Source organism: Dermochelys coriacea, chromosome 2 (assembly GCF_009764565.3).
Source record: "Dermochelys coriacea isolate rDerCor1 chromosome 2, rDerCor1.pri.v4, whole genome shotgun sequence".
Classification (NCBI taxonomy): domain Eukaryota; kingdom Metazoa; phylum Chordata; order Testudines; family Dermochelyidae; genus Dermochelys; species Dermochelys coriacea.
In genome coordinates this window covers 3116026-3180093 of record NC_050069.1, presented here as the reverse complement: position 1 = coordinate 3180093, position 64068 = coordinate 3116026, and the positions used below count along the sequence as shown (strand labels likewise).

The 64068-nt window shown below is 58.4% G+C and overlaps 4 protein-coding genes and 1 long non-coding RNA gene across 7 annotated transcripts in view; 2 read left to right on the top strand and 3 right to left on the bottom strand.

The window, feature by feature from the left end:
• Positions 1-5413: 5413 nt before the first annotated feature.
• LOC119851508 (riboflavin transporter 2-like) lies at positions 5414-10250 on the bottom strand. Its single transcript, XM_038391450.2, has 3 exons — positions 9242-10250; positions 8564-8687; positions 5414-8342 (listed from the first exon to the last, which is right to left on the bottom strand). The coding sequence occupies exons 1-3, from the start codon at positions 10225-10227 to the stop codon at positions 8130-8132; spliced, it is 1323 nt and encodes a 440-aa protein (XP_038247378.1). The 5' UTR covers positions 10228-10250; the 3' UTR covers positions 5414-8129.
• A 16942-nt stretch (positions 10251-27192) lies between these two features.
• On the bottom strand, positions 27193-40942 carry SLC52A2 (solute carrier family 52 member 2). Of its 2 annotated transcripts, none has more exons than XM_038390487.2 (7): positions 40810-40942; positions 37561-37699; positions 35871-35985; positions 35656-35795; positions 31649-32516; positions 29503-29626; positions 27193-28963 (listed from the first exon to the last, which is right to left on the bottom strand). In XM_038390487.2, the coding sequence occupies exons 4-7, from the start codon at positions 35783-35785 to the stop codon at positions 28751-28753; spliced, it is 1335 nt and encodes a 444-aa protein (XP_038246415.1). In that variant the 5' UTR covers positions 35786-35795; positions 35871-35985; positions 37561-37699; positions 40810-40942; the 3' UTR covers positions 27193-28750. The 2 variants fall into 2 exon arrangements, with proteins under 2 accessions (XP_038246415.1, XP_038246416.1); XM_038390488.1 differs by lacking the exon at positions 40810-40942 and adding an exon at positions 38139-38200.
• Positions 40819-55255, top strand: FBXL6 (F-box and leucine rich repeat protein 6). 2 transcript variants are annotated; one of them, XM_038390485.2, is made up of 11 exons: positions 40840-40949; positions 43437-43579; positions 43705-44277; positions 47080-47238; positions 47473-47536; positions 47694-47825; positions 49294-49401; positions 49965-50078; positions 51668-51899; positions 53908-54148; positions 54713-55255. In XM_038390485.2, exons 3-11 carry the CDS (start codon positions 43757-43759, stop codon positions 54852-54854), a joined length of 1713 nt encoding a protein of 570 aa, XP_038246413.1. In that variant the 5' UTR covers positions 40840-40949; positions 43437-43579; positions 43705-43756; the 3' UTR covers positions 54855-55255. The 2 variants fall into 2 exon arrangements, with proteins under 2 accessions (XP_038246414.1, XP_038246413.1); XM_038390486.2 differs by lacking the exon at positions 43437-43579 and having other exon boundaries at positions 40819-40949.
• Positions 55256-60882: 5627 nt separating this feature from the next.
• The window catches only part of LOC122459088, a 14627-nt gene continuing 11441 nt past the window's right edge, over positions 60883-64068 (bottom strand). Inside the window, exon 3 of the long non-coding RNA XR_006279549.1 lies at positions 60883-61061. This is a non-coding gene — a long non-coding RNA (uncharacterized LOC122459088). The remainder of the gene's footprint in view (positions 61062-64068) is intronic.
• The window catches only part of TMEM249 (transmembrane protein 249), a 3411-nt gene continuing 1471 nt past the window's right edge, over positions 62129-64068 (top strand). The window contains exons 1-2 of the mRNA XM_038393321.2: positions 62129-62791; positions 63832-63929. Of these exons, the coding sequence (XP_038249249.1) occupies positions 62677-62791; positions 63832-63929 (213 nt within the window). The 5' untranslated portion in view covers positions 62129-62676. The remainder of the gene's footprint in view (positions 62792-63831; positions 63930-64068) is intronic.

Here is a 64068-nt window from a genome sequence, read left to right as displayed (position 1 = left end):
TAGGGGAGGAATTGGGGGTAGCATCCCTGAGCCTCCCCAGCACGGATTCTCGGGGTGCCCTGGCCACAGGGTGATGCTAGCAGGTGGGTTGCTTTCATCCAGCCCTGCCCCAGAGGGCCTGGCACAGCGTTGGCCGGGCAGAGCCTGGCTGGGAGCCCAGCCCTGTCCTGCATCAACCCCCATGCCAGCGACCTCCACACCATGGCAAAGGGGGAGAAAGGTGCTGGCTGGTATGATTTCACCCAAGGAAAGGAGCTATCCGTATGCCCCACTCAGTCACCTGAGCACTGGCCAATGCCCAGAGTTTTGGGGAGTCCTCTGGCGGCTCTGTGCCTGGTGGGGGTGTGTGTGTCTCTGTGACGAAGTGGGACTGTTCTTAATGTTTCCTCTGAATACTGTAGGGGTCCCTCAGTTTTCCCTAGGCAGTTCTTAAGTCTCTAGGTGGTGGGATAAGGGGGTGTAATTGTTGCAGAGCAAAGGGCCAGGGTACATAAATGGCCGACACTCTGTCTCCTGGTAACTGATGGCCTGGTCCCTTCCCCTGCAAGGTGAGAGCTAAAGGGTTGGAGAACAAAGGAATCCGGTGCCCTCCTGGCTGGGGAAAGGGACAAAGCCCAGAGGAGGGGGGGCTGGAGAGAGTTTCAGTTTGGGGCTGGCTGGGGACATGGAGTGAAGTGCAGACGGGGTTGTCTGGCTCACTGCCCCCCAAAATGGACCCAGCGGAGGGGTCCTGTTCTCTGCACCTACAAGCTCTGGTTTAGACCATGTTCCTGTCGTCTAATAAACCTTCTGTTTTACTGGCTGGCTGAGAGTCACGTCTGACTGCGGAGTTGGGGGGCAGGACCCTCTGGCTTCCCCAGGACCCCGCCTGGGCGGACTGGCTGTGGGAAGCGCACGGAGGGGCAGAGGATGCCGAATGCTCCGAGGTCAGACCCAGGAAGGGGGAAGCCGGGTGAGCTGTGTGTCCTGCAGACAGGCTGCTCCCAGAGAGGAGACTTCCCCAGAGTCCTGCCTGGCTTCTTAGGGAGCAGCTCCAGAGCATCGCCTGGGGACCCCGTGACACATCCTCAGCCATGAAGAATCATAGAATCAAGACTGAAGCAAAGAATTCATTTAGTTTCTCGGCGATGACTTTATCGTCTTTAAGTGCTCCTTTTGTATTTCGATCATCCAGGGGCCCCACTGGTTGTTTAGCAGTCTTCCTGCTTCTGATGTACTTAAAAAATATTTTGTTGTTACCTTTTGAGTTTTTGGCTAGCTGTTCTTCAAACTCCTTTTTGGATTTTCTTATTACATTTTAACATTTAATTTGGCAGTGTTTAGGCTCCTTTCTATTTACCTCACTAGGATTTAACTTCCACTTTTTAAAAGATGCCTTTTTATCTCTCACTGCTTCTTTTACATGGTAGTTAAGCCACGGTGGCTCTTTTTTAGTTCTTTTACTATGTTTTTTTATTTGGGGTATACATTTAAGCTGAGGCTCTATTATGGTGTCTTTGAAAAGCGTCCATGCTGTTTGCAGGAATTTCACTCTAGTCACTGTACCTTTTAATTTCTGTTTAACTAACCACCTCATTTTTGCGTAGTTCCCCTTTCTGAAATTTAATGCCACAGTGTTGGGCTGTTGAGATGTTCTTCCCGCCACAGGAATGTTAAATGTTGTTATATTATGGTCACTATTTCCAAGCGGTCCTGTTATAATTACCTCTTGGACCAGATCGTGCACTCCACTCAGGACTAGATCAAGAGTTGCCTCTCCCCTTGTGGGTTCCTGTACCAGCTGCTCCAAGAAGCAGTCATTTAAAGTATCGAGAAATTTTGTCTCTGCATTTTATCCTGAGGTGACATGTACCCAGTGAATATGGGGATAATTGAAATCCCCCACTATTATTGAGTTCTTTATTTCGATAGCCTCTCTAATCTCCCTTAGCATTTCATCGTCACTATCACTGTCCTGGTCAGGTGGTCGATAATAGATCCCTACTGTTATATTCTTAGTAGAGCATGGAATTACTATCCATAGAGATTCTATGGAACATGTGGATTCATTAAGATTTTTATTTCATTTGATTCTACATTTTCTTTCACATATAGTGACACTCCCCTCCACCCCCAACGACCTGTTATGTCCTGTTCTCACCAAAGGTTCTTACATAAATTAAGTTGTCATGGGATAAGAGGGAAGATCCTTTCATGGATTGAGAACTGGTTAAAAGAGAGGGAACAAAAGGTAGGAATAAATGGTAAATTTTCAGACTGGAGAGGGGTAACTAGTGGTGTTCCCCAAGGGTCAGTCCGAGGACCAATCCTATTCAACTTATTCATAAATGATCTGGAGAAAGGGGTAAACAGTGAGGAGGCAAAGTTTGCAGATGATACTAAACTGCTCAATATAGTTAAGACCAAAGCCAACTGTGAAGAACTTCACAAAACTAAGTGATTGGGCAACAAAATGGCAAATGAAATTTTATGTGGATAAATGTAAAGTAATGCACATTGGAAAAAATAACCCCAACTATACATACAATATGATGGGGACTAATTTAGCTACAACAAATCAGGAAAGAGATCTTAGAGTCATCGTGGATAGTTCTCCGAAGACGTGCACGCAGTGTGCAGTCGCAATCAAAAAAGCAAATGGGATGTTAGAAATCTTTAAAAAAAGGATAGAGAATAAGATGGAGAATATCTTATTGCCCTTATATAAATCCATGGTACACCCACATCTTAAATACTGTGTACAGATGTGGTCCCCGCATCTCAAAAAAGATATGCTGGCATTAGAAAAGGTTCAGAAAAGGGCAACTAAAATGATTAGGGGTTTGGAATGGGTCCCATCTGATGAGAGATTAAAGAGGCTAGGACTTTTCAGACTGGAAAAGAGGAGACTAAAGAGGGAAATGATAGAGGTCTATAAAATCATGAGTGGCGCAGAGAAAGTGAATAAGGAAAAGTTATTTACTTGTTCCCATGATATAAGAACTAGGGGCCACCAAATGAAATTAATGGGCAGCAGGTTTAAAACAAATAAAAGGAAGTTCTTCTTCACGCAGCGCACAGTCAACCTGTGGAACTCCTTGCCTGAGGAGGTTGTGAAGGCTAGGACTATAACAGGGTTTAAAAGAGAACGGGATAAATTCATGGAAGTTAAGCCCATTAATGGCTATTAGCCAGGATGGGTAAGGAATGGTGTCCCTAGCCTCTGTTTGTCAGAGGGTGGAGATGGATGGCAGGAGCGAGATCACTTGATCATTACCTGTTAGGTTCACTCCCTCTGGGGCACCTGGCATTGGCCACTGTCAGCAGACAGGATACTGGGCTGACTGGACCTTTGGTCTGACCCAGTATGGCTGTTCTTATGTTCTTATGAGATGATTGATGGGGCTGTTTTGATGTTTCTCTAGGCTCTCCCACCCCCTCCAAGTGGCTGAGCCCCTCTCCCCTCATGCACTGCCTGGAGGCCCTGCCAGATGGCCCCCTGCTGGCCCCCCCATGTGTCATCCCCCCTCCTCCCTGTCTCTGGCTGAAAGTGCTGACCGTGCCCTGAGGATGAGGGCAGGTCCCTGTTACCCACATACTCTAGGGCACCCCACTTTTACCGTTCTGTGGGCTCAAAGCATAACCTGGTTCATTTAGGCACCGCCCCCCCTTACCCCATTCCTAGGGCTCAGGACTTTCTCTTCTGTGGGTTTGTGGAGCCTTTTCCCAGTGAAAGAGCCTCACACAGTAGTAACCCTAACCTGCATTGATGAACAGCCACCAAAACAGAACACACATGCTGAGCGCACAACACTCCCCGCTCCCAAGGAGACCGGAGCTTTCCCTGGTGGCCAGTCAGGATCAGGTCATCCGGGGACTCCAGTTTCTGCCCGGTGTCATGGCTGGGTGCCGAGATCTGGCAGCTCTGCTCTTGGGCTGTGTCCTGGAGTTGGTCCCAAGGCACTTCCTTGTGGACCCCAGTTTATACAGTGAAACTTGAGTCCTGTGTAGCTGGGCCTTCACCCATCATTTTAAAGTACAACACAGTACTTCCCACCAGTCCTAGCCCCTTCAGACCCCGCCACCTTCGCTGACTTACACCTTGCAAGATTAGCCACGCAACAGACACAACCAATCAAGGAACCAGCCAGCCAGACCCTTACAGATAAACCCTGGAGAAGTGGGGACCGTGAAGGCAAAACAAGAGAAGTAGGGATTTCACAGCCACAGCTGGTGAGACGTGGGTCCTTGCCAGGCAGGAGGCTTCAAACAACATTTTCTTTAACCAGCTTAAGATCTGTTTTTTCCTCAGGTGGCGCAGGGTCCTGCTAGGCAGTGATGAGCTGGAGCCGGTTCGCTAGAACCGGTTGTTAAATTTAGAAGCCCTTTCAGAACCGGTTGTTCTGCGAGGCAGAACCGGTTCTAAAAGGGCTTCTAAATTTAACTGGCCAAAAGTGGCACCTTGGGTGCTGACTCCGGGGGTGCTCCAGCCCTGGAGCCCACACGGGGAAAATTTGGTGGGAGCAGAGCCCCCACCGGCAGCTCCCCGCCCCACCCCTGGCCCCAGCTCACCTCCGCTCTACTCTGCCTCCCCGAACGCGCCGCCCCCCCTGCTTCTCAGTTGTTGGCGTGGGAAGCCGGGGTGGGCTGAGAAGCAGGCGATGGCTTCCCACCTTGAGGGAGGCGGGGGGGGGGAAGGGCCGCCCGCGCCGCAGCAGGTAACCCGGGGGGGGTGCAGGGGAACCGCCCCCCCCAGCTCACCTCTGCCACCCTCAGCCTGAGCGCGAAGCCACCGCCTGCTTCTCAGCCCACCCTGGCTTCCCACGCCAACAACTGATTCGCGGGAAGCCGGGGGGGGTGGGGAGAAGCTGGGGGGTGGCGCGTTCAGGGACGGAGGCGGAGCGGAGGTGAGCTGGGGCTGGGGGTGGGGTGGGAAGCTGCTGGTAGGGGCTCTGCTCCCACCAAATTTTCCCCATGGGGGCTCCAAGTCTGGAGCACCCCCAGACTCAGTGCCTAAGGTGCCACTTTTGATGTGATCAGTGGGGGGAGAGGCCGCTCCCCCTGCTCCCCCCCAGCTACGCTCCCCCACCCCTAGGAGCCAGAGGGACCTGCCGGATGCTTTCTGGGAGCTGCCCCAGGTAAGCCCTGCCGGGACTCCCCACCTCGCCCCTCGGCAGGTACCTGTGGCTCTTAGGGGTGGAGTGAGCACCCACTACGGTGGCCCACGAGACCCTCTTGCCCGGTTCCGGGGGCAGTCAGGGGATGGGGTGGGGGGTGGATGGGGCAGGGGTCCTGGGGGGGGGCATCAAGAAACAGGGGGAGTTGGATGGGGCAGGAGTCCCGGAGGGCGGGGGTGGGCCACGTCCCCCTCGTGGGGTGAGGAGGGAACCCATTGTTAAGATTTTGGCAGCTCATCACTGCTGCTAGGGCATGGTGTGATGTACTTTAGAGGGAATGTGAGGCTGTGAATTTCTGCTTCTTAGCTCATGGCTGCTGCTGCTTACACAAGGAAAAGACCTCAGACCTGACAGCCCCCAGACATCTCCCCCCTGCGTGCGTGAGAATGGGAGGTGAGGCGGGTTCTTGGGCTCTGGGTGCCACCTGCTCCCTAGGAGCCGAGGCAGGGGAGAGACGTCCCACAGGACCCCGCTCACTTGCTGCCAGGCCACCCCTGGGCTGCTTGCTTCTGCCCTTAGATCCCTGTAGGGGAAGGGGGGCTGGGTCTCTTCAGGGAGAGTCGCCCCAAAATCCTTTGCACCAGCTGCCCTCACTTCCTGTGACACACCGTACCTCAGAACGGCACTGAATCCCCCATATTCATCATTCCTACATGGCTGCGATCATCCAAACAAAGCATCCATGTAAGGTATCAGATGAAAAGTCAAGAGCTGCTGAAACCAGTTGTTTTATTTAAATACGTGTATCATTAGTGTGTATCAAGGTATGCGAATGTGCTGTATGAGTGTTACTAAAACGTGCTGTAAGTTTCCTAGTTACATGCAAAGGATCCCTGCCCAGGTCGGGGTTGACCAGTGACCACCCATTAATCAAATGTATGACTCAACTACACAAGCACCCCACAATGGGAACTGATCGGTCACTGTGACTTGGGGCCCACCAGGGCTGGCATCTTCCAGGCACATGGGCCAAGGGTACAAAATAAGGAACAGTTGCAGCATGAGGGGCCTTTCTCCTCCCCCACCTACACTGGAAACAACTGGGATGCCGAGAAGCTGAAGATCATCGGAGGACACTGGTTCAGACGTCAGGAGGGAAGTCTGAGCATTAAGGACTGGAACTTGCAGTTGGGTGAGGACATTGCTTGTTTCAAATCCTGTCTGTTTATAGAGTTTAGACTGGGCACTTATTTTCTTCTCTTTGGTAACCATCTCTGCCCTTTTCTGCCTACCACTTATAACCACTTAAAATCAATCTTTCTGGCATTAATAAACGTGTTTTATATTTTAACTAAAACTGTGTATTTTCTTGAAGTGCTGGGGAAACTTCTACTTAGTATCCAAAAGCTGGTGCATGTCCTCTCCACGTTGAGGGAGGGGGTGGACTGGGTTATAAACTCACTCTGGTCAATCTTGTGATCAGGGCAGGATGGTACAGCTCTGGGGGCAATTGGCTGGAGTCTCTCTGCTGTTAGCTCATAAATGGCTGGGAGAAGCAGTCATGTAACTCAGCTGGACATGTCCCTGCCTGTGGATGGCTGGGTGAGTTCAGGACCTGGAGGGGTTTGCAGCTTGCCACAGCCTCACCATGTGAGAGGGAGCCCCGGTTAGTAAGCCAGAGAGCTTAGTGGTACCACAGTACCACGTTGCAGCACCCCAGGGAACCCATCACGCTCCCCCTTTGAATCACCCCAGCCACAATAATGGCCTCTGGGAGCTTTTTTTGGGAACCTGCTAGCTGGGTTGGACACAGAATGGGAGCCAAACCTCTACCCCGGGATTAATGCACCTCACCAGGGAGTTGTTAGGGTTCACCCCCTCCCCTCAACATGGTAGCCCAGCCTTTCCTAGAACCCACACTAAGAGCAGTCTGCTGCCCTGCTTGGTGCTAGCTGCCCACAGGGAGTGGGCTGCCTAGCAGGGAATGGCTCGAGCACACATAGACAGTAGGATTAGAACTGGGGCCTTTTGGTTTCACAGCACAGAATTTTGCTGTCTCAGCTAGAGGAGTCACTCTGGTCATGGGCTGCTGCAGCAGTAGTAGGCTCTTATCCTCTGTGGCCCAGCCGCTAGAGGGGACAAACACCCTGACCAATGGGTTTCATACACATCACACCTGGTGACCTTTAGTCTAAGCAGGGAGGCCAGGCCCCACTGTCCATTTCAGGACAGGCTGAGGGAGGGCGGCGGGCTGGGAAGCAGGGTCCAGCCCTTACCTGCTGTGGCAGCACAGCTGGTCCCAGCCCATCCTGGCTCTGATGTTTCAAACCCCCTGGGGGAAGCGGGAGTTGTTCCTTGGAGCAGCTTTTACCAGGCAGCTCATCAGCTGACCGAGTGCAGCCCGGTGACACGTTCTGGTACCCAGGTGATGGGGATCTCTGAAGGCACTGGGCTGCTCCTGTCATCCTGCACAGCAGTGGGTGGCAGGACTCCTGGGTTCTATTCCCATCTCAGCCACTGACTTGCTAGGTGACCTTGGGCAAGTCCCTTCCCCTCCCAGTCCCTCAGTTTCCCCATGTGTAAAATGGGCATAATCCTGATCTACCAGGGGGTTAATGGAGCAGTTCTTGCTCAGTGCTTAGAATTGTCCCCAGGGGGAGAGGATGCCAGGGTGGTGGGTACAGTGTAATAACCTGAGGGGAACAAACACATCTGTGGCTTTCTAGGCCATGCGAGTTATCCCAGCACTGCACACTGGCCACTCCCTGAATCGCAGTGACAGCCAGTACAGAGGTCAAAAACTCCAGCTCCTCAGCCCAGGCCCCACTGACTTGAGCTAATGGAGAATCACCAGTAGCTGACAGCAGTATAGGGCTGATGATGCTGGCTGGTGCAGTTCATCCAGCAGAGGGCGGTGGTGCTGTGCCAGTAGGAAGAGTGTTCCTGGGGAAGCCCCGTCTGGGCCTGCGAATGAGCGCTGAAGCTGAACCCATGTTGTCCCCCGGGCTGGAGGCCGCGGCGAGTCTGCGCAGCTCAGTTGGGGCAGTGGGTGTTGCAGGGGTCTCCGGAGTGGAAGAGGCTGTAGACGCTGACCAGCGGGAACATGGTGAGGGCCCCCAGCATGGAGCCCAGCTGCACCACGGCCCCGCACCACACCAGAGCACTGTGCCCCTCGTCCCGCAGGATCACACCAATCATCAGCTTCACGTAGGACAGCAAGCCCACAAAGAGAACCCAGCACAGCACCTGGGCAGGGGAGAGTGCGGCATGTCAGGCAGGCCCAGCCCTGGCCTCCCACCACGGCCCCTATGGGGGGCACCAAGCAGGCTACTTATCCTGGGCCTGGGGGTGGGGGACGGGAGGCAGTGGGACCGTGCAGCTGCCTGCCGATGCCAGGGATTCATGGCGGAGTCAGGATCCCTTGGCTGAAGGGCAGAGGACCAGAGCGGGGGCTTGCGCTGACTTACGATGAGCACCACCCCGGCGTGGCTGTGCAGCAGGGGCGGGCACGGGCTCAGCACCGCCATGGCCATGAGGTAGCAGCCAAACCCGGAGCCAGCCACGGACAGGAGGCCGAGCGTCAGCAAACACCTGGGGGGCAAAGCACCAGGGGGTGAAGGGAGAAGCGTCATTTAGCCCTAGTGATCCCAGCCCCAATTCCCAGGCCCTGACCCCCAGTGATGAAAGCCCCTACCTGCAGACCCCCAGGTCCTGCTCGCTGGCCCTCCGTGATACCTGCTTGCCCCAGCTCCCCCAGCCTGCCCCAGACCCCCAGGCCTTGCCCCCCCAGGATACTTGTCTGCTCCAGCTCCCCCAGCTCCCCCAGTCAGCCTACCCCAACCTCCAGTGACCCTAGCCCCTATCCCCAGACCATGATCCCCCCGTGATACCTGCCTGTCCCAGCTCCCCAGTGATGCCAGCCTGCCCCAACTCCCACCCGCCAGTGACGCCAGTCTTCCCCCAGCTCCCTTGTTGACCCTGGACCATCCTGGCACCCTCTGCAGCAGGGGCATTAAACTCAGCTCCTTCAGCTGCCCAGCCTGGTGCCAAGCCGCAGTGCCATTGGAGGGCAGCTCCATTGGCCGGATGTGGGGCGCCCCCCAGCTGGGGGAGCAGCACGTCTGCATGGCCGCCGGGACGCCCACCTGTTGGGCAGGAACATGCCGATGAAGCAGGCCAGTGGGTTGGCCATGGCGGCCAGCGTGGCCGAGAGGTGGTAGGCTGAGTTGCCATAAGGCAGGCAGGAGTAGGACTGCACCGCGGGCAGCACCGCGTTGGTCAGCGCATTGACCCAGGCCAGCACCAGGAAGATGTAGGCCACTTGGGGCCAGGAGTACGTGCCAGTGCCGAAGCAGCTGTTGAGCCAGCGGCTCTCGCTGGGGCTGACCATGGGCTGCTCCTCCACCACGGCCTGCAGGCCCGAGCCTGCCTCCACCCGGGCCTGGGCCCGGAACCGCTCCTTGGCCCGCTCCTGCCGGGCAGCCGGGAGATGGTTGAGCAGGAAGAAGGTGGCAAGGCACAGACCCATCATGCCGCCGAGGAAGAGGAAGAAGAGGCGAACGGAGAACCTGGCCGGCTGGTACTCCGTCCGCAGTCCCGGGCCCGATGCGTTCCCTGCCAGGCTGTCGTTCACGCACCGGGCCACCCCCACCCCCTGGGCCAGGGCTACCAGGCCGGGCACCAGGCCGCTCAGCCCCTCACCCACAAAGTAGGTGGTCAGATACCGGGCCCGGAACCGCAGCATGAAGGGCAGGAAGGTGACGGAGGAGGTACAGTCCACCAGGGAGAGGAAGAAGAGGAGGATGAGGAGGGCGGTGCTGTGGGCTGCGCCCCCCACCACGCTGGTCTCCTGCCAGAAGAAGGCCAGCAGGACACAGGCCAGTGCCCCGAGGCTGATGATGGTGTAGATGGTGCCGGCCTCGCTGAGCTGCCCAGGCTGGAAGTGGTGCATGAGGGTGACGAAGAGTGGTCCCACATTGGCAAACTGGATCAGCACCGTGAGGTAGGATGGCAGGTACCAGCCTTCCGGCACCTGGGGCACAATGAGGGGCAGCTCCACCCACATGCCATTGATGGCCACCCACGAGCCTGTGCCCAGGAAGCAGGCGAGGATGTGCACCACCAGCCCCATGGCTTCCACTGGCACGCCGGGCCTGAGAGCCAAACAGAGGGGGGGCATTAACTCAGAGTGGTGGGCATGCGGCCAGGGCCCCGGGGCAGGGGGCACAGCTGCAGACCCAGCACAGGGCCAGGACAGGGGCTCCCTGGAAAGCCAGCGCTGCAGCCTGGATGTGACCCCGAAGCCGGATAACCCTCTGCTGCACCCACAAAGCCAGGGTAACCCCCCCCCACCACCTCCTCACATCTGCGCACCATGCCCTGCCACTCAAGACAGGATAACCCCCAGCACCACCAGACAACCCCCTGCCACCTCCCAAAGCTGGGGTACCCCCCACCATCAACTCCTCCCATCTGTGCACCATGTCCTGCCCCTCCAAGACAGGATAACCCCCAGCACAACCTCCTCCTGCCTGCGTGCCATGCTCTACCTCCCCCCACAACCCCAAAGCAGCAAGGAGCAGCGAGCTTCCCAATGGGAACAGCCTTGGGAAGCCCAGTCCTGGGGATGCACGCACACCCCAACACACGAACATGCACAGCACACACACACTGAGACACGTGTGTGCACACCCGCAGAGGCGCACACACACACACACACACACACACTGAGACAATGCGCGTGCACACCCCCAGAGGTGCACACACAACACACACACACACACATGCACGCACACACTTGCTGGTACAGGCAGCGGCTTAGCCCTTTGCTGAGCAGGAGACCAGGCCCATGGCTGTCAGCAACGGGACCCTCGGCACAAGTCTGTCCTCGCCATGAGCCCTTTTCTCTTGCTGTGAAACATCCTGCAGCAGCCAGGGCTGCAGGGACCGGGCCGCTCCTCTGGCACTCACGACACCTGCCCAGAGAGGCTGTGACACCTCGTGGGCACAGCGCAGGATTTGGCGGCAGGACTCCTGGCGTCTAAGCCTGTCTCTGCTGGTGACTCCCTGTGTGACTTTGGGCATGGTCCTGTCTTGGTCTGTGCCTCAGTTTCCTCCTCTCCGGAGTCGCCAGTCCGTGAGGAACATGGAGCCTGGCACAGGGGCCAGCCATGGTCAGGTGCTGTCTGTGCTCCCATCCCGGACAGCCGGCGCTGGAGCCGGGGGCGGGAAGGGGAACCCAAGGCTCCAGTATGGGGCAGGAACACGGCTGAAGCTCAGTTCTGACCAGCCTGCATTGCAAGGGCGACCCCTGGTGGTAGCCTAACTGGAGCCAGAGCCGCTCCCCGTGGTGGGGCTGGGCAGGGAGCTGATCCTTTTGGGGACTGGGCACCTGGCTCTGGCCTGTGGCTCCTGGCTGCCCAGTGCATGGCCCTCACTCACCTGCCCCTGGAAGAGGCTCTGCCCACCTCGCCGGGCTCGGTCTCCATCTCCAACGCTCGTCCCCCTCGCCCTCCCTGGGAGCCAGCCAGCTGGCACAGCAGGGAGCAGACCCCAGCGGTCTGGCCCCCCAGGCCTGGCCCTTGCCCATGAGCCCCTCTGCCAGCTCAGGGCTCCGTGCCATGGGCTGGGAGCTGTGGGCGAAGGACCCGGCCTGGCCCAGCACACAGGGGCCAGATGCTGTTCAGGCCGTTCCGGCCAGACCATCTGGGTGAAGCACGGACCCTGCCCTGGTGCCCTGCTGCTGGGGTAAGGTGCCAGGCCCAGGAGGGAGCAGCAGGGGCCAGGGGTGCGAGGGCCAGGAAGGGTGGAGGTGATGCATCTTTGGAGAAGGATCTGGGAGGCGGAGTGGGGGGACAGCTGAGAGAGGCAAGAGGGAAGGATCCTGGGAGGCGGGGGGGGCAAGGGGCAGATGGGGAGGTAGGAGCTGCAGAAGGGCTGAGGGGAGGAGGCAGAGGGGTAGGGGTCATGGGCCCCTCCGCAGCCCCGGCTCCATCAGGGCACTAATCCCTCCCCCACCCCGCCATATCGCAGCAGGGGGCTGCTCTGGCTGCAGCTTCGGGGAAGGTTTGTACCTGAGACGCTCTGGTGCGAGACCCGGAGCGAGGCCCCGGTGCGGCCAGGCCTGGCTGGCTGTCCGTGAATTGCTCTGACGCCCAGCAAAGCCTTCCTGGGGATGCTGAGGGTTACGGGGCTGCAGATCACCTGAGGCAGGGAGAGAGGTGGCTGATCTGCACAGGAATCCTTTGTCTCTTTTGGGACGGCTGTGTCCCCCACATTGACACCCGAGGCTGTGGGGTGGAACGTGGGTGGGCCGCAGGATGCAGACCCGGCCTGGCCAGGCTGCCCCCTGCCCTTTGCATCCGCGGCGTCCCCAACAGATCAGAAAGATTTGTGCAGCGTCACCAACTGGAGAGTTTCTTGGCAGTCTCCCGGTGTTTTCCTTGCAGCGCCAGCTCCTGGAGTCAGGGGGTTCGGGGAGAACTGCAGCCTCCACTGAGCACACAGGGCTCTGGAGAAAAGCTGGAAATGGCTCCCGAGTGCCATCCTAGAGGCCCAGCCTGTGTCTGCACTACGGTGACTCCGGCACAGCCGTGCTCAGCGGGGCGTGGTGGGGTGTGATGCTGTGCCTTCACCAGCATAACTGGCATCATTCAGGGCTGGGGGGTGGAATTAGCCAGTGGTAGAAGTGCAGCTTGGCCGGTGCAGGACACCAGCACTGCTGGAACAATGGGCGGGCCCCAAGCGTTTCTCTCCGGTGCTTGGCTGCCTGGTTCTTGCTCCCGTGCCCAGGATCTGCCCTGAACTCCACATGGGGGCTTGGAAAGAAGTTTCCCCCCGATAGACCAGCAGGACCTTGAGGGCGGGGTTGCCTTCCCCTGCAGTGTGTGGGTCACTTGCCAGGATTAGCTGGGTGTCTCTCACTGAATCCATTCCCTGCCACTGGGGAGCCTCGGGCACCAGTGCCCCTGGGTCCCTGCTGTTCTCTGCCTGTGGCACACACCAGTCCAGTCTGCTGTGGGTCTACTCACCATAGCTGGGTTTAGGGTGTGGGTGTTGCCTGGCTGAGAGGCTGCTTCCCATAACGCCGAATGGGTGGAAATGGGCTTTGCAGGTGGCCAGGTCCCGGCTGAGCAGTTTGTGAAGCCCTGCAGGGAGCTCACAGCATCGCTTGCTATGCCAGGGCACCGAGTGCCTGGGAGGGGCCTCTCTAGCTACTGTTTACATCACTGTGATGAAGTGGGACTGTTCTTAATGTTTCCTCTGAATATTGTGGGGGTGCCTCAGTTTCCCCTAGGCAGTTCTTAAGTATCTAGGTGGTGGGATAAGGGTGTATGGTCGTTGCAGAGCCCTAGAGGGCAGGTGTGTGCAGGGGTCTGGACACAGAGAATGGCCGACACCCTGTTTCCTGGCCACTGATGGCCTGGGCCCTTCCCCCTGCAAGGTGAGAGCTAAAGGGTTGGAGAACAAAGGAATCAGGTGCCCTCCTGGCCCGGAAAGAGACAAAGCCCAGCGGAGGAGGGGCTGGAGAGAGTCAGTTTGGGGCTGGCTGGGGACATTGAGTGAAGTGCAGACGGGGTTGTCTGGCTCACTGCCTCCCAGAATGGACCCAGCTGAGGGGTCCTGTTCTCTGCACCTACAAGCTCTGTGTTAGACCATGTTCCTGTCATCTAATAAACCTTCTGTTTTACTGGCTGGCTGAGAGTCACGTCTGACTGCAGAGTTGGGGGGCAGGACCCTCTGGCTTCCACAGGATCCCACCTGGACGGACTCGCTGTGGGAAACACACAGAGGGGCAGAGGATGCTGAATGCTCCGAGATCAGACCCAGGAAGGTGGAAGCCGGGTGAGCTTCTTGCCCTGCAGACAGGCTGCTCCCAGAAAGGAGACTTCCCCAGAGTCCTGATGGGCTTTGTAGGGAGCAGTTCCAGAGCATCGCCCAGGGACTCTGTGACAACTGGTGGCAGGCGTGGGATGTACTGCACCCCGTGGATGGCACTTCCTGCAGTAAGTGACTGGGGAGCAATAAAATGAAGGGGGATTGATGAGGACCAGGCATGCTGAAGGCTCAGAGAGGAGCAGTTTCGGGGGTGGTGGAGGAGCCTGCGGCTTGGCCCTGGGGGAGAGAAGGACTTTTGCAGGAACAGGGTTCCCCTGGGGATTGCTGTGAGCGGTCCCAGGGGCAGAGGAGTCTGCAGCTCGACCCTGGCAAAGAGGTGGTGACCTCGAGAAGGGCTGGCACACTAGGGGTTCTCCCTGGAAACCGTGGGGGGCTGAGAGCACACAGGCCTGTGAGTCCACAACAACTTGGGAAGAGCAGAGTGAGGGCCTGTCACCATCTCCTTAAGAAGGACATTTTAACCCTGTGCAAAAAGAGAGGGTTACACATTGGAACCGATGAAGTGAGCTGTAGCTCACGAAAGCTTATGCTCAAATAAATTTGTTAGTCTCTAAGGTGCCACAAGTCCTCCTTTTCTTTTTGCGAATACAGACTAACACGGCTGCTACTCTGAAACACATTGGAAAGTTCACCAAAGCACAATTAATCATGCAGTTGGAGGAGGATGATCGCTCTAAGGAACAGATTCCTGACCCCAAATGGGGCTATAGCAGGATCTGGAAGCAGCTGGAGTGGTAGCCAGGCATCCCCAAGACTCCTGTCCCCGACCAGACGAGGGTCTTCACGATCGGGTTCCCCATCCGGGGATCGGAGATGGACGGGATTGGAGCTGAGTCCGAGAGAGCGAGAGGACTGTGAGAAACAGCGAGAGCCCGAGAAAGAGGTGCAGGAGCAGCAGCAGCATGAACTGGTGATGGTGGAGTGGAGAGGCAGAGGGGACCTCCTAGGGGTGAGCGGGGATAGACCCCGGGGTGCCAGTTCCACAGGGAACCTCGAGACTAAATTGCTGCCCCTGGTTAAGGGGGGGGCGGATGTGGATGCCACCTCACTGCCTTTGAGCAGGCGATTTGAACCAGGGGGACCCTGCAGAACAGCCCCGGTGTCTAGCTCCCTTGCTGGGTCCCAAGGCTGTAGACTCCATCTGCCAGATGGGTGGGGAGGTGGACAGGCTCCCACTCCTGGTCCCAACCTATATGTCTGTGTGGAGTTTCCTGGGGCCAGGCCCCTTGGATCCCCAATGGGAGTGGAAGGTGATAATCAATGGGGAGACATTCCTGAGGTGGTGAGATCCTGGGACAGAGAGAACGGTTGTCAGGCCCTGGGTGGTACAGCCTCAGATGCTGAGGGGCTGTGTGAGCTGGGTGAGGGTCCCAGGGATGAAGCCCCTCGCCCTGCCTATGGCCCAGATCCCTGTGCAGACCAGGAGGGGTGGGGCTGGCTGGCCGTTGGGGTTCTCCAGGATACCAGCTGCGAGACCCTGTTGGGGGGTGACTGTGTCTCTTTGGGACAGGATCCAGGCCCTGCTCCTGTAATGGCCGAGGGTTTGAATTTGAATCCAGGGAACCAATCAGCGGAGAGGGAAATGGTCAGTGAAAATGCAGCTGACCTGGCTGGCAGCAGGGAGGAGCTGCTAGGCTCAGGATACCTGCCTGCCTGTAACCAGAGCCCTGGCGCCGGGTGGGACAGAGAATGCTCCTCGCCCCTTTGCACACCGGAGAAGGGGGCTTATGCTGCCTCTGATAGTGAGGAAAGCAGCGAGCTCGCTGCCTACCCCCACTGGGACAGCAAGGGCAGCGCTGAGCACAGCAGGAGCTGAGACCCCAGCTGAGGGGGGAGACACAGGCAGGGCAGGGGATCTGTTGGGAGTGACGAGGTGCTTGGTACGGAAAGTCTGGATGAGCCTACGCAGCCTTGTGAGCTGATGGCTTTGTCTAGTCAGCAGGGTGGGAAGGCGAGGAGAGTGGAAGACTGGAAGACGAGTGTCCCTGCACCTTACCTGTTAGCTGGGTGGAGAATTGGGACAGGGAAGGAAACGTGCCTGTGTCTGTCAGGGGTATTGACTTGCCTATGGAGGGAGCTACCCCAGTCTCCAAGCAGGTTTCAGAGTAGCAGCCGTGTTAGTCTGTATTCGCAAAAAGAAAAGGAGGACTTGTGGCACCTTAGAGACTAACAAATTTATTAGAGCATAAGTCTCCAAGCAGTTGTCTGTGAACAGCCCTGTGTGCTGGGACCAGGGGAATGATCCCGAGCTGTGTGTCTGGGAAAGGAGAAAGTGTGTCCGGCTCTTTGTCTGTGGAGCAGACAGAAGGGGCCTTTCAGCCTGTGATGGTGGAGAATAGTGCAGTTGTCTCAAGAGTTGGTTCTGGATTCAGCTAAAGCTCAGGAAGGGAAGGGTCCTAAGTTTGTGTCTGCTCGGGAGAATGGCCCTGTAACTAGGTCGCAACCAGTTAGTGTCTATGTAAAATCCCAGAGACCAGACAATTCTGGTGCTTGTATTTTGCCCATTGCTAGTGTAGCTCACGAAAGCTTATGCTCTAATAAATTTGTTAGTCTCTAAGGTGCCACAAGTCCTCCTTTTCTTTTTAATCAAGAAAGTTTCAGTTCCTAACAGCTAGAAATTTTCGGTTGTGAATGGATCCCCTGACTTTCCTGTTGAAGGATCCAGTGTGGATAGCTCTGAGAAGGTCTCAGATGGAGTGAAAGCTGTTAAGGAAGTTAAACAGTCCTCTAACCAAGTGGCTGTGTTTGGCCAGCTTGTTGGGGGGACAAGGTTGTTGAGAAAGGGATGTCTCCATGCTGGTTCTGTAAGTGAACATTATGCGGCCCAGGTCAAGATGGGGGCTCTTAACCAAGAGAGCCCGAATTGCAGCCCTCCAGACTGGAGCACTGGGAGAAGACCTGACCCAAGTTTGACCCCCCCGGGGGTATTGGGGTGGCAAAAGGCAGGGAACGCATAAACCTTCCCACATGCAGCATGCCAGTGCTATCGACCACCCCCGACTTAAAGGAGGGCATGAAACTGGAAGGGCCTGGTGTAACTCCCACCAAGGAACAGGAGAGATGCCGGGGCATCCATGGGAACGTTGGTGGCTTCAAACTTTCCCAGGTCACCGGCTAACGTGACCCCACTCAGTTCGGTCTCGAAGGCGGGGAGAGATGTGACGGAGCGGGACTGTTCTTAAAGTTTCCTCTGAATATTGTGGGGGTGCCTCAGTTTCCCCTATGCAGTTCTTAAGTATCTAGGTGGAAGGATAAGGGTGTATGGTCGTTGCAGAGCCCTAGAGGGCAGGTGTGTGCAGGGGTCTGGACACAGAGAATGGCCGACACCCTGTTTCCTGGCCACTGATGGCCTGGCCCTTCCCCCTGCAAGGTGAGAGCTAAAAGGTTGGAGAACAAAGGAATCGGGTGTCCTCCTGGCCCAGAAAGAGACAAAGCCCAGAGGCGGGCGGTGGGGTGGGGGGGGAGCTGGGGAGAGTTTCAGTTTGGGGCTGGCTGGGGACATGGAGTGAAGTGCAGACGGGGTTGTCTGGCTCACTGCCCCCCAAAATGGACCCAGCTGAGGGGTCCTGTTCTCTGTACCTACAAGCTCTGTGTTAGACCATGTTCCTGTTGTCTAATAAACCTTCTGTTTTACTGGCTGGCTGAGAGTCCTGTCTGACTGTGGAGTTGGGGGGCAGGACCCTCTGGCTTCCCCAGGACCCCGCCTGGGTGGACTGGCTGTGGGAAGAGCACGGAGGGGCAGAGGATGCCGAATGCTCCGAGGTCAGACCCGGGAAGGGGGAAGCCGGGTGAGCTGTGTGTCCTGCAGACAGGCTGCTCCCAGAGAGGAGACTCCCCAGAGTCCTGCCTGGCTTCGTAGGGAGCCGTTCCAGAGCATCGCCCGGGGACTCCGTGACAATCACACCCCAGAAAGGACGAACCCTTGGCCTTGGACTGGAAGGGGGTGCTGGGACCAGTCTGGCGCTGCCCTGGGGACATGGCGCTGTGACCTGCCTTTCCCAGCTGCCCTGACAGCGCCCCGGGGGGATCTCCACTCTCTTGGACTGTGCTCTGCCTGTGGAACGCGGTGGAGCCAGAGACACTTCGACACCCACACGCCCCCGGCCCTGTAATAAGTGACCACAGCTCGGTTAGGCTTTAACTCCTGCTCCGGGGCTGCAGGCAGCTCTCCAGTGAATCGCTAGGCTCAGCGTTGAATGCCTGGGCCAAGGTCCGGCCATTGGGGTCACCCGGTTGGCTTGACTCTCTCATGGGACTGAGCGGAGCTAGCGGCCAGGACTGGCCGAGATTAACCCTCCCTTTCCGGCTGCTCCCGTGCTCTGGGAAGGGTCACAAAGGATTCCAGGGACTCCTGGCATGGGCTGCGAGTCTGGTGGGGGGGTGAGCAGCGGCCTAGTGCCCCCCTGGAAGCTCTAGCGACCAGTTAACCCTTCATTACGTCCCCGAGCCCTGTGGGACGATTCGTGCTGCCGTTTCCTTGGGCTGCCTCAGGGCTCTGTCTGTGTCCAGCTCTTGTTTTACGCCCAGGCTAGTGGCTTTGATCTGTGTTTCTGCAGCACCTTGCACAACGGGGGCCTGGCCCAGGAGTGGGGGTTGTCTTGAGCCCTTCTCCCCATGGGGGGAGCCAGGGTGCATGTGGGAAGCCCTCCCTCAGGCAGCACGTGACTGCCAGCTTCTGCCTGCCCCCCCACAGTCCCCCCCAACACTGAGCGAGCCTGGGATGTGACCGGAGGGGGGGAAAGACCTCCCCTCCCCACCGTGCACCCCCTGTTCTCTGGCTGCTCAGTCTGCATCCAGCACACAACAGACATAGCTGGGCCCTTGGTCGGGGGGAGCAGGGGGAGAGCTGGGCCTCAGGATCTGACTGACCCGAGGCAGAGTCCAGCACCTGGACCATCTGGGGCAATGCATCGGGCCAGCAGTCCATTCCTGTCTTGTCAGATGTTGTCACTCAGCTCCCCCGGCCTGGGGGATGGAGCTAAATCCCTCTGGGAAAAGCCCCTGGTGGGTAAATGAGCTGCAGCCCCAGAGCTCAGAGGAAGGAAAGGCCCCGTGGGGCTCATCTGTTCCTCCTCCAGGGGAAGGGCAGGCTTCCTGCTGCAGCCTGGTCCCTGGGGTCACTTAAGGCACCAAGCAATGCGGGTCTCCCCTTCCCCTGGGGGACAAATCCCCACTGGGACACGTCCGTTCCCCCAGGTGTGTGTGTGGCGCTGGCAGTGTGAGCGTGAGCATGAGGGGATTCTGGCTGGGGGTCCCCATGGGAGAGGGCTCTGCACTGTCACCCCTGGGCACCTTGTACCCTGTGCACTCACACGGATCCCCACCCAGGGTTGGTATCCCCCTGCAAGCTGGGGCTCTGCCCACGGGACAAATGGCTGCTATGCCGGTCTTCCAGCAGGCACCACCACACACCCACTAGGTCACCTGACAGGCGTCACCACACACCCATCCACCTATGCATGCACACACACACACACACACACACCATGTAACCTGACAGGCATCACACACACACACACACCATGTCACTCGACAGGCATCACACACACACACACACAGAGGCATGCACACCACCCCCCATGCCACTCGGCAGGCGTCATCACACACACACACACACACACACCATGTCACCCAACAGGCATTATCATACACACCCCGCCCCATGTCACTCAACAAGTGTTATATCTCTCTCACGCACACACACACACACAAACCCCCCCCATGTCACTTGACAGGCATCATCACACACACACACACACATGCTCACAGACACACCATGTTACTTGACTGGTGTCATCACACACACACACGCGCATGCACACTCACACCATGTCACTTGACAGGTGTGATCTCACATAACACACGCACACACACACATCACTCGACAGGCATCATCTCTCTCTCTCACAAACACATGCACACACCATGTCACTTGACAGGCATCATCTCACCCACACACCTGCACCCACACACCTCATGTCACCCGATAGGCATCATCACACACACACACACCCCATGTCAGTCAACAGGCATCATCTCTCTCTCTCTCTTTCTCTCACACACACACACATCCACACACCTTGTCACCCGACAGGCATAATCACAGACACACATTCGCCCACAACCCCCCATGTCACTTGACAGGCATCATCACACACACACACACACACACACACACACACCATGTCACCCAACAGGCATCATCACACACACACACGCATGCACACCCCCCCCATGTCACTCGACAGGCATCATCACCCCCCCATGTCACCTGACAGGTGTCATCACACACACACACACCATGTCACCTGACAGGCATTATCATACACAACCCCCCCATGTCACTCGACAGCCATCATCACACACAAACACATGCTCACACACATGCCATGCCACTTGACAGGCATTATCATACACACCCCGCCCCATGTCACTCGACAAGTGTCATCTCTCTCTCTCGCTCACACACACACACCCCATGTCACTTGACACGCATCATCTCACAAATACACACACACACATATATGTGCATGTACACACACACACACCCCATGTCACCCGTCAGGCATCATCACATACATACACACATGCACAAACACACACCATGTCACCAGAGAGGTGTTATTACACACTCACCATGTCACCTGACAGACATCTCTCTCTCTCTCTCTCACACACACACACACACACGTATGTGCACAGGCAGACGCCGCCTGTTACACATTCCCGAAAAGCTCCCCCATCTCCCCTCTCTCCTGTTGCATCCCTGCCCTGTCCCTTTGCAGCCTGGCCCGGCTGCCCGCAGGCCCCCTCCCCAGCTGCTTTCCTGCCCTCTCCTACCTCGCAGGGCTGGTCTGTCCTCCCGCCGCTGACTGCTCTGAGCTGGAAGTGGAGGGCTCGGGGCCCCGCCCTGCTGCCTTAGCCTTTCCTGGCTGCTCTGCCTACGTAACATGCTGCCCGGGGCAGTGGCAGAGATTGGCCATCTGGTGGGCCCGGATGCTGCCCTGGAGGTGGGCAGGGGAGCACGGGCTGCCCCGGCCCATGTAACCGCCTGGCCTGGCGGGTTTATGGCTCAGCGCAGCGCCTCTGGGGCTCAGCCACAGCAGGGGTGAGGAGGGACGGAGCCCAGTGGGGGATGGCATGAAGCCGCTTCGCTCGGTGGGAGATGGAGGGACCGCAGAGGCACCTGGCCCAGCCGGGGAACCTGCATCGGATGAAATTAACTGGGCGCGGTGCGTGTGACGCTCCTATGGGTCTGCCTGTGTCTGGCTGGTGTCTCTCCTCCAGGATTTGGATCAGAAGCTCTGTGGGGCAGGGGTGGGCTTTTTATTCTGGGTTTGTGCAGCACTGAATGCAGCGGGGGCCTGGACTGTGGCTTCCAGGCGGAGCCAGAATCCACACAATGCAGTGTGGAAGGACTGGTGCCAGGGCTGCAAGCTGGGCAAGAGCAGAATGAAGCTGTCTGTATCTGACCTTGGCCCCCTGGGGCAGAGGTCCTGTGATACTGGCTGTAATGCCAGTGCACAGCCCCCCCCAAGCCCTGCCTCATTCAGTGCACAGCCCCCTCTCCCCCCAGAGCCCTGCCTCATTCAGAGCACAGCCCCCAAGCCCAGAACCCTGCCTCATTCAGTGCACAGCCCCCAATCCCAGAGACCTGCCTCATTCAGTGCACAGCCCCCAACCCCCAGAGCCCTGCCTCATTCAATGCACAGGTCCCCTCTCCCCCAGACCCCTACCTCATTCAGTGCACAGGCTCCCTCTTCCCCCAGAGCCCTGCCTCATTCAAAGCAGAGCGCCCAACCCCAGAGACCTGCCTCATTCAGTGCACAGCCCCCCCCCAGAGCCCTGCCTCATTCAGTGCACAGCCCCCTCTCCCCCCAGAGACCTGCCTCATTCAGTGCACAGGCCCCTTTCCCCCCAGAGCCCTGCCTCATTCAGTGCACAGGCCCCCGGGAGCCCTGCCTCATTCAGTGCACAGGCCACTGGGGCAGGGCAACCCCCTGGAAGCAGACAGTGCCCCAAACCAAACACATGAGCAGGGGCCAGTTGACATTCTGTTCATAAACATCCTGCCTCTGCTGCGGGGAGCCGGGCCAGGGATTGGAGATGGAGGGAGCTGGGCTGGGGGACAGGTACTGCTGGGACCTGGGTCCGGGATTGGAGCCAGGCGCTGCAGGGAGCTGGGCCGGGGATTGGGGATGGAGGGAACTGGGCCGGGGAACAGGTGCTGAGGGGAGCCAGGACGGGGATTGCGGGTGGAGGGTGCTGTGCTGGGGGACAGGTGCTGCAGGGACCTGGGATGGGGATTGGGCATGGAGGGAGCTGGGATGGGGAACAGGTGCTGCGGGGAGCCGGGCTGGGGATTGGAGAAGAAGGGAGCTGGGCTGGAGGACAGGTGCTGCGGGGAACTGGGCTGGGGATTGGGGATGCAGGGAGCTGGGCTGGGGGACAGGTGCTGTGGGGAACTGGGCTGGGGATTGGGGATGCAGGGAGATGGGCTGGGGGACAGGTGCTGCGGGGAGCCAGGCTGAGGATTGGGGATGGAGGGAGCTGGACCGGGGGGACAGGTGCTGCAGGGAGACGGGCTGGGGAGTGGGGATTGTGCTGCAGGGAGCTGGGTGCTGCAGGCAGCAGTGCTGGGGATCGCGGACACCCCAACACTGCAGCGCCTGAAGGAAATGTTGTGCGTGCAGCCAGCATGGGGAGGGCTAACAGCATCGCTCTGGGTGCTCTCTGTGGCCAGCAGACTCGAGAAGCACCTGTCCAGTCATTATGACCTAGCTTGGCTGTTTGCTGCCGCGAGGGGCCCCACAGGGATTAGCCCCATCCTCAGAGCTGGAGACAGACCCTGGCGGGGCGCTCACATGGCCAGTCAGCATTGCAGCAGGGCTTAGAAGCTGGAAACCCCCAAACACCCTGGCTGGACCCTGTTTGCCATCCCAGCCCGTTGCACACTTGAGCCGGTGCTGGCAGCTGAGCCAGGACCGTTCCGGGGACGGGAGGTGGCTTTACTTGCTGGGATCCTGGGGGGCAAAGGTTCCTCTCCCGGGAGACACAGCTTGCTCATGCATCAGCAGTGAGTCCTTGTGGCAGGGGCTGGTCGGTGCCCACAGCGGCTAAGGCAGGAAGAGGTGCCCAGCCTGGTGTTGCAGAGCGACCATGGGGAGGGTGGTGCCGCGCTTTGCCCCGGCGCAGCAGCTACTCACACAGAACAGGCTGGGCAGGCTTCGGCGGATAATCAGTGTCCATTTTTGAGCATACTTGTATTGATTTGGATTTCACAGCTGCAGAATATTCCGGGGAGCATCAGACAACGATGATGGAACGACGGGGGAGATGCAGAACGTTAAATCCAGACCACCCATAAAACACACACCAGCACCATCGCGTGTCAAACTCTCCCTTGGGCCCAGCCTCCAGCCGCAGGATCCCACATTCTTGAGCCGCGGCTGGACAGTGTCCGGATCACCCAGGGAAATACTCTTCCTTGGCTTCATGCCTGTGCAGTGTAATGGAAATTCACCGATAAAAACCGGAGCCTTCCCGCCCAGGGAGAGCAGGTGGCTGCAGCCCCCCAATGTCCCAGAGCGCAGGCCCGTGGGTGCCGTGAGAGCCAGGCTGGCCCTGTGCCCAGGGAAGGCCCTGCAGGGAAACAGAAGCTCTCTCCCCTGCCTGGCACAGGTGGAAGCTGAGCTGGGATGAATCAGCAAAACAGCAGCTTAGCCCTGCAAGTCCCGCTGTGCCCTCCCAGCCCCACCCCACTGGCCCAGCCCCTCCCCACACCCCTGCCAGGGCACCCTGAGTCCCTTTCACAGTCCACCCCCCTTGGCATTCACACTTCCCAGACGGGCACATGGGGGAGGGTGATACTGTTCTCCATTGAGTGCCCTCCTGCAGGGTGAGTGGGGGCATGGCCCAGCCTAGGGAGAGCTCCATGCGGAGGCCGGGAATAGACACCCCAGGCAACAGAAACAGCACAGCCCCAGGGCCCCTCCCCAGTCTGCCCACAGAGCTCTGCCAAGATGCCTAGTTCTCTTTTCTTGGCCTTCACAACATCCCCCAGCAAGGAGTTCCACAGGTTGACTGGAATTGTATGAAGAAATACTTCCTTTGGTTTGTTTTAATCCTGCTGCCTGTTAATTTCATTTGGTGACCCCTGGGCTCTTGTGTTATGACAAGGAGTAAATAGCATTTCCTTATTTACTTTCTCCCCACCAGTCATGATTTTACAGACCTCTGTCATATCCCCCCTTAGTCGTCTCTTTCCCAAGCTGAACAGTCCCGGTCTTATTAATCTCTCCTCATACGGCAGCCATTCCAGACCCCTCATCATTTTTGTTGCCCTTTTCCAGTTCTAACATTGCTTTTTTGAGCGGGGGCGACCAGCCCTGCCTGCCATGTCCAAAGCCTGGGCACACCATGGCTTTGTATAGTGGTGTTAGGGTAGGAGTATCCCGGAGTCCCAGCTGCAGCCCTAGCCCCCAACCAGGGCAGGGGCAACCCAACCCTGGCATGGACGGGGCACATCTTGCAATCAAGAAGCTTAAATTGCAGGACAGGAAAGCTTCACATAGGAGCTCCCTGCATGGAGCAGCATCCTCAGGCACCTCCCGAGGGCACGAGTTGGGGCCTTGACCACGCTCACTGTGACACAAGTGTCCAGGTCTCAGAGGGTACCAGGCAGCCAGCCCAGCTTGGGGCATCCTTTTTTCAAAGAGGGGGCTGGCATTGCCCCACACAGCATGGGCACCATCAGTGACCGTTTCCATGGCCAGGGCTCCTGTCTTGCACCCCCGCAGTGCGTGAGAGGCGCTGCTTTCCCCAGGCAGCCCGAGCACCTGGCTTGATTGCACTAGCCCAGCACCCTTGGGCTGGCACTGCCTGGGCTGGGCTGGGAGGGCTACCGGTGACTCAGGTGTGGGACTCTCCCCTCCGAGTCAGAGCAGAACCGACTGCACTCCACCCACAGAGCCGCTGTAATTCCTAGGGCCCGGAGCACTAACCCCCTGCTGCCTCAGCCAAATCCCAGCAGAGGGTTTTCTCCTTGACTTATTTAACACCCCGTCATTTCCAAGGATGTGGGGTTCTTCCTTGGGCCCTGTTCTACACCAGTGCTATGCACCTGCCATGCTCCACCCCAGAGCTGGCTGAGCGTCAGCCCTGGAGTCATGTGGCTGGAAGGAGCTGATTTCTCCGCGTCTCCCTCCAGGCTGGAGGAGCCCACTGGCCCCGTCAGGTGCGATCAGAAGTCGGGCCCGAGCACTGCCAGCTGCTGGGGGGAGTGTGGAGGGGTGGAGCCGGCCCAGGGGAACTGAGCTGAGCTCTAGGGACGTCAATGCGCAGCAGTTATGAAATTGGCCCCACCCTGACCCCAGCTCCCAGGAAAGAGGGCCAGGGGTGGGAGTGTTACCTACGCACCAGGGCTCTCTCCAGGGCCCAGGCCAGCGGCACACCACTCACACCCAGGCAGGTGCTTCTCCAGGCCCAGCACCAGGGCATCCGGATGCCACCAACCAATTTAAACTGTGCCCAGCTGAGGAGAGAAAGGGGAGTGATCTGTCAGCTGTGGGTGAGAGAAGGGGTGGCTTTGAAGAGCCCACAGAGGAAGAGCCAAGGCCCAAAGCTAGACCCTACCTGTCGCTCTGGATGCAGCGAGGCTGCGGGAATCTCTTCTCTCTTGTGGCAGTGAGTTCCCCAGGCCAGACCCAGCTGTGGGGAAAGTTCCATCTCCCGCACACACCAGCCTGGGCCTCTGGGCTGGCAGGTTCACTGGCACAGTGGAATGCAGCCCTACCGGGAAGCCATGGTCTCAGGTGTCTCTCCACCTGGCCCGCATTCAGCAGGGAACCAGTGTAGCGTGGGGCAACAGGGGCCAGGGAAAACATTAACAAGGCAGTTCCCTCACCAGCTGGAATGGGCTGCGGGATCCAAGCCCAGCAGCCCCAGATGTGTAGGGCACCCTGGCCAGCTCTGGGCCTGCAAGATGGGGCACAATCTTCTCCCCAGCCATGGAGGGGAGGAGCAGACAGATTCCCCCGTGTTGGCCTCTGAGAACATGAAGGCTCCCATAGTACCCAGAGACCTTAGCAAGGGGATGGGGCAGGCCCTAGGCTCACACACAAAGGCACTTTGGCCCCAGCGCTGCCTGACGCTGCGCACAGAGTACAGCACAGCCCCCAGGGCAGGGCATGCGCTGGCACTCCCTGAGCTGCCCAACAATCAGCCCTTCCAGGCGCCCTTCCCCATGCAGCAGGCAGGGACCAACGCGGAGCTGCCTCCCGCCTCCCCCCTTCCGGAGCCAGCCCAGCTCCCTGCCTCAGGCCACCTTTCCCAGGAGCTCCCCTCTACGGCCATTGCACCGTGGCACTAGCTCTCCAGGACGTGTCGCCCCCAAGGCTCTCAGGTCATGCAGCCCCCGTCACTTGTCCTCCTGGTGCCCCTGCTGCCTGGCTCCAGGCCCGGCATAGCCCCATGCCTCACGTGCTCCTGAGATCACACCGGCTTGTGGAGAGCAGCTGCAGTTTGGCCAGAGGCTGTAGCAATCCAAAGGCCGTGGAGCGTTCCAGGAGCCGGCCCCAGGCCCAAATGCCCTCGTGGTGCAGCACGGCTGCTGCCTGCAGCTCCATCCATTGCACGACAAAGGGCGCACTGTTCTGCATGGACAGCGCCTGACGCTCAGCAGCCAGACCCACCCAAGGCTCAGAGCCGGGCCACGGCGCTGCCCCGTGGCATCACTAACCAGGGAGTGCTTGGACCTGCGTGGGCCACACTGCACCCCCCTGGAGCCAGGCTTCCTTCCTGCACGGGGCCTACACGCAACTGCTGCTCAGGTAGGCTTGGCCCTCCAGCGGGGAGCCACCTCCACAGGGGCTGGCGCACCGGGGGCTGTCCTGGGCAGGTTTGAGGAGCAGGACCCCCGTATGCCCCAGTAGCTGCATAAAAACAGCCAGACTGGGTCAGACCAAAGGTCCATCTAGCCCAGTGTCCTGTCTGGCGACAGTGGCCAGTGCCAGGTGCCCCGGAGGGAGTGAACAGAACAGGGAATCATCACGTGATCCATCCTGTCGCCCGTTCCCAGAATGGCGCCATGACAAGCTATCCGTGCAGCTAGCTCAGTCCCCACCAGGGGGATGTGTCAGCTCCAGGCCCCCCCAGGCTGGAGCCCCTGCCCAGGGACACCAGCGCCAAGCCCCAGCGATTATGATACAAAGCTTTATTCCTGCTCCACCCCCCCTTGGCCCATGGGGGAGGGGAGTCAGCATCTACACAAAATCACCATCTTTCTAAAGCCACAGAGACAGATTGCTGCTTGCCTGCCCGCCCCAAGCAAAGCCCCGCGGAGCCAGTAAGACACAGAGACATGAGCACACCGGGCAGCATTCAACAGGGCACGTGGAGGTGGCATGGCTAATAGCCAGGCCGCGCATGCCACCCTACACAGGTTGGAAAGACGGGGCATGGTTTAGGAGACCCCCCAAGGCTGCAGATTTCTGCATGGAGGCTCCCTAGGGAGCGGAGCGCCTCCCCCCGCCACACACAGTGAGGAACCCCCATCCCCCCCTGATTTTGTGGGGCAGGAGCCATGCAGACCCGCAGAGGGTCAGGCAACCGTTTGCCCCTTGACCTGCCAAGATAAACTCCCTGGGCTGAGGCTGATCAGCCCCGTGCTGGAGAAGAGGCTGCTGGGAGTGAAGCATGGGGCCGGCTGGGCATCAGGGAACCCCCACCCTCCCCCAGGAGGTGGCTGGGGAACATTCTCTTGAAGGCGGGGCACAGACACCAGCTCTGGGGCACAGACTAGAGGGAGCAGGCTGCTCTGGCTGGGATCAGAGCCCAGCTCCTCCTTGGGCTCCCCGCAATCCCACTGCTCTTCAGTGAGCAGGGGTTAATTCCCCGGCCCGCAGCTGGCCGGATTCCCCGGGGCTAACACAGCACAAAGGGTATCGAACACACGGCAGCCCCAGCAGGCAGGTTAACGTGCGCCAGACCCCCAGGCTCAGCCGAGGGCTCGGTCAGTGCCAAGGAGAGGCCCCGGGAATGGAGCGCTGGGGGCAGGGTGTGGGAAGGGACGCCCAGGTCAGGGGCAGCAGGGGCTGTGGGTGCTCAGGATTAACGTGTGTTGAGAGCACTGGGTGGGGACTGGGAGGGCTGGGTGAGGCCACAGAGCAAGTGGAATGGTGCAGGAGAAGGATGCCCAGCGGCTCCATCCAGTCAGCGGCCATTGCTGTGGGATCCCCTGCAGGGGGGAACGACACCCAGTGGGGCCTAGTCCTGCGCCACAGGGGCCCCCAGTTCTGACATCGGCAGCAGCGTCAGCAAAGGGGGCCCTCCCCCACCCCAGCCCCAGTTCAGTGCGTCCTAAAAATCAGCCAGAGAAACAGCGAGTGCAGCAGCTGCCAGCCCCAGGGAACCAGGCAGCAAGGCAGGGCTGCTACCCCTCTCCCCAGGCAGCGGGGCTGGGCAGGCCTCCGAGCGAGCGCCTGGCCTGTAGGATAGCGTGACCGGCCCACAGCCCTCGGTGCTCCGAGCAGCAGGGGAGGAGCCAGCCTTCCCCTGGGAGAGCAGAGGTTCCCAGTTGGCCGGGGCACCAGGGGCTTTTCCTCTGAAGCATCAGCTACTGGCCAGGAGCCGCGGGACGAGATGGCCCAGCGCTCTGACCCTCTACAGCAATTCTTACGTCCCTAAGGCAGAGGCCAGCGGGTGCCAGCTCCATCCAGGCAGAGCCCCCCATGGGGCTGCTGTGTCCTGGCCCCCGCTCATGCCCCACAGCTGTCGGTACAGTCCTGTCCGCTCTGGAAGAGGTGATAGATGCTGACAATGGGGAACATGGCCAGGGCCCCCACCAGGGAGCCCGCCTGGATGACCGCTCCACACCACACCAGCGCCGCATGGCCGGCCTCGTGCAGCAGGCTGCCGATCACCACCTTGAGGTAGGAGAAGAGCCCCAGGAACAGTATCCAGGACAGCACCTGTCGGGGACAGACATGGCCTCAGCCAGTAACGGGGGCCGACCACAGCAACCCAAGGGAACCCACAGGTCGCGATAGGCAGGACCAATGCAGCCATCCCCACCTCGTGGGCCAGAAACCCTCTGGGAGCAAACAGGCCTGGGTGGCCGGGCTGAGAACCAGGGGTCACCCACCAGCAGTGGGCGCTGGGGGGGGAAGCACTCACCAGCCCCTGGGGATCCTGGGCATTGCCTGGACTCTCAGACACTTCTCCAGCCCTGTGAGCCTGGTATCAGACACCGGGAGACTGAACCCCGAAAAGCAGCACAGGGCAGGAGGGGCAGAACTGGGAGCCATGGGAGGAGACTGGAGGGACGCTTCCCAAAGGCGGAGAGACATTAGGGAAGCCCCCTCATTTAGAGGCCGACTGGACGTTGCCCCAGAGAACAGCGCCTGGAGCGAAGCCTCAGCCCACCAGCAGGGGATGCTCTGATGGCTCCTTTTGCAGCCCGGTGCAGATGCCCTCGGGGAGACCGGGGCCCGGACTCCACCGTACTCACCACCAGGGCGACTCCTGCGGCATTGCCCAGCAGGGGAGGGCAGGGGCTGAGCGCAGCCAGCACCATCAGGTAGGCTGCAAAGATGCCTCCCAGCACAGAGATGATGCCCAAGCCCACCGCTGACCTGGGGGTAGAGAGAAGGCAAACGAGGATCAGTCGCAGGCTGCAGACAAGCTTGGTGCCAGACCTGCCAGCCTGAGTATGGCCCTGGGGGCCAATGGGGTGAGTGGGGGCAGGGGACAGGAGCACTGCCCTGCTGTCTGAGCAGCACTGGGCACTGCCGAGATCAGAGCTGCGCACCAGCTCCGTATGTGTTAGATTGGGCAGCACTTCCTGGGGGTGCTAAGTGCTCTGTGGGGTGCCAGGGAGAGCTCATGAGCAAGATTTGGGGTGATTTGAGAAAGGGGCTCCCATGATAACGCCCTCCCACAACCCCAGCATGTTACTAAATCAACAGGGACCTTAAGTTATTTTGAGGACGAGGAGTAATGGTCTCAAGTTGCAATGGGGGAGGTTTAGATTGGATATTAGGAAAAACTTTTTCACTAAGAGGGTGGTGAAACACTGGAATGCGTTACCTAGGGAGGTGGTAGAATCTCCTTCCTTAGAGGTTTTTAAGGTCAGGCTTGACAAAGCCCTGGCTGGGATGATTTAACTGGGACTTGGTCCTGCTTTGAGCAGGGGGTTGGACTAGATGACCTTCTGGGGTCCCTTCCAACCCTGATATTCTATGATTCTATGTGCACACTTGGGGCTCAAAGCAGAGCTCTGTAGGGGAGGGACTGAGCTCAGTCCATTCCCGTCTACACTGAAGCAGGGCAGGGGCACAACTGTAGCACTTTAGGTGTGGACATACCTGACGGGGGGGGGGGGGGGAGCAGAGAAAGAACTTGCTCAGCTGTAGCAATTCACACCTCCCCAAGGTGATGGCTCAGCCTGTATCATCTCCATGGGACCTCCTCCTCCAGCTGAGAACACCTCATTGAGATGAATGGGCCATATCACACCTCTCTGAGCCTGCTCTGTGAAGAGCCTCTTCCCCATAGGCTAGGTGGAGCTCACAGCAGTGGGGATGTGTGTGTGGGGGGCTTGGAGCAGTGTGGGTGTGTGGGGAGAGGGGGCTTGCAGCAGTGAGGACGTATGGGGTGGGGAGCTCAGAGCAGTGTGGGGAGGGGGGCTCAGAGCAGTGGGGATATGTTGGCAGACGGGTCTCGGAGCAGTGGAGGAAGGGGGGCTCAGAGCAGGGGGGACGTGTTGGGTGGGGGGCAAAGAGCAGTGTGGAGAGAGGGGGCTTGGAGCAGCGGTAGGGGAGTCTGAGCGGCAAGGGGGTGTTGGACCAACGTAGGGCAAACTGGGGCTGAAAGGAAGGGGCCAAGCTGTGCAATGGGAGATGATGGGGGTTTCAGCTCTGTCCCCGCCCCCCCAGAGCCAGTCAACAGATAGCAGTTATATGTCCCCACCCCTGTCATATCTGAACACCTCAAACCTTCCCTGCGTTTATCCTCACAGCACCCAGGGGAGCTGTGAAGTGTGGAACGGAGACACAGAGATATTAAGGAATGTGCCCAAGGTCACCCATTGTGTCTGCTGCAGAGCAGGGAACTGAACTCAGCTCTCCCAAGTCCCAGGGCGTAACCGCTGGGCCAGTCTTCCTCTCAGCCCTCCCGCCCCCCTTTCCATAAATATCCCCCGACTCCCACTGGCCCCTGCCCGATCAGTCTGAGCTTGCCCCCTCCCCACTGGCAGCTGGACAACAGGGGGAGCCTGGTAAGCCCAGAGGCACCTGGCAGGCTCGGAGTGGAAGGTGAGGATATGGTCTCGGTTTTACAAACGTTTAACGTGCACAAGCCCTAGACCCCGCTTGGCTGCTCACTAGGGACATCATCAGGAATGACTCAGGTATGTGCCGGGCACCCAACTCCTAACACAGAGTCACCATCTTAGGAGTTGGGTGCACGGCTCCCCTTGCTGGCCCAGTCCACGGCCCCCCCACAGCTGCACCAACGCCCCTCAATCCTGCCCCGCAGCACGGAACCTCTCAGGCAGGGGGGTCAGACGGTGCTGAAGCACGCTCTGGGATGCAAGGGTGAAGAGGGGTGTAAGGGAGGAGGCTGGTACACGTGCCACTTACAGCACCCTGCCCTACCTGCACAGCACAAACATGGCGATGAAGCAGGCCACGGGGTTGGCGATGTTGCTGAGCACCACGGAGAGGTGGTAGGCCATGCTCCCATAGGGCAGGCAGGAGTAGCTCTGCACCGAGGGCAGCACACCGTTGGTCAGTGCGTTGGAGACACCCAGCAGCACCAGCAGGTAGATGTTCCGGCCTGTCCAGAAGGAGCTGGTCTGGGCCGGGGGGTGGGCGTCCTTGGTGATCTCTGTGGCGCTGTCCGATGTGGGGGTGCCGTCCTGCAGTGGGAAGGACTCCTCCGTCTCCACACTGCCCTTGGAAGAGCTCTCCTGGTGAGCGGTGGAGCTGCTGGTGCGGCTGCGCTGCAGGATCAGCCCCAGGAAGGAGAGCGTTGAGACAGCGAGCATGGCGGACATCAGCCAGAAGTAGGTGTCCGCCGGGAAGTTCTCCTCCAGGTAGTGGGGCTGGGAGCCGTTGCCGGAGGTGGCGTTGCGGCACTCCAGCTTGCCCACCCCTTGGGCCAGCGCCACCACGCAAGGGAAGAGGGCGCTCAGGCCCTGGCCGACGAAGAAGGTGCGGATGAACTGCTGGGGGAACTGGTACATGAAGGGCAGGAAGGTGACATTGGAAGTGCAGCAGACGAAGGCCAGGAGGAAGGCCAGGAGCAGGAAGGCCAGGCTGTGGGGCTCCCCTGCCACCATTGCCGTCCGGTGCCAGAAGAGAGCCATGAAGAGGGCTGCCACCACGCCCAGCACCTGGATGGCATGGATGACCCAGCGCTCCTTCAGCCGCCCAGGGGCCAGCTTGTGAGCCAGGGTGACAGCGAGGGGGCCCATGTTCCCCAGGGCGATGAGGACTGAGAGGTAGGCAGGGAGATTCCAGCCTGGAGGGGGAGAGATGTAGCACTAGGGACACGCTGCCGACCCGAGCCCTTCGCCCTGCTGCCGTGCAGGGCAGCCGGCTCCTCGGTGCGCTGGGCACCCCAGTGTCCAGTCCAGAGCGATGCCGCCTGTAATCGTGCCCCCTTCTATTGCAGGCCAGCAGAGCCGCCTCGCTCCCCGGAGACCAGCACGTGCCCACCTTCCTCCCCGGCCAGAGAGGGAAGCAGAGGCTGCAAACAGTCTTCAGGGCAGCACCCTAAAGGGGCCAGTGCCTGGGTTTTGCGTCGTCCCGGCTCTGGTTGTGTGGGGGCAGAGAGAGAAGGCAGCGCTCCCAGGGGGCTATGCAGCCTTCTGTGGGATTAGCACAGTGCAGCCTTACCTATGGGGTAAAGGAGCCCATGGGCTGATCTCCCTGCAGATAGTGACCGGGGGGCCGAGGGGGGGGCGCTGCACAGAGGGCCACAGCAGACGCTGGCCCTTCTGCAGCTAACGAAACACTGCTAGCAAAGCAACTCGCACAACTCTGCCACTGCCTCCCCCTCTCCCCCGCCCCATGCTGGGCCTCTGCATGGAGACGCTTCCCTGTGCCATGGTTCTGGGGACCAGTGAGGAGGGGCCGAGAACACAGCGGTTCGCAGGGGAGCCCCAGGCAGGGGGCCAGGCCAGGGCCTGTGTGTGAATTCCATGGAGGGAATCCAGCCGTCCATTCGGGGAGCCTCACGCACACGCTGCCAAGAGCATGGCCCCAGCTCTCCGCTGGCAGCAACGCCAGCCCAGGCAGTGCTTAGCTGGGACACCCATGTGCCTGCAGCAGGTGCAGAGACAGCCTTCAGGTGGGTGGCCCTGGCACAATGGGGAGACAGAGACCAGGCCTTCAGCATCTTCAATAACCCCACAGGGGAAGCACGCAAGCCTGCCCCCCCATCCCCATCCCCCCGCCTGTGCAGACCGGGGGACTGGCCTGACAGTCTCCTGCAGCTAGGGCCTCTCCAGCCCCAGGGCTCCCTTGCCGTGGCCCGTGGAGCACTTGTGGGTGGCGTGCACAGGGCTGGCTGCTCACAAGGGGCTGGCTCCAAGCAATGCAGGCTCTGTGGGACAGAGGCAGGCCTGGAGGGAGGCATGCTGGAGCAGCAGGAGGCCTCCACCAGGGAGGGGGAGAAACAGCTGCCCCCAGGAGGTGGAGGCGCCACATCAGAAGGGAGCAGGGGAAGTGGAGAAGAGGGCCCCCCAGGAGGCTGGGTAGCATGTGTGTGGGGGGACCAAACGTGGGCATGATGTGGGGGGCAGGTGGCTGGCAGGTGTGTGCAGGGCGGCAAAGAAGGGGAGTTAAACGAAGAACAAAAGGAGCCTGCAAGCAACTCCCTAGGCACTGGGCACATCAGCCAGGAAATCCCTCAGCTCCTCCTCCACTGTCTCTGCCACACGCGCGCAGGGGGAGGTGGGGGGAGGAGGAGTGGGCTGCCAGACTCGTCAAGGTGTGGCCCACCCCATGGGAGCGTTTGGAACCCCCAGGCCAGATGATCGTCATGGCTGGCTCCTCCTAGCCAATCGGGCTATGGAAGAGGCGAGTGGGGCCCTCTCTGCCTGGGGGATCGGATCCTGCTGTCGGGGCAGCAAGTTCCCTCTCAGACCAGGCAAACAGCTGCCTCCCTGCGCTCATGGTGTTGCTGTCGCAGGGCCGTCCGTGTGGCCAGTGCAGATCACTGCTGCACTATGGGCTTCCCAGCAGAATCCCTCATCAGCATGAGCAGAGCGTCACTCGTTTGGGGGGCAGACGAGGGTGGAACTGGAACAGCCCTAATACTAACTTACTGGGTCGGAGCCTCCCAGCCCTTGGCCCAGGAGAAGAGTATTGGAAATAGCTGCCTACTGCTCTTTATCCTGCTAACGAGCCAGCCCCATCACGCCGGAAACACCCAGTCTGCCCTTCCCCAGCACAGCATGCACTAGCCTCCACCCCCGAGCGACAGGCTAAGGGCTGTTCTCCTCCAGGAAGTGTGGGTGGAGGGCAGAAGGCCAAGGCCAGGCAGCAAGCCTGGGTCAGAGCCGGGCAGCACTGCTGGCTCCCAGCACCAGATCCACACTGCCAGAGACCAGGATAACCCAACCATCTCCCCAGGCAGGGCTTCCCTCAGGGAGAAGTTCTGCTGGACACCCAGGGACTCCATAGCTCTTCTTCACTAGGCCGGCTGAGCCCTGCCGTCACGTCCCCCCAGCAGTGCGGGGCAGCAGCTAGGGAGCAGGACAAAGCTCCCTTGGGACCTGCGTTCCTGGCTCCAACGGCAACACTCTGCACTCAGGGCCCCGGCTAGGAATCCAGAGCCCAGAGGGCAGCTGCTCGTGTTCACAGCAGTGGTGTCCTTGCTGCCTCCCTCTCCACCAAGGACCCTCCAATGACTCTTCGCCCTGGGCTGGGAAACCCTCTGGAAGCCGGAGGCGTTTGTCCCTTCCTGCCTTTGTTCTCCGCCCGGTCGGCTGTGTTTGTTGCCTGGGGCTCTGAGCTGGCGCTAGCTAAAACAACACGTGCAGCACACTTTCAGGGCAGCACATCTCTGCGCAGCCCGCACCGGACACTGGCCCCTCTGAGTCCAGGAAACCGCTGGCGGCAGGGTTTCCAGCTGCTCTCCTGGTGCCTGGCTCGGGCGGAGTGGCGACTGAACCACAGGCCAGCAGCTGGGTTATTCAGGGTCCGTAGGATCCCCTGTGCTTGGGTGGTCGCAGCCAGGCAGGCTAATGCAGCATTCGGAGGGCTCACACCGCTGGGGAGGGGCTAAGTGAGAACTCCCCATCCCCCAGAACACCGACTTTTCCCCTAGCCGCCAAGCCCCGGACTAGCAGGTTCTCAGCTGTTTCCCTAGTACGGGGATTGTCTGAGCCCCCCCCGGCCCCATTCACAATCCCAGGGATGTTAATGTGTAACGACAGCGATTCCCTATTAAACACTTTCCTCCTCTCCGCTGGCTTCGGGGCGTTGTGGCAGCTAGAAAGGCAAGATGAATGGCACAGCAGAAGGCAAGACACCTGACCACCCACTGCGGCTGCTCCTACGTTCCAGGTGAAGCCTGGGGCATCACCCATGCCGGGGCCGCAGGTGCTGCTTTATCACCTCCCATCAGCTCCTAGCACACCATTACGCCTCACCTTCTGGAAGCCACTTCACCACCACGGGTAGCTCCACCCACAAGGAGTTCACGGAGACCCAGGAGCCCATTCCGAAAAGGGCCACCAGCACGTGGGTGATCATGGCCTGGCCCATCACAGACGCAGCCATTCTCTCAGCCCTGGCAACAGAGAAGAGAACAAGGTCTGGTACAGCTCATCCACTAGTGAATAGCGCCAGTTCTGCAAGGGGTTACCTGATAGACTGGTGGATCCAAAACTGAATCTCTCCCAACAGCCCGAGCTATGCCAGGCAAAGGACAACGCGGAGTCCAGAGCTGCTGGAGCAGGGATCCCCACAGCAAGCCATTGCTGAAAGAGACAACATCCTTTACCAGAGAGCCAACATTTTAGTGTGCTGGGGCTGGAACTGTCCTACCAGGACCTAGCGCGCCGAACTCCAGCGGCCAGGGCTTGAGCAGGGGCAGTGCAGTGGGACAACGTACTGAGCGTGCACGTCCGAATGCTTTCATCTTTATCTCTCTTGTAAGAATTTCTGACTTTAATGCCTTATGCTTGTATTCACTCAAAATCTCCTTCCTTGTAAATAAACAAACTTGTTTCATTCTTTAATTAAAATGAATCCAGCGTTGTGAATTGGTTGGGTAACTTCATTTACAGGAGCAGACGGTTGTATGCCGAGGAGAGGGCTGAACAGTGCAGAACAACCGTTGTGTAGGGGGAGAAAGTGGGGGGAATCCAGGACTGGTAGTGTGCTGGGATCACCCTGAAGGTTGTAACCAAGGCTCCTGGAAGCCAGAGTGTGGCTGGTGTTTGCTGATAGGCTGCTGGGATCAGAGCTGCTGGCCTAGGGCTGTGGCTACACACACACACTCGGGGTGTGACCTGCATGCCGTTTGAGGAGCCCATGTTGGACCTACAGTAGCAAAGCATTGGGAGGCACTCCAGGCTGCAGGGCAAGTGGTGACAGCCCCTCACTGCTCCAGATGCAACCCAGAATGTCCTACCGGCTCCTCATCCTCCCAGCCAGCCTGATGCTGCTTCCTCTAGCCCCTCCAGGGGGTTATTCTCAGGGGGCCATGGGACAAGGTAAGTCACTGAAGTGTTACTGGAGCAAGAGTCCCGTACTGCACCCTTGGGAGGACCTCCTGGCAGTCACCCTGTGACAGCTGGCACAGAGCAGGCATGTCAGAAGTCAGGATGGCAGATCTCTTTGGAATCCTGTGATTAAAAACAGCCCCCTGCTCAACTGCACTGATTCAGAAGTGAGGGAGAGGGAACAACTGGCTGTTCCTATTACAAGGAAAGAGTGGGTAAGTCGAAAATGCAGAGCTGCCCCGGAAATCAACACAGCCCAGCACAGCTCAGGAATTCAGGTTCTGCAAACCTCCCTACTCTTTGCCTCGTCTGGTACACGGTCAAAAGCTGTTGAGGGCACGGAACGTGCTGAGCTCTAGAGTGGAGCGCCAGGTGCTCTCCTGATGCTGGAATGAGCATCTAGCACCTGGACAAACCACGCTGTTTCAGAGTCGTGCACTGCTCCTTCCCCTCAGGCAGCGTGCGCAGTGCCAGTTATGCAACGGGGCCTAGGGGAAGTTGTGCAATGGGCGTTTCTGAGCAGACAGAGAGAAGATTCCAAAAACCACAAGATCCACCCTCTCCCAGTTTAACACAACAGTTACCAACATCAGCCCCGGTTGCAAAGCTATCAGCCGCTTTCAGATCCAGGCCAGCACTGATCTCCCTGCCCTCCTGTGCAGGAAGCCATACGAGTCTGCTCCACAAACCAGGACTTCCTTTAACCTGGGCTAAATGGACCTGCCATTAGTGTCCCTGCATAACTCCAGGGGCACAGATTATGGGAGAAAGAAGAAGGCTGGATGGACCAGTACTCGTTCATCCCACTGCTAAGTTACCCCATCATACCTCTGGCCAGCCTCAGTGCCCTTCTCTGCAGCCTCAGCAGATTCTTCCTTATGGTTGGGAGGCAACCAGACAGCCTGTGAGATGAGACTCCAGCACCACTTGATGTCCCAACACCTCCTGAGCTCCCTCCTGGCAAGTCCTGGAAATGCAGAGCCCATCAGCATGAGACATCATCTCCGCCGGTGCACGCTGCCTTACCCTGGCCATGCTCAATCCCACCTGCCCAGTCCTTTCCTGTGCTCACCCCCACCTGGAGCTGTGCCCCTCACACACCTCATAGAACTGATCAATGAAATTGTTTTTAATTGCTCACTTTATTAATATAACTTCATAAGCAAAGTTTTATGAATGAAACAACATTCATTCATAAAACCGGTTACCCCAATAACTGGCTAATTGAGTTTCACCTTCAATCCAACTGCTGCTTAAATTGCTGAAACTTGCACTGTTTCAACATTGTAACTTCTGCTCACTGTTTGTCATTTATTATACTTGTCTATACTGGAGCTTCTGTTCCCTGTTTGCCATTCCTTACACTTGTCCAAATTGTAACTCAAACTCCATTTTAAAATGCTCACTCTGTTTTGTAAAAGCTTGCCGCAACCTTCATTTTTGCAAAACCCTGCTGTAATCTTATTAGTTTAGTTTAGATGTGTGAATGATGTATGTATGGATGATGGAATCAGCTTCAGCCTATCCCGATGAAATAAAATGTAAACACCAACAGCTGAAGATGCAGACAACAGCCCTGACAAAGCAAGAAGATTCCACCCTAAAAAGAAAAGAACAAAAGTACAATTGAAGAAACATCAAAGCCAGGTCCTAGGCTGAAAGTCATGTCTGCAATTGACAGGTGATCAATCACACCGGACCCAGAGGCAGCTTGACACAGCAAGATCTATAGATTCAAACTAAAGCCTACAAAAAGGATGGGTGAGATGGAAGACTCTGGAGGGTAACATTCTGCTGCTAACATGGAAGGGCATCAGTGCCCAACAGAGACCCAGCTCTTCCTTGTGCCCGGCTTTCCTGGCCAGTTAGCCGCCACAAGCTACAAACCCAAGCTACAAACTCAAGCTACATTCAGGACTGGTAACTATACAGCAGCTGCAGAACATTGGGGGGGGGGGGTGTATACATAGGTATTAGATATTAGTTATTGGTCTTAAATCAAACTGTGTTCTAATAAACGTGACATCTTGTCTCGTCCCCTGAAACTATCCTGTGTAGTTTTGTCAGCATAACAACGTTAGGGTCATTGGTGAATTTCATCAACCCGCAGTCACTCCTTCCTCTAAATCATGCACATGTCCATGGAGCACCCCAGGGCCCAACACATCACTCACTATCAACCTCTATCCAAACAGGCCAGCTGCTGCTCACCACAGCTCCCTGCTTTACCCCACCCAGCCAGCGGCCAACACACCACAAGGCTTCCTCTCCTACCAAGGGTCAATCATTTCCCCAACAGCTTTTTGTGGAGAAGCCTTATCAAAAGTGTTGTGAAATCCCCACCAAGCACCCAATGGGCCCCTCTTATCTGCTAGTTTATTGGCTTCTTCTTAGAACCCCACAGCCAACCGGTCAGAGGTGCATGATTGAGGACTGAGCTGGCTGGATCCTGACAAGTGACCTCCCCCCACCCCTGACTGCACGCCTTATGGCCTGTGTTATTTAGGAGTTATATATGCCAGTGGCTCTCAACCAGGGTATGTGTACCCCAGGGGTACTGAGAGATCTAGCGGGAGGGTACATCAACTCATCTAGAGATTTGCCTAGTTTTACAACAGGCTACGGAAGTCAGGACAAACTCCAATGTCACACCCTGACTTGGTTACATGGCTCTCTGCACTGTACCCTGAGATGCACGTGCTATAGTTACACTCCAGGTGGTGGATTTGATGCCGATAGGGAGAAGGGAGGCCGTGCTCAGTCCTGGCCTGGCTGACACTGCTGGATACGTGTCTGATTTCTGAAGCGAGCAGTTTTGAAGTGAGGTGAAACCACACACAAATCGGAGTCCCGCCTGGGGGGGGGCCAGGCCCGGAAAGGGCCAGAGCTGCTGGTCCACACAACGGCTTAAAAGCCCCTCACAGCAGCTGCTCTGGGGTCTGCTAGCCCCACGCTGCCCCTAGCCCATGCTTGCCTGGGCTCTGGCTATGCTGGAATGGGGGCCCTGGGGGCTTTCCCAGCCCCACCCCCCGGGCAGGAATCACCCCAGGCCGGGCCCCTGGCTCTGCTCCTGCCGGGGAGCTCACCAGCCCCCCCGGAGCCCAGCCCCCCGGGACGAGCCCTGGGCACAGCTACGGGCCATGACCGCCACGGGGCTCTGGGCATGTCCCCCTGGACCCCCGTGTCCCGACCCACTTCCCCCCGTCACGTCCCCCCAGAGCCCACTTCCCCACTCCTCACAGCTCCCCCAGCCCCTCTTCTCACTGCCCCCCGCCCCCCCTTCCCCAGCCCCCTCCTCACCGCCCCAGCCCCCACTTCTCTGCTCCTCATGGCCCCCCCGACCTCACTTCCCCCCAGCCCCCTCCTCACCGCCCCCCAGCCCCCGCCCCCAGCCCCTCTCCTCACCGCCCCCCAACTCCACTTCCCCGCTCCTCACAGCTCCCCCAGCCCCTCTTCTCACTGCCCCCCGCCCCCCCTTCCCCAGCCCCCCTCCTCACCGCCCCAGCCCCCACTTCTCTGCTCCTCATGGCCCCCCCGACCTCACTTCCCCCCAGCCCCCTCCTCACCGCCCCCCAGCCCCCGCCCCCAGCCCCTCAACTCCACTTCCCCGCTCCTCACAGTTCCCCCAGCCCCTCTTCTCACTGCCCCCCACCCCCCCTTCCCCAGCCCCCTCCTCACCGCCCCAGCCCCCACTTCTCTGCTCCTCATGGCCCCCCCGACCTCACTTCCCCCCAGCCCCCTCCTCACCGCCCCCCAGCCCCCACATCCCCGCTCCTCACCGCCCCCCAGCCCCCCTTCCCCAGCCCCCGCCCCTCTCCTCACCGCCCCCCAACTCCACTTCCCCCTCCTCACTGCCCCCCGCCCCCCCTTCCCCAGCCCCCCTCCTCACCGCCCCAGCCCCCACTTCTCTGCTCCTCATGGCCCCCCCGACCTCACTTCCCCCCAGCCCCCTCCTCACCGCCCCCCAGCCCCCGCCCCCCTCCTCACCGCCCCCCAACTCCACTTCCCCCTCCTCACCGCCCCCAGCCCCTCTTCTCACTGCCCCCCGCCCCTCTCCTCACCGCCCCCCTCACTCACTCACGCACACGCGGCTCCAGCCTCCGCCCCGGTTCCCCAAGGGGGTGGCCCCGCCCCGGAAGTGACGGACCCGGGATGGCGCCGCAACATCCGGCCTGGCGGGTCCCTGACTGAGGAGCCGGCGGCGCGCGGGGATCCCGGTCAGCAGCGCGCGGCTCCCCGGCCCCTCCCCACAATCCTCAGCGCCGGACCCCCGGGTCCTCCCCCCCCGGGATCCCCGCTACCGCGTCACTCTGGGGCCTCCCTGCCCCCCGCCCCCGCCCCGAGTCCTCTCCCCCACCGCCCCTCCCCTTCTCGCCCCTCCCCCGCCCCGAGTCCTCTCCCCCACCGCCCCTCCCCTTCTCGCCCCTCCCCCGCCCCGAGTCCTCTCCCCCACCGCCCCTCCCCTTCTCGCCCCTCCCCCGCCCCGAGTCCTCTCCCCCACCGCCCCTCCCCTTCTCGCCCCTCCCCCACCGCCCCGAGTCCTCTCCCCCACCGCCCCTCCCCTTCTCGCCCCACCCCCGCCCCGAGTCCTCTCCCCCACCGCCCCTCCCCTTCTCGCCCCTCCCCCGCCCCGAGTCCTCTCCCCCACCGCCCCTCCCCTTCTCGCCCCACCCCCGCCCCGAGTCCTCTCCCCCACCGCCCCCTCCCCTTCTCGCCCCTCCCCCGCCCCGAGTCCTCTCCCCCACCGCCCCTCCCCTTCTCGCCCCTCCCCCGCCCCGAGTCCTCTCCCCCACCGCCCCTCCCCTTCTCGCCCCTCCCCCACCGCCCCGAGTCCTCTCCCCCACCGCCCCTCCCCTTCTCGCCCCACCCCCGCCCCGAGTCCTCTCCCCCACCGCCCCCTCCCCTTCTCGCCCCTCCCCCGCCCTGAGTCCTCTCCCCCACCGCCCCTCCCCTTCTCGCCCCTCCCCCACCGCCCCGAGTCCTCTCCCCCACCGCCCCTCCCCTTCTCGCCCCTCCCCCACCGCCCCGAGTCCTCTCCCCCACCGCCCCTCCCCTTCTCGCCCCTCCCCCGCCCCGAGTCCTCTCCCCCACCGCCCCTCCCCTTCTCGCCCCTCCCCCACCGCCCCGAGTCCTCTCCCCCACCGCCCCTCCCCGTCTCCGCCCCACCCCCGCCCCGAGTCCTCTCCCCCACCGCCCCTCCCCTTCTCGCCCCTCCCCCGCCCCGAGTCCTCTCCCCCACCGCCCCTCCCCTTCTCGCCCCTCCCCCACCGCCCCGAGTCCTCTCCCCCACCGCCCCTCCCCTTCTCGCCCCACCCCCGCCCCGAGTCCTCTCCCCCACCGCCCCTCCCCTTCTCGCCCCCCCCCCACCGCCCCGAGTCCTCTCCCCCACCGCCCCTCCCCTTCTCGCCCCACCCCCGCCCCGAGTCCTCTCCCCCACCGCCCCTCCCCTTCTCGCCCCTCCCCCGCCCCGAGTCCTCTCCCCCCCCGCCCCTCCCCTTCTCGCCCCACCCCCGCCCCGAGTCCTCTCCCCCACCGCCCCCTCCCCTTCTCGCCCCTCCCCCGCCCCGAGTCCTCTCCCCCACCGCCCCTCCCCTTCTCGCCCCTCCCCCACCGCCCCGAGTCCTCTCCCCCACCGCCCCTCCCCTTCTCGCCCCACCCCCGCCCCGAGTCCTCTCCCCCACCGCCCCCCTCCCCTTCTCGCCCCTCCCCCGCCCCGAGTCCTCTCCCCCACCGCCCCTCCCCTTCTCGCCCCTCCCCCACCGCCCCGAGTCCTCTCCCCCACCGCCCCTCCCCTTCTCGCCCCTCCCCCACCGCCCCGAGTCCTCTCCCCCACCGCCCCCTCCCCTTCTCGCCCCTCCCCCGCCCCGAGTCCTCTCCCCCACCGCCCCCTCCCCTTCTCGCCCCTCCCCCGCCCCGAGTCCTCTCCCCCACCGCCCCCTCCCCTTCTCGCCCCTCCCCGCCCCGAGTCCTCCATGGGAGCTTTGCAGATTCAGGCCTTGTGTCTTCACCTCCCCTTCTGCCCTTCCCGCTGGGCCGGACCCAGCAGCGTGAGGCTCCCAGCAGGGCTTCGTGCAGGAGGATCCCAGCCCCCCCCAGTGCTGGCCTGAAGCAGTGCCATTCTCTGGCTAGACAGGGCAGGGATAGCCCCCCACTGTCTCTGGCTGGCAAGCCGCCCCCCCTCCGCCACCAGTCAATTCACCCACCGCATAGACATAAACACAGATTTGCCCCCCAGTGCTATGCCGGTTACTGGAGTGTCACCCAGCTCCTGCAGCATGCCAGCCGCGAGTGACCCAGCAAGTCACTCCCATGGCCGATCAGAAATGGGGCACAGGGCTAGGGGTGACCCCAGGGTGAGAAGCTCTGAAGATAGGCAGATGTCTCCAGGGGCGCTGAAGGGAGTTCATTAGGCACTGTGTGGAGGAAGCGGGAAGTTGGGGCCATGCATGTAAAGTTGGGCAGCAGGGAGATGACTGATTGGAACAGTAATACTTTATTTCCCCCGTCGATCTGTCCATGCTCTGGGTAGGTCATCCCCTTTGTGTTGGGTTAGAGTCTTTCTAGAAGATACGCTCTAGTTCAGGCTGGATCCAGACTCTCACTGGTAGGGTTCTCTGGCCTGTGCTATGCAGGAGTTCAGACTAGATGGTCAGAATGGTCCCTTCTGGCCGTAAAATCCATTAATGGTCATTCCCCATTTACAGCTGGGGAAACCGGGTTGCAGAGAGGTGATGTGGGTCACCTGGGGTCGAACATCACCATCAGAGCCGGGAACAGAACACACATCCCGTCATTTCGAGCGCCACGCCCTGTCCACCAGTGAACACTCGGAGGCTGGAACCGATGAGTGAGATTCAGCTTTTGTCTTTGGCCTGTGTTGGTTTTCACTTAGATCCCGGGGTGCCTCGGTAGGAACATGCGGCAAGTACCCAAACGCTCCTAGCAGTGATTGTCACCTGTCTTTTTTGCCGGAAAAGTGCTGCCAGATTGTCCCTGCCAGTAAACCCAGCCTATACGAGCTACTATGGAAGAGCCCAGGACAGCAGAGAACTTGAGAGAGGTTGGGGCTTCTTCAGAACCGTCCGGCACGGGGCAGAATGCTTCCAAGAAGCGGGGCACTAAGGGAAGTGGGAGACCAGGACCAGGGGATGCCAGCAAGGCCTCTAAAAAGAAGAAGGCGTTCAAGGCCCCCAGGAGAGTGGCCCCGGACTACTTTGTTCATGAGACGGACAATGATATGCTGCTGATCATTTCCAACATAGGCAACGGGCAAGACCGCCCTCCCAGAAAAGTGGCAAAGAGAAAGCGCCAAGCGCCAGCAAAGAAGCAGCAGCTGCAGCGTGTCCAAAGGACCAGCGTGGCAGGAGTGAGAAAGAGAGAGAAAGGAGGGGCTCCAGCTGCAAAGGAGCCTGTGCTTGGGGGCCAGGCTGAGGAAAGCGGGGCAGCTGCTGGGGCCTCCTGGGGAGAGCACCTCCCAGTGGAAATCCTGGTGCGGATCTTCCAGTCTTTGGTGGCCTCTGAGGGGGCTGTGCCCTTGCTCTGCCGGTATGTGGAGGTACTGGGAAGTGGGTTAGTGGGGACCATGCGGTCAGCACAGCACAGTCACTCAGTGCTTACTGGAACAAGCTTGCGGGCTTTCTTCTCTGTTTGGGTTGGCATTCCATCCTTGCTTCCTGCTTTGCTGGGGTCAGAGGGAATGGGGGGACCGGGATGATGAGAGGAAGGATGGTCCAGTGGTTAGGGCACTAGCTTGGGACTTTGGTTCCATTCACATGATCACAATGGTCCCTTCCGGCCTTGGAATCTATGAATTCCTTGCTGTGCCACAGACTTTCTGTGTGACCTCGGGCAAGTCACTTACGGCCAGCTTTGTAAAGATCTTGAAATCAATGGGAGTTAGGTACTAGATGCCTTTGAAAATCCCACTAGGCACCTAAATACCTTTAAAAATCTGGCCCTTCGTCTCTCTGTCTAAGTTCCCTTTCTCTCCAGAGGGGACAGTAGCTGAGCCCTGCCTCCCAGGGCTGTTTCTGAGGATAAATTGCTAAATCCATTGAAGAGTGTGCAATGCTCAGATCCTCTGGTGGTGGGGGCTGTACAGTATATTCATTTAGATCGAATAAAGGGGCCCAAAGACTCAAAGGTGTTAACAAGACGCTGTACCTGTACAGCATTAAATTGTGTTGAATGAGGTTCGGGGTTTGGTACACAGAGACCTCAGCCTGCATAGGGCCATGGCAAACACCGCATTAAACGTCCTTTTCACCCTTATTAAAGACACAGAAAGGGAGGGGGATAAAAAGTGAAAGCATTTGAAATGTCAGATCTTAATCATTTTAACAGCATCCCTTGTTCCCTTTCCCTTTAGCTGGAGCAAGTTTTTAGAAACAACCCCCCGTTAGACACTCAGCTGGTGTTAAAAATGGTGTTAAAAAACTGTCCTGGGGGGAAGAGAGACGACATTAGTAGAGATGGGCTGGAGCTGGCATTGCTTCTGATGTTAAAGTCCAATCCCATTCCCTAAAAGACAAAACAAGACAAATACACACAAGAGGGAAGGGAAAAAGAGCAGCAAAGATGCCACTCAGAATTGCATGGCTGCATTGGCCCTGCATGCTGCCTTGGCCCATTGTAATGAATTCCCAGTAGAGCCGATCTTCAAGACTGACCAGGAGCTGGGCAGATGAGTACAAAGGGGGCACTTTGCAGACCCACAGCCTTATGCCCAGAGTGGTGGGATTCACATACCAGAGTAGTCCAGGCACCCTGGCATCGTGTGTCATATCACCAGCGTGGCTTTGAACTCGTTTTGTAAAGCACTAGTCCAGGAAGAGAAGACAGGCGGCCATGAGGGCTCTTCTCCCAGAGCTTAGAAACCCCTCAGGTATTTCTGAAGCTGGTTTCACCATGTTGTTTTATCAGCATGCAGCATATCAGCAGTGGTCTCCTCTCCACCTTCCTGGGTCCCACCTGATAGGGTAGTGAGGTAGCTCAAGGCCTCAGGGGGTTGGCCTGCAGCCCCTGCATTATGGGCCTCCAGTATCCCCAGGGGAATCTTACATTAACATTCTGCACAGGTGCCCTGTGCCCCCAGCCTCTGGGCACTTGAACCAATCTAAATGGGCTTGGAAGGATTAAATTTGTATTGGTAGATAGTGGTAACCGTTGATTTCAGCATGCACACCCACACCCGCACACCAAGAAAAAGGTGTTCCCAGCGCTAATAATCAACGTGTACAGACGGGCAAAGTAAGAGAAATGCGGCTTGTGTGTAAAGCGTGTTGTAATACTGGCGCTGAGGGAGCTGGAGCAGAGGTGCACTTAGGTAGCTTTAACTTTTGAATCTCAACTGTTACTTTTGTTAAATAATTATTGTCTGTGCTCAACCCCCGCCCCCCATAATGTAACATGACCATGAAAACATAAATTGGTAAAAGTCTTTAAAAGAGGCTTAAAAATAAACAGAATCAGAGAACGGTAGGACCTCGAGAGGTCAGAGAGTCCCGTCCTCTGCACTCCTGGCAGGACTAAGTATTAACTAGACCATTGATATTATGTTTGAGAATTGAAAAGAATAAAAAGTGAATTCTGCCAAGCCGAAATATAAACCTCCCAGAGCAGGGCCTGGCTGATAAGTCCAGGGTGTCGCTGCGGGCAAACCAACCCCCAACCCTGTCATCTCAGTCCCCAAAACCCCACTGTAAACCAGCGGACTGAAAAGGACAACTGGGACCAAAGTCAGTCCTGGGGCAAGCGCTTGCAGCTTCCTGCTGAAGTCACCAAGTGTTGCTGCCACCTACTCCATGGCTGAATTTGACCCAGTAGCTTGATTCTGGCGTTAAGGGACATCACCAGTGCGCGCTGGCACTCAACAAGGAGGAGGATGGACTGGAGTCTACTCCTCAGTGGAGATGGCCAGTGGTACCTATTGGTCATTCTCAGGCACCTCAGTGGCATGGACAGCTGGCCCTATAATGTGCAAGGTTTGAAAGCCCAAGAGCAAGGCCTTGAAAAGGGCCTGGTGGATAATGGGTGGCCAGTGACACTCACGGAGTGTGTGCATCACCAACTCTCCTTGGGCAGAGGCCCTGGAGCCCGCATGTGGCCTGTTCTGCCACCACTCCAGCCTGAGGGGCATTTCCCGGGGGGCTCCCAGCGATGTTCATTGCTGTATTGGGACACGGATTCAGGCAGAAGGGCTGGGGAAAGGGGTCTGACCCACTTGAAAAGCTCTGCCTGACCATTAGCTGGGCTCTCACCCGCTGTTCTGAGATGGCTTTAGTCCCACCTCCGCTACTTGTCTAACCTGGCATTTGCCGTTGCAGTGACAGGTGTCTCCATCCCCAGGGTGGCCCGTGTGTGCCGGCTGTGGTACGGGGCGGCTTCTAATCCCATGCTGTGGCAGAAGGTGTCAATTGGCTTCTGCTGGGTGGAGCCTGGCAAAAAGCAGCCTCCCCAGACCGAGAAAAGAATCCTCAGCACAATGGAGTGGCTGGTCCTGAACAGGTGGGTGCTGCGTTATAGATGGGGGGTGTCCTATCCCCTGTGCATGACACATGCTTTGGCCCTCTCCTGCTGTGTCACCCCCACGTTTCTTCCCACTCAGCTCTCCGTAGGGGCTGTACATTGTGCTGCCTCTACCCCTGCTCCTCTCCCCTCCTCCCTTTATACTGTCCTCTCCGAGGACAGCTGGATGCATGCTGGCTCGGCAGCCAGATTAACTCTGTTTCCTCTATGCAGGTTTTTACTTCTCCGGGACTTTGCTCTTTGCCACTGGAAGAGCCACGTGCCTGTTGTCCTGAAGGTGAGAAGGCAGGGGTCAGTTTGGCATGATATCATGCCATCCTTTGGTGGCTGCTCCCCACAGACAATGCCCTTCTGCCCTGCGGGTAGCCTACCTTTTACAGGGTCTGCTCGTGGGATGGCAGGGCTGGCTGGCTCACCACCCTCTCTTGTTACAGGCCCTTGCGGAGTCCTGCCCCCTTCTCATATCCCTCAAGCTGTCCCACTGCAGTGGAGTGACCACCGAGTCCCTGAGTGCACTGGCTGAACGCTGCCCCCGGCTGGAAAGCTTAAACCTGCAGAATTCCCAGGTAGGGGCGTGTGGGGCTCTGCTGAGCCAAGGGGAACAGGGTCAGTTTTGGCCAGGGATCCCCTGAGGCCCTCCCAGAAATACAACGGTGCCGTCCCGCGGGGCGATGCTGCAGCCATGTCACTATTGCTACCTGCTGTGGGTGTGAGACTAGGAAATGTGTCGTGAGGCCCATCCTGCACAGCCCCCTGTTACCTGGAGTTCTTTCAACCCAAAGCTCTTGGTAACTTTTATTCTGTGTGAGGTGGTGTCAGGGAATAAATCAGGGGAGACACGGCCATCCGACCAATAGATGGCTGGCACAAACAGGACAACACGAGTGCTTTCACTTACAGTTAAACTTTACTTAGTCTCAAGCACTTACACACGTCCACAAAAGGTTAGTAAAACACCCTAACTCTTATAATTACCAAAGCTGAGTGTGGCTCTCAAGTGACACAGCTGCAGGCTTCCGGTGGCCAAATCTTCCGTCTGCCGGTGGAGACTGCAAGATGTATACAGAGGGAGAGTCCAAAAAGAGTCCCAACTACCTCAAACTTTTCCCCCTTATTTATACATTAGACATGTCCCCTTAAGAAAACTTTTACAGGCAAAAAGAAAAGGAGTACTTGTGGCACCTTAGAGACTAACAAATTTAATTGAGCATAAGCTTTCGAAAACTTATGCTCAAAATAAATTTGTTAGTCTCTAAGGTGCCACAAGTACTCCTTTTCTTTTCGCGGATACAGACTAATTCCACTGCTACTCTGAAACTTGTTACAAGCAGTTTCAGTGATCCAGCAAAAGGTTCCTTCTGATTATTGATTAACCAGGTGTGGGGTTTTCCAGAGTTTGCAGCCTTGAGGCCCCCAGTAGACATTACTGGGGCACATCCTGCTCTTCTAAAATGCATGTATCAGCCACTTCAACACAATTCTTAACAGGAAGGACGCGGGGTCAAGTTGCCCTCTCTGTGGCATCCAAAGACATCCCCCTCCCCTCCTGCCTTGGTTAAGCTAAGCCTGCTGACTTGGCCAATTTACAGTCTGCTAACTTGGCTGCTTTTAGCAATAAGCCATAGTGGTTTCAGGCACTTTACTGGTTTGCCAAAGTCTCCCCATACACTCCCTGGGGAGCTCTGTGTGCCCTGCCAGAGAGGAGCCATCTGCCAGCCCTCTGGTCCCCTAGGAACGGGAGAACACTGAGCTACAGCCAGTCAAACCCACTGCGCCTGCTCCGAGACTGTCAATTCCATTGCATGGGACAGCGCCCAGCCCCCTCCCAAACATCGCCTGACAAGCCCCTTACCCTGGCCCAGACGGGGGCGTCCTAATCTGCTGTAGCCCGCAGCTGTGTAGAGCAGTGGATCTTTTCCTGTGGCTAATTAGCCAGCCCCTCCTCCAATGGCTTTGAGCGTGGTGCAGGATGTCTGGCTGCCAAGTGCTGGGTAGTAACCCCTCCCTGGGTGGCCTCCTCTGGTTTGTTCCCAGGTTGACTCCTCGGCTGTGGTGAGCTTTCTGGAGGCCGCTGGCTCTCGGATCCGGCAGCTCTGGCTGACGTACAGCAGCCGGACGAATGCCATTGTCGCCACGCTCTCGGTAAGCCTGGCAAAGACCGCCGGGGGAGGGGGAGTTGGAGTTGTGGAGGGGCTGGCCTTGCCCGAGCATTCCCTGTCAGAGCTGGATTGCACCCTACGTATGTGGGATGGGACAGTTTCTCAGCCTGCTTCGACAGAGGCTTATGAGATCCGTGAAGCTGCTTCTGCTGAGACTGGAACAACAAGAGGCAGGGGTTGAATTGGGAGTGGTGCTTTCCCAGGCTCTGCCCATAAGCCGGGCCCTCCCCATTCATGACTCTGAAATGAGATGCCATGGAGTCAGTTTCAGATTTCCATTGTAATCATTCCTCTTTCTGGCAGCTCTGATCAGCTGTAAAATGGTTAGCGTCTCACATTGTATCATTAGGTTTCAGGGTTAACGTGCCATTGCGATGAACGGGGCCGATCATACCTCTCAGGGCTGTTGCTGCAGGCTATCTGCGGATGTCACTGCATCCATTACGCGTGGGTCATATAGGGAAGGTTCAGCAAGGCGGGTGGGCATGGAGACTGACAGAGCAGCAGGGAGCGCCTCATTCTCTGAACCTGTCGCCCCCTCTGCAGAGTGGTTGCTGCCTTGGGCTGCGGCTCCTGGAGGTGAACACGGAGATCAAGCAGAGCAGCCAGCACCTTCAACTCTCAATAGAACAGCTGCAGGTGGCCTGCCAGCAGCTGCAGGTACCCGTGAGCTCTCCTTCCTTCCTCTCACGCTCCTCCTCTGATCTTCCTCCCTCTGCTTCCCCCACCCTGGTAACCTTTTGCCGCCCTGCGGCTCCAATGCTAATTTATTCCTTCCCCCGCTGGGCAGTTCCGGGCATTGCTATGCTTGCTTTCCTCGGACACATGGCAGTTCTGGTTTAACAGGCTTGCTGGAAGTTCAGGTAGGTTCATTCTCCTGACCCTTCCCTGTTCAGTCTGCATCCCCACTGCATTGGCAGCTTGTGTGGCCACCCATGGCTCCAAATGGCGCTCGGTTCAATGCAGTGCGCTTGCCCCAGTGTGCCCCTGCAGCCAGGAGAAGTCTCCTGACGCCTGAGGGTGTCCCCTGCCGCTGGGTGCTTTCTCTCCCTGGAGAGGGTGGGCAATCCCCGGAGGAGGGGCTCGCAGGCATTCACAGCCAGGCAGCTGATTTTCAGCAGGTGACGCCTGTATGTCCTGGTATTGCTTTATGGCCGTGCATTGCCTTGCCTTCTCCCACACTGCCCCCTTCTGATCTCCCAAACCCAAGGTACCAGGCACCCCTTCAGATCTGCTTCTTCCCTAGACCCTTGCCCGTGTCTGGAGCTCTGCCCACCCCAGCAGTGTGTGCCAGTGAGGTAATGTCTGTAGCTCACCCCTTCTCCAGTTTCCCTGGGCATCTCAACAGATGCAGCTCCGATGATTGTCGTGTACGCTGCAAGGCATGGCTGGTTTTATTGGTGCTGTGCTCAGCGCTGCCATGGCCAATGTGATCAGGAGGGAGTTCTCCTGATGTTGTTGCTTGGCAAGGCTCTGGTTAATGCTGCTGGGGCTCACCGGTTAGATCCGGGGCACCCCAAGCTTTGTGATACTGAGAGCTGCATCAGCACCTTGCCTGGCTCCTGCGGGCCTGGCTCCTATCCCCAAACGCTGGGGCCTTGCACCTGCCTCCCAGTGCACATCCAGGGCCTGGTTCGTTTCTGGAAGGCCCTGAGCAGCCTGGCTGTCTCAGGGGTTGCCTCTCCCACTGTGCCCATTGCGATTGGGAAGATCTTGCCATCTGCCCCCTTCTGGGACAGGACTTCAGGGTGTCCTGAGGGGAACCCCTTCCTGCCCACCGCTAGAGCCTGTCCAAGCCAGTTCTAGGACACTGTGCAGGATCGGTTTGTTCCCTCTGTCTTCGGATTAGTGCCCAGAGCAGGGTGCCTGTCACCCCATGGGAGGCAGGCAGGGAGGGGAGGAGGTAGGGTTGATCTGCACTGGCTGTTTTAATCCTCCTGTCCCCATGATGGGAATGTGTACATGCATGGAATAGAGACAGCCATAGTCCATGGGTATTACTGTTCCAAGCATGCAGTGCAGTTGGCTGCATTGCATGCTGGGATTTGTAGTTTCCGTGGGCTGCACTGTAGCGCATCAGGAGTTGCATCTGCCCAATGTTTGCTGCCTACTCTTTAAGGCAGCCCTGCATGGAGCAGGCCAGGGGTTGCTCCTGCTGGTAGCTATTGTTGTCAGTCGACCTGGCTGACTGGGAGGTTGTTGTCTCGGGGCTGGTGGGTCATTCCTGCCCCCATCTGTTTCCCTTCCAGGTGCTGCGTCTGCTCAATGTGATCTGGTCCCTGAAGCCGAGCCCTCGGTCCGCCCCCACCTCCCTGGGCTTCCCTCAGCTGGAGGAGCTGTGCCTCGCCACTACTTCTTATTCCTTCGTCAGTGACAGCGTCCTGCAGAAGATCCTGCAGGCCTCCACCAAGCTGCGGGTGCTGGACCTGCGGGGCTGCTTCCGCGTGACACCCAAGGGGCTGCAGGCGCTGCCGTGTCCCGGTGAGCCTTGGAGTCCCCATCTCTGGGGGGGGGCATCTTATGTGGAGGACGGGTGCACCTGGTGCAGCTAGGCTGACAGTCTTTCTGCCCTCCTGGTGAGGCTCTGAGCCTAATGCGTAGCACTGTGCAGATGTCGAAGAGCTTTGGTTCTGTGGCTGGTCCTTGGCCAGCCCCTCTGTGCAGCACTCGGGTGAGGAAGCACTGCTGTCCACCTGCCTTGTCTAGGTCTAGAGGGCCCTTGGGCTCTGTGGAATAGTAGTTGCTGTCCACCCCAGAAGTGGCTGCATTTCAGCAGGGCTTTGGAATAGGTGAGCCTTCAGAAGGACAGCCTTTCCAGAGGTGTAGGGTCCTGCTTTGCACAGCATCCTTCCTGCAAGCTGTGTCCCGAGAGCTTTGCAGGCTCAGTGCATGATACCGTCGGAAAGGACAGCAGCAGAGTGAGGGGGCTGAGAGCGGAGATGAGTTGCAGAGCTGCTGAGACACAGGGGAGGCACTGAAGGCTCTTCTAGAGAGCAGCAGCTGAAGAGGAGAAGGCTCTCGTCCCAGCGGCCGTGAGTTCGGGTGGAGGCACAGAGGAGGCCAGGGTTAGAAGGGAGGGAGGAGCTGGGGAGCAAGGAGGAGAGAGAAAAGGTCTCTGAGTTTGGCTTGAGCAAAGTCCATCGAGGGATTTCTGAATAATGTCATGGAGGCGTAGAGACAGAGGTGGATTAGAGGCACTGGTGATTGCTAGCTAGCTGATACTCCATGTGTGTAGAGAACTGTGGGTCTGTAGTGCTCGCAGCACTCTGCAAATGGGAAGTGGTGTCAGTGTCATTAGCACTCTTTCGCAGGTGGGGAAACTGAGGCACAGAATGGGGGCTATAACCCAGGAGTCCCAACTCCCTGCCCTATGCCCTGAGCACAGCTGACACCATTGTAAATGTGGCGGGGTGCCTGGTGCTGTGAAAATGTGAGAGGATATAGTTATTCTAAAGCAACCCCCCCCCATCTTATAAGAACGGCCATACTGGGTCAGACCAATGGTGCATCTAGCCCTGTAGCCTGTCTTCCGACAGTAGCCAATGCCAGGTGCCCCAGAGGGAATGAACAGAACAAGGCAATTATCAAGTGATCCATCCCCCATGATCTATTCCTAGCTTCTGGCAGTCAGAGGCTAGCAACACCCAGATCATGGGGCTGCATCCCTGACCAGCTTGGCTAATAGCCATTAATGGTCCTATCCTCCAGGACCTTATCTAGCTCTTTATTGAATCCAGATACACTTTTGGCCTTCACAACATCCCCTGGCAAAGAGTTCCGCAGACTGACTGTGCGTTGTGTGAAGAAATACTGCCTTCTGTTTGTTTTAAACCTGCTGCCTGTTAATGTCATTGGGTGACCCTGGTTCTGGTTATGTGAAGGGGTAAATAACACGTCCCTGTTCCCCGTCTCCACCCCAGTCAAGATTTTACAGCCCTCTGTCATCTCCCCCCTTAACCGTCTCCTTTCCACACTGAACAGTCCCAGGGTTTTTAATCTCCCCTCAGACGGAAGCCGTTCCAGATCCGTATCATTTCCATTGCCCTTCTCTGAACCTTTCCCCTTTCTAATGTATCTTTTTTGGGTGGGGCAACCAGAACTACACGCCATATTCAAGGGGTGGGTGAACCAAGGATTTATATAGAGGCATTATATTTACTGTCGTATTATCTGTCCCTTTCCTAATGGTTCCTAACATTGTTACCTTGTTTGGCTGCTGCTGCACGTTGAGTGGATGTTTTCAGAGACCTAGCCACGCTGACTCAAGATCTTTCTTGAGTGGGCACAACTGATTTAGACCCCATCATTTTTATATGTACAGTTGGGATGATGTTTTCCAATGTACATTACTTTGCATTTATCAGCATTGAAATTCATCTGCCATTGTGTTGCCTAGACACCCAGCGTTGGGAGATCCCTTTGGAGCTCCTCGCAGTCTTCCTGGGACTTAACTCTCTTGAGTAACTTTGCATCTCTCTCTGCATCCCAGATCTAGAGCAGCTGTACCTGGGCCTATACTGCAGCGATAACCACCTGCTCTTGCCATCGGAGGGCAGCCACCTGCTCACCTGGAAGTGGCACCACAGCCTGCAGGAGCTCGATCTGGCAGGGCAGAGCTTCAGCGAGCGTGACCTGGAGCTTGCCATGACCGCCTTCGGGCAGGGCAGTGGCCGGGCAGCCCTGCGATCCCTCAACCTGACCGGGACCAAGGTCACTGTGAGCACTGTCAGGTGAGTGCTGGCAAAGGAGCTGGTAGGGCTGCAGGCAGAGGGAGATCTGCATAGCACACAGCCAGTTGGGAGCCCTCTGCACTTGCAGGCTTGGGGCTCACCTGCCACAGCTGTGTTCCCCCCGGGGAGGAGCTGCAAAGCTGCCCTCTGTCCTCCCTCTTGCCAGGAGAGTTGCTGTGTGTAAGTGACTCTCTGCGTGGCTGGCTCGCAGCTCAGCTGCTGCACCTCCTCTCCACCTGTCAGACACCACCCTGAAAGCCAGCCTCTCCTGCTACGCAGGGCTCTGCACCCCAAGTCCCTTCACTGCCCCGCTCTCCTTCTGCACTGCGGCCCTGCTTGGCTCTTCCCCTGTCCCACTGGGCCGCCTCTTCCTGGCTGGGCCCTTTTGCTCAACTCCCAACTTCTCTTGTGCCACCACTTGTATGTGGGCCAGCCCCTTGCCTCCTTCAGCCTCCCACCATGGCTCTGCTCCGCTCTGGGTCTGCTGCCCCACGGGCTAAACTCTAGGGGGAAGCAGCATGTCGCTGAAGGATGCAATTCAAGGCATTTCTGCTTCCCCCACAGTGCCCTGATCATCAGCTGTCCTGCCCTGAGCTACCTCAACCTGTCTTCCTGCCGCTACCTGCCCCGGGGCATGAAGAAGGTGTATCGGGGCCAGGACGACATCCGCCAGTGCTTGAGCAAGCTGCTGGCCAGCGCTGACTAGCCGGCAGCTGCACAGGATATGTCGTAATGACACCAGCACCTCCCCTCTCCAGAGACCAGCCTGAGGTCCAGACCCTGCTCCTGCACCTGGAGCAACCCCACGCACAGGCTGAGCGCCAGGCATTGCTGTTTCACTGGGACATTCCTGGCAGTGTGGGCAGAGCAGTGGGGCTCCATGCCCACAGGGTGCTGGGCAGCTCACAGCCAGCACCTGGGACCTGGGCACCCACTTGGTGCTGTAGCAGCAAGCAGCCTGTTCCCCTGGGAGGAGCAGTCGTACCTGGTTCCCTGCTTCCCATTTTGATAGCGCCCCCTTTTTGTATGACATTCCTCTTGGATTTTTCAGCGTTTGTACTGTCCAGCGCAGCGCCCAGTGCTACAGAATAAAGGGCTGTTCCTGCAGGGAATTTGTGGGTCTGTCCCCAGGGCCGGGCGCAGATAACGCGGGGAGGGACTTGCCCACTGCTGCAGCCTGGCAGGGAGTCAGAGCCCTTGGGGGGAGGAGGAGTGGGGAGCTGCAGCCCACCAAGCCCAGTGGATTCCAGCAAACACATGGCTTCTGTAACCCTGTTTCTCCACCAGGGGCTTCATGAGGCTTGGAGGACCCCAGGACACAGACCACCTCTCTGGCCCATGCCTCTCCTGAGCTGAATTCCTAGGCTAGGTTGTGGCACTTGTCAGGGTTTCTGGGGTGAATCGCTACCACCGGCTCATAGCAGGAGGGAGCCCTGTCTGCGCCCCCCAGGGAAACTTCCCCAGCCCAGCTCTTTCTTTATACAGGCCAGCAATTTACACACCCCGCCTTGTTCTACCCGAGTGCCCAGTGCCCTGTCTTCTGGACACCTGTAGTGCACGCTGGTCTGCTACCTCCATGGACACAACACCCCAGTTCACAGGTCTTACCCCAGTTCATCATTCTCCTTGTTAGCAAGGTCCTGTCTAATAGGGGATTTCTCACCCCCGGGCTAGTCCTTGCAGCTGGGGCCCACTGTTCATGAGACACCTTCCCCCTCCCCTGAAAAAGTCTGTCCTGTAATGGAGAACCACTTCTGCTTCTGTAGTCACAGGCTAGTGGCTCTGAGCCCAGGAACTCCTCTTCCAGGAGCTCGCCTGGGGTTCCCGTCTGTAATTCCCCGGCCAGGCCAGCCAGGAAATCCCAGCTGTCTCCATGGCTGTGCCTTGTTCTCAGCATGGCCTGATAGCTCAGACCTGCCTGCTCAGGTGACAAGTTTCACTGGAGTAATAGTAATAGGATGAAATTTAATAGTGAAAAGTGCAAGGTCATGCATTTAGGGATTAATAACAAGAATTTCTGTTATAAACTGGGGACACATTACTTGGAAGTAACAGAGGAGAAGGACCTCGGAGTATTGGTTGACCACAGGATTACTATGAGCTGTCAACGTGATATGGCCATGAAAAAAGCTAATGCAGTCTTGGGATGCATCAGGCAGGGTATTTCCAGTAGAGATAAGGAGGTGTTAGTACCCTAGTGGCACTAGGTGAGACCTCATCTGGAATACTGTGTGCAGTTCTAGTTTCCCATGTTTAAGAAGGATGAATTCAAACTGGAACAGGTACAGAGAAGGGCTACTAGGATGATCCGAGGAATGGAAAACTTGTCTTATGAAAGGAGACTCAATGCGCTTGGCTTGTTTAGCTTAACTAAAAGGAGGCTGAGAGGAGATATGATTGCTCTCTATAAATATATCAGCGGGATAAATACCACAGAGGGAGAAGAATTATTTAAGCTCAGTATCAATGTGGACACATGAACAAATGGATATAAAATGGCCATCAGGAAGTTTAGACTTGAAATTAGACGAAGGTTTCTAACCATCAGAGCAGTGACGTTCTGGAACAGCCTTCCCAGGGGAGCAGTGGGGGCAAAAGACATATCTGGCTTCAAGACAAAGCTTGATAAGTTTATGGAGGGGATGGTAGGATGGGCGAGCCTAATTTTGGCAATTAATTGATCTTCAGCTACTAGCGGTAGATATGCCCAATGGCCTGTGATGGGCTGTTAGATGGGGTGGGATCTGAGTTACTACAGAGAATTCTTTCCTGTGTGTCTTGCCCACATGCTCAGGGTTCAGCTGATCGCCATATTTGGGGTCAGGAAGGAATTTCCCCCCAGGGCAGATTGGCAGAGGCCCTGGGGGTTTTTCGCCTTCCTCTGTAGCGTGGGGCATGGGTCACTTGCTGAGGAATTTCTGAACCTTGAAGTCTATAAACCATGATTTGAGGACTTCAGTAGTTCAGACATAAGTTAGGGGTTTGTTACAGGCGTGGGTGGGTGAGATTCTGTGGCCTGAGTTGTGCAGGGGATCAGACTAGACGATCATAATGGTCCCTTCTGACTTTAAAGTCTATGAGTCTATGATTCAGTCCGTTGGAAAGCCAGGACTCTGCACATCACATCCCTCGCAAGTCATTTCCCGTCCAGACCTGTTGCAATGGCCACGACAGTCAGCTAGTTCTGAGCTTTCGGCTGAGACCCCACTCGACCGCCTTCAGTGAATATGGAGAAGATGGTCAGATACAGGGGTAGGGTTGCCAGGGGTCCGGTTTTCAAGGGGAACATCTGGTCGAGAAGGAGAACTGGCAGCCCAGATGTTAAAAGTCCAGTTACCTGCAGTAACTGGCCTCCGCCATCAGGGGTGGGAGGAGCAGCTGCTGCTGTTCCCGCCCCCAAGCCTGACCGAACTGATTGGTCCCGGACCGAGCTCCAAAGTACGGGCCGGAGCCGTATGGGTGGGGTAACCTGTCTGCCCCTCCACCCAACTGTGCCTCAATTTCCCCAGCCTCTTGCTCCAGGGACCCCCCCGAACCCCCCTTTCCGTTGTGCCTCAATTCCCCTCCCTGGCCCCTCGCTCCAGGGACCAACCCCCCCCCCCACACACACACACAGCTGTGCCCTGATTGGGCAGGCCCCACATCACCTTCTCAGCCCAGCTCTGCAGGTGGCAGGTGAGTCCTGGGGGATGGGGGGATTGTGCCCTGCTCCTGTATTTCTCTGCAAGGCCCAGCCATACCCTGAGTGCAAAGATCCAAGGCCAATAGGATAGTGGGAGGCAGGCCAGGGTTGAATGTGGCTATTTCAAAGTCCTTCAAAGGAGCCAGTGTGATGCCAACTCAGCTTGGACCTGGGGCTGGGAGAAAGGGAGCTTTGTCCCTGTTCTAGAGCTTGGACCTAGCTTGCTCAAGAATGGACCCATGCCAGCTGTCAGGCACGTGGCCTAATGCATGCCTGGCAGGTGCTCTTCTCCCGTGGGGACGGCTCCAGTGAGAGCCTACGCAGAGCAGGCCAAGAGCAGGGCCCACCGGCCACCCTTCCTGCCTCCCCAGAGGCCTGGGGACCCTGAACCCTTCAAGTCACTAAGAAATGGGCAATCTCTGCAGGGCTTTCCTTCCCGTCGCAGGGGCATAGGTCTCCTTGGCTCCCGGATTCAGCCACCCATGGTTACTGGGCCCATGGATTACTCCCGGGGGAAATCCGTGCCAAGAAAATTAAAAATTCTGCGCACAATATTTTAAAATTCTGCATATTTTATTTTTCAAAATAATATCACACCAGTTCCATTATTTTGGTAATTTATTTCAAAATACCTTTCAGCAAATGTATCTGTAACAATGCAGACAACAAAAAAGGATTCAGACAATGTTTTTTGACAAATAGATTGCTTACTAGGCATATTATTACAGAACTGGGAGTAATTCATTTAAACTACAATACAGAACCGTATTTCCTGCACTCAGTGATGAGCTGCCAAAATCTTAACAACGAACGAAGGGGTCGTGGCCCACCTCCGCCCCCCGGGACTCCTGCCCCATCCAACCCCCCCCATTTCTTGATGCCCCCCCCAGGACCCTTGCCCCATCCACCTCCCTCCCTTGTCCCCAGAACCGGGCAGGAGGGTCTCGTAGGCCACGTAGTGGGTGCCCACTCCACCCTTAAGAGCCAGAGGGACCTGCCGGGGGGCAAAGTGGGGAGTCCCGGAGGTGCTTACCTGGGGCAGCTCCCAGGAAGCATCCAGCAGGTCCCTCTGGCTCCTAGGGGCGGGGGAGTGGCTGCTCCCCCGCTGATCGCATTAAAAGTGGCACCTTAGATGCCGACTCTCTGGATGCTCCGGGGCTGGAGCACCCACGGGGAAAATTTGGTGGGTGAAGAGCCCCCACTGGCAGCTCCCCGCCCAGCCCCAGCTCACCTCTGCTCTGCCTCCTCCCCTGAACGCGCCGCCCCCCCCGCTTCTCTGCACCCCCCCTTCCCACAAATTAGCTGTTCAGCGGGAAGCCGGGGTGGGTGCGGAGAAGCAGGCGGTGGCTTCGTGCTCAGGCCCAGGGAGGCGGAGGTGAGCTGGGGCAGGGAGCGGTTCCCTTGCACGCCCCCCCCCAGGTTACCTGCTGCAGTGCGGGCAGCCATCCTCGCACCCCCCCCGCCCCAGCTCACCTCCCCCTCCGCCTCCCTGGGCCTGAGCGGGAAGCCGCCACCTGCTTCTCAGCCCACCCCGGCTTCCCGCACCAACAGCTGATTCGCGGGAAGCCGGGGGGGGCGGAGAAGCAAAGCAGGGTGGTGCATTCAGGGGAGGAGGTGGAGGCGGAGTGGAGGTGAGCTGGGGCTGGGGGGGTGGGGAGAAGCGGGGGGGCAGGGCATTCAGGGGAAGAGGCAGAGTGGAGGTGAGCTGGGGCTGGGGGGGGCGGGGCGTTCAGGGGAGGAGGCGGAGCGGAGGTGAGTTGGGGCCGGGGGTGGGGCAGGGAGAAGTGGGGAGGCAGGGCGTTCAGGGGAGGAGGCTGAGCGGAGGTGAGCTGGGGCCGGGGGTGGGGCAGGGAGCTGCCGGTGGATGCTCTGCTCCCACCAAATTTTCCCCGTGGGTGCTCCAGTGGTGGAGCACCCCTGGAGTCGGCGCCTAAGGTGCCACTTTTGGCCAGTTAAATTTTGAAGCCCTTTTAAAACCGGTTCTGTCTCGTGGAACAACTGGTTCTAAAAGGGCTTCTAAATTTAACAACCGGTTCTAGCGAACCGGCTCCAGCTCACCACTGCCTGCACCCCCCAGAAGCAGTGCAAAACCTTGGGGGAGTCAGGAGTAATGGAGGAGCTGAGGGAGGGAGAAGGAGCCTTGGAGCAAACGTGGAGGGGTTGGGTGTGGGTGGGAGAAGTATGGAACAGATTTGGGGGGGGGTGAAGGGATTGTTGGGGAGCTTCCCCCATGCAGACCCTGGCTGATTCCAAGCCTCTCCCATTCAGATAGGCACATCTGCCCCTGTCCCCATGTGGCCCTGCAGCCCTCTCCCACTCAGCCCCTGGCTCAATGCTGTCACCCCACTAGCTTCTGTGACCCCCCCAGTAGCCCATGTGCATGACTCTCTGACCACCCACCCACCCACACCCATCCTGTGCCTCTTGTCACAGAGTCTCTGGGCGATGCTCTGGAGCTGCTCCCTACGAAGCCAGGCAGGACTCTGGGGAGTCTCCTCTCTGGGAGCAGCCTGTCTTCAGGACACACAGCTCATCCGGCTCCCCCTTCCTGGGTCTGACCTTGGAGCATTCGGCATCCTCTGCCCCTCTGTGCGCTTCCCACAGCGGGTCCACCCAGGCGGGGTCCTGGGGGGGCCAGAGGGTCCTGCCCCCCAACTCCAGACGTGACTCTCAGCCAGCCAGGAAAACAGAAGGTTTATTAGATGACAGGAACATGGTCTAAAACAGAGCTTGTAGGTACAGAGAACAGGATCCCTCAGCTGGGTCCATTCTGGGGGGCAGTGAGCCAGACAACCCCGTCTGCACTTCACTCCTCATCCCCAGCCAGCCCCAAACTGAAACTCTCTCCAGCCCCCCCTCCTCTGGGCTTTGTCCCTTTCCCGGGCCAGGAGGTCACCGGATTCCTTTGTTCTCCAACCCTTTAGCTCTCACCTTGCAGGGGGGAAGGGCCCAGGCCATCAGTGGCCAGGGAACAGGGTGTCGGCCATTCTCTGTGTCCAGACCCCTGCACACACCTGCCCTCTAGGGCTCTGCAATGATCAGACACCCTTATCCCACCCCCTAGATACTTAAGAACTGCCTAGGGGAAACTGAGGCACCCCCACACTATTCAGAGGAAACATTAGGAACAGTCCTGCTTGGTCACATCTCCTAACCTGGCTCTGTGGGCAGGGTGCTGTGATGAATGCAAGGGTGGTCAGCTGTTAGTCTGTTCTGGTGCTACAGCAGCCTCTCGTGGGAGAAAGGCAGAACTGCAGCACTTCTCAGGCAGAATGTATCTTCTGCCCAGAAAAACAAATTCTGCCCTGGACATGAATTCTGCACATGCGCAGTGGTGCAGAATTCCCCCAGGAGTAAGGGGTGCTCACCAGCTGCTGTTTGGCCTGGCCACGCCTGGCGCCTGCTGAGTCGGGGTGGGTCCTAGCAGGTGACTGGGACCTTCCCACTGAAATGTTGGCAGCTGAGTGCTTAGCCAGGAGGTCCTGGCTTTTAAAGGCAAGGCTCCGTAGGAGCCAGAGAGGAAAGCACGGGGTGCCAGCTGGAGCCAGGCTGCTCCCCAGCCCCGCATGCCAACGTGCATGCTGCCCAATGTCCTGGTGCTAGTCCCTCCCAAGCCCCCCTGTACTCCCATGCCCTCCCACATTCCTCCTCTAGAGCCTGGTGCACGGGGCTGAAGATACGGCCTGCTTTGGCACTGCCCTTCTCTGAGCACAGCTGCCACGGAACCAGGGTCCTGGGTTCTCTAGAATTCGGTCTGCCTGTTCTAGATCGCACAGGGGCCGGTTGCCGTGGCGCAGCAGTGCACTCCATGCCATCCGCCACCCGCAAGGGCCCTGCTGTTGAGCTTCCCTTGCCACAGACAAGGCCCTTGAATCAGTCTTCGCTGAGCCGCTGTTCCCCAGCCAGGACTCTCCAGCTCCGAGGTAGGGGGAGCTGACAATTGGCCAGCTGACTTGGCAAGTGCTGGGACCGGGGGGCTCTGTGCTGAGCAGAGTCTCTGTGGGGTCATGGGTACAGCAGTGGGTGTCTCTCCGGAGCCCCCAGCTGGGGCTGTGATGTTCTCAGCTCGTACTGGCTCAGCAGGGTTGGGGCAGGTCAGTTATTAGATGGGAGACTTCTCAGGATAGAATCAGTGCTGACCCCCAGGACCCAGGGGGTGCTAGGGGCGCTGTGCTGTAGGGAGCTCAATAGGGGGTGCTCTCCTCTCTGAGTCAGCACTGACCTCAATGCCCCAGCATGGCACGGGGGGTGCTGTATTGCTGTCAGCAATGCTTGGGGTACTTGCTGCTGGATGTGCTCTTTTGACTGAGATGAGTCCAAGGTCCTAACTGCCTGTGGTCCTTTGAGATCCCCTCCCCCGGTTTTTGTAACGTGCTGATGTCCTGGCCAAAGCCCAGCTCGGGGGATTCCAGTCTGCCTCTCAGTTCCCCCTGTATTTTCAAGTAGATCGGGGCTTATTCTGCAACTACTGTTGTGTGGTGTTACAGCGGCTGTTAAGCAGCCTGCTGCATCCCCCCCCAGAGGTGGCTGCATATCAGTGGCTGGGGAAGTGGTGGCTGTGGACAGAGTCTATGGAGCTCTTTGGGATCCTCCCAGATGGCAACATGAGATATTAACTTGGGGCTTGGCTTCTTGGGGCTATTCCCAGCTTTACCACTGACTCGCTGGGTGACCTTGGTGGAGGCACCAGCTCTGTGCCTTAGTTTCCCCACTGCTGACAAGGGCCTGATGAATTCCAGGGTTCATTGTATGTAGCACAAGGTGCCTTTCCGGGCTGACTGGCTCCTCACCCTTCCCTTGACAGCCCCCGTCGGTGTGGGCGGATGCCCACCTCCCAGGAGCAGCCATGCTACAAGATGCCTTCATGCTTTGGAACCTCAGCTTCTTCAACGTGGAGAGGACCCTGGCACGCAGGATGCAGCAGAACGCGCATTACCCCTTCCAGGTGCAGCAGCCCAATGGTGAGGAGCACTCCCCAGCACCAGGCCCTGGAGGTCTCCAGGGTACATGGTCCCATGTCACCCGAAGCTCCTGGAGGTGTTTGAGATGTCCACAGGAGGATGTGTCTGATGCAGCATCGTTGGGTTGGTGTGTCATGAAGAGGGACCATGAGACCGCCTTCGGTACTCCAGAACCTGCTCTGGAACCCACTAACGTTCTGCACAACCCATTCCAGAACCTACAAATGTTCAACCTGCCCCACTCCAGAATCCTCACGCCTCCTGCCTTCCCTGCTCCAGAGCCCACTCCAAAACTAGCAAGTGTTGCCCTCCCAGCTCCACAACCAGCCTCCCCTTCTCCAGCCCTTCTCTGCTCTAGAGCTTGCAAACTCTCTTCTTTCCCCTCTCCGAAATAGCAATTGTCTGTCCTCCATTCCAGAGCCCACTCTAGAACTCACAGCCATGCTGGCTCCTGCACTCCAGAACCTGCTCTGGAACCTGTTTCGGTCTGCTCTCCTCCAGAAACTGCTCTGGACCCCACAGAGGTTCTGCCTTCCCCACTCCAGAAACCACAATTGTTCTGTCTTCCTGCTCCAGAGCCAGCAAGAGTTCTGCATTACATACTGCAGAGCCCATTCTGGGACCGGCACTTGTTCTGCCTTCCCTGGTCCAGAATGTGATCTGGAACCCACAAATGCGCTGCCTTCCCTGCTCCAAAATGTGCAACTTCAGCTTCCTTGCTCTGGAACCCTCTGGCATTCTGCCTTCCCCAGGGAACTCACTGCCTTGGCGCGAGTGCCTGTGGTACCTTTCGCTCACCGGCACACGCCAAAGGGAAGAGCCTGCCACCTGCTCCCATTGTGTGCTCGGCCCTGTGGCTCAGGGGACAGAGTGGGCTGGTCTTAGAATTGAAGGTCCCAGGTTTGATCCTTCCTGCTGGCCTGTCTGGGGCAGCCCCAGGCTTGTCCCCCCAGTGTGGTGATTGCCCTGGGGCCTTGCTTGCATGGGAACAGGGGGGTCTGGGTCCTGGCCCCATGCTGAGCTCTCTCTATCACCCCCAGTGTTTGTCATGGAGTATTACAAGGACACGCTGTGGAAGGGGGCCCTGATCTTCCTGCTCTGTGTCTTGGGCGGTGTCTTCTATCTCAAGAGTGAGAAGGTAGGAGAGCCCATGGCTGGTCCCAGAGCCCCCGACTGGGCCCCTCCTATGGCCTGGGACTGGGCCAGGCAAAGGGCGTTGTTTCCATTTCCTCCCCGCCCAGGTGGGTTATAGCTAACTGGGGACCCCTCACCCCCAA

Coding starts and splice junctions, on each gene's coding strand:
- LOC119851508 (XM_038391450.2), bottom strand. CDS start 10,227: ATGGGGCTGGTGGTGCACATCCTCGCCTGCTTCCTGGGCACAGGCTCG. Junction 8,688..9,241: donor GGCATGTTCCTGCCCAACAG/GTGGGCGTCCCG, acceptor TTTGCCCCCCAG/GTGTTTGCTGACGCTCGGCC. Junction 8,343..8,563: donor ACGCCGGGGTGGTGCTCATC/GTAAGTCAGCGC, acceptor TCCCCTGCCCAG/GTGCTGTGCTGGGTTCTCTT.
- SLC52A2 (XM_038390487.2), bottom strand. CDS start 35,785: ATGGCTGCGTCTGTGATGGGCCAGGCCATGATCACCCACGTGCTGGTG. Junction 32,517..35,655: donor GGTGAAGTGGCTTCCAGAAG/GTGAGGCGTAAT, acceptor CTCCCCCTCCAG/GCTGGAATCTCCCTGCCTAC. Junction 28,964..29,502: donor CCGCAGGAGTCGCCCTGGTG/GTGAGTACGGTG, acceptor TGTCCCCGACAG/GTGCTGTCCTGGATACTGTT.
- FBXL6 (XM_038390486.2), top strand. CDS start 43,757: ATGGAAGAGCCCAGGACAGCAGAGAACTTGAGAGAGGTTGGGGCTTCT. Junction 47,537..47,693: donor ACGTGCCTGTTGTCCTGAAG/GTGAGAAGGCAG, acceptor CTCTTGTTACAG/GCCCTTGCGGAGTCCTGCCC. Junction 50,079..51,667: donor TGGCCTGCCAGCAGCTGCAG/GTACCCGTGAGC, acceptor TTTCCCTTCCAG/GTGCTGCGTCTGCTCAATGT.